The sequence below is a fragment of the Salvia miltiorrhiza genome, chromosome 6 (genome assembly GCF_028751815.1).
Source record: "Salvia miltiorrhiza cultivar Shanhuang (shh) chromosome 6, IMPLAD_Smil_shh, whole genome shotgun sequence".
NCBI lineage: Eukaryota > Viridiplantae > Streptophyta > Magnoliopsida > Lamiales > Lamiaceae > Salvia > Salvia miltiorrhiza.
In genome coordinates this window covers 4,860,123-4,925,835 of record NC_080392.1, presented here as the reverse complement: position 1 = coordinate 4,925,835, position 65,713 = coordinate 4,860,123, and the positions used below count along the sequence as shown (strand labels likewise).

At 34.6% G+C, this 65,713-nt stretch overlaps 6 protein-coding genes across 13 annotated transcripts; 4 read left to right on the top strand and 2 right to left on the bottom strand.

Annotated features, from left to right (window-relative positions):
- Positions 1-17,728: 17,728 nt before the first annotated feature.
- Positions 17,729-22,061, top strand: LOC130988118 (two-component response regulator ARR12-like). Of its 4 annotated transcripts, none has more exons than XM_057911880.1 (6): positions 17,729-18,445; positions 19,163-19,315; positions 19,502-19,879; positions 19,975-20,051; positions 20,153-21,367; positions 21,608-22,061. In XM_057911880.1, the coding sequence occupies exons 1-6, from the start codon at positions 18,310-18,312 to the stop codon at positions 21,674-21,676; spliced, it is 2,028 nt and encodes a 675-aa protein (XP_057767863.1). In that variant the 5' UTR covers positions 17,729-18,309; the 3' UTR covers positions 21,677-22,061. The 4 variants fall into 4 exon arrangements, with proteins under 4 accessions (XP_057767863.1, XP_057767865.1, XP_057767866.1 ...); XM_057911882.1 differs by having other exon boundaries at positions 17,738-18,483; XM_057911883.1 differs by lacking the exon at positions 17,729-18,445 and adding an exon at positions 18,617-18,671.
- Positions 22,062-22,225: 164 nt separating this feature from the next.
- Positions 22,226-25,680, bottom strand: LOC130988121 (uncharacterized). Its single transcript, XM_057911888.1, has 3 exons — positions 25,113-25,680; positions 23,197-23,220; positions 22,226-22,787 (listed from the first exon to the last, which is right to left on the bottom strand). Exons 1-3 carry the CDS (start codon positions 25,303-25,305, stop codon positions 22,486-22,488), a joined length of 519 nt encoding a protein of 172 aa, XP_057767871.1. The 5' UTR covers positions 25,306-25,680; the 3' UTR covers positions 22,226-22,485.
- Positions 25,681-26,114: 434 nt separating this feature from the next.
- On the bottom strand, positions 26,115-28,706 carry LOC130988119 (uncharacterized). Its single transcript, XM_057911885.1, has 10 exons — positions 28,173-28,706; positions 27,907-28,087; positions 27,675-27,808; positions 27,480-27,592; positions 27,245-27,368; positions 27,004-27,159; positions 26,784-26,936; positions 26,611-26,690; positions 26,479-26,528; positions 26,115-26,327 (listed from the first exon to the last, which is right to left on the bottom strand). The coding sequence occupies exons 1-10, from the start codon at positions 28,548-28,550 to the stop codon at positions 26,194-26,196; spliced, it is 1,503 nt and encodes a 500-aa protein (XP_057767868.1). The 5' UTR covers positions 28,551-28,706; the 3' UTR covers positions 26,115-26,193.
- A 630-nt stretch (positions 28,707-29,336) lies between these two features.
- LOC130988120 (VAMP-like protein YKT61) lies at positions 29,337-31,954 on the top strand. 2 transcript variants are annotated; one of them, XM_057911886.1, is made up of 6 exons: positions 29,341-29,702; positions 30,916-31,013; positions 31,082-31,186; positions 31,302-31,367; positions 31,523-31,609; positions 31,713-31,954. In XM_057911886.1, exons 1-6 carry the CDS (start codon positions 29,507-29,509, stop codon positions 31,761-31,763), a joined length of 603 nt encoding a protein of 200 aa, XP_057767869.1. In that variant the 5' UTR covers positions 29,341-29,506; the 3' UTR covers positions 31,764-31,954. The 2 variants fall into 2 exon arrangements, with proteins under 2 accessions (XP_057767870.1, XP_057767869.1); XM_057911887.1 differs by lacking the exon at positions 31,082-31,186 and having other exon boundaries at positions 29,337-29,702.
- Positions 31,955-42,251: 10,297 nt separating this feature from the next.
- Positions 42,252-43,843, top strand: LOC130988117 (UDP-glycosyltransferase 89B2-like). The gene has a single exon (XM_057911879.1). The coding sequence runs from the start codon at positions 42,345-42,347 to the stop codon at positions 43,773-43,775; it is 1,431 nt and encodes a 476-aa protein (XP_057767862.1). The 5' UTR covers positions 42,252-42,344; the 3' UTR covers positions 43,776-43,843.
- A 1,486-nt stretch (positions 43,844-45,329) lies between these two features.
- On the top strand, positions 45,330-49,400 carry LOC130988115 (glycerophosphodiester phosphodiesterase GDPDL6-like). 4 transcript variants are annotated; one of them, XM_057911876.1, is made up of 11 exons: positions 45,330-45,472; positions 45,862-45,977; positions 46,100-46,396; positions 46,522-46,637; positions 46,759-47,257; positions 47,328-47,369; positions 47,453-47,728; positions 47,796-47,929; positions 48,006-48,486; positions 48,566-48,771; positions 49,181-49,400. In XM_057911876.1, exons 2-11 carry the CDS (start codon positions 45,875-45,877, stop codon positions 49,190-49,192), a joined length of 2,166 nt encoding a protein of 721 aa, XP_057767859.1. In that variant the 5' UTR covers positions 45,330-45,472; positions 45,862-45,874; the 3' UTR covers positions 49,193-49,400. The 4 variants fall into 4 exon arrangements, with proteins under 4 accessions (XP_057767859.1, XP_057767858.1, XP_057767861.1 ...); XM_057911878.1 differs by lacking the exon at positions 49,181-49,400 and adding an exon at positions 45,578-45,696 and having other exon boundaries at positions 45,368-45,472; positions 48,566-49,115; XM_057911877.1 differs by lacking the exon at positions 49,181-49,400 and adding an exon at positions 45,606-45,696 and having other exon boundaries at positions 45,409-45,472; positions 48,566-49,115.
- Positions 49,401-65,713: the final 16,313 nt, after the last annotated feature.

Sequence of the window (65,713 nt, the reverse complement as noted above, 5' to 3'; positions counted from 1 at the left end):
AATCTTATAGTGTCCTTTAAAATGTTGTAGCGTCAATTACAATCTTATTGTGTCATTTGCATATCCAAATAATGTCAATTTCAACCTTATAGTGTCAATTATACCAAATATCATTTAAAATGTTATCATGTCAATTTCAATATTATAGTGTCATTTAAATATATATATTAAAAGTGCCATTTAAATATAAATACAGTAGTATTTATTAACGCAAATGATGTCATTTATCGAGAAAAAAATGTTATCTACCAAGAAAGAAAAATGGTGTCATTTAGATATATTAAAAGTGTCTTTTACTAAGCTAAACAGTGTCATTTTTGTTTACTAAGAAGCATTCTTTTCACACTCATCTGAATCTTTGCTTCCATTGACACTCTCTTCTGCACTTGGAGTTCAAGATACGCATGCATGAGCAAAAATAGTAAATGACACTTGAAATATTTGTAAATGACATTATTGAACTTAATAAATAACACTATTTATTCAACTTTTTATTCATTGAGACATTTTAACAAACACCTTGACCACAATCCACAGTGACATGCTTAAGCTATATTTAGAACAGTGGAGCACCCTTAAATTTGAGCTAGTCATTTCAAGAGAAAATATAATAATAGTCACAAATTCTCTATTCACTAAGATCAACCTGCATAAGATAAAGAGAGTACTTTGTACTCCGCCGCCGCCGATTCCATCATCAAGTCGCCCGACACCTCGCTCACGTTATTGTTCCGCTGCAGAATCGAGCGGGAAAGCCACTGATTGTTGGAAGCCGGCGAGGATGAGCCGGAGTTGGTGTGTAGATTCAGGAAATTGGCGTGATTAGGCTGCCGAAGGATTGCGCTGTTGAGCCAGGTCGGCGGCCGCTGGTGGTGGTCGGTCGGCTTCCCGTCGAGGAGGATATTCCGGAGAACTGATGAATTATCCGGCAAGTGATCGTCGCCGAAATGCTGGAGAGCCATTTCTTGCGATAAATGGTTGGGAAACGCCATGGATATAGCTAGCTAGTTGTATTTAGGTTGAAAAGTGTCATTTCCTAAGACAAATAGTATTCATTGAATTTTTGACTGGGAAAGGGATTTGCGCGCATTATGTGAGCGCAACTTTTAGGCGGCGCTCATTTAAGTTTTTGTGAATACTATATAACGGCATATCATATGGAATACAATTTATTTGAAACATAGTTTTAGTAAAGCCCATTAAAACATTGTGTAACAAATTGGCAATGAGAAAAGGTTTGATTCAAACTACGGAGCCCATCAAACTTAAGGCATTTATTTTGATCCAGTTACTCATCGCCTATGACCAAAATAAAAGGGAACTTTTTCCACTAAAGATTGGGAATTTATTTTGTTTTAGAAAAATAATGTACGTGAAATTAACAGCTAGCCTTGTAATAACTGTTGTGGAAAATTATTTTCTTTCAGAAAACTAAATTATAACATTTCACATCAAAATAGGCTTTTTTTTTTTTCTTTCTTTTTTTACAAAAGGTATCCGTTTAATGTACTTAATTTTGAGCTTCTGGCACAAAATGGTGCTGTGAATTATGGATTTGAGTTTTGAAGTTTGTTTTACTTTTCTTGCTTCTAAACCAATCCATATATTGACTTGTTATCTTGTTTAGGTTAATAACAAATTTTAGGGGAACAAAGCCATAGCTTAAGATGAACCTATTTCTTTAGTTCTTTGTTGCTTATGAAATTGCTTCTTGATTTGTAGTGATAATCTCATATATAGTTCCTTGTGATACAGAAGAATATTAATGTTCTTTCTATTTATTTTTTATTTTTTTCTGTTTGATTCCATTATTTGATAATTAGCGAACATGTTCTATTCAATTCTTTTGCTAAAATACAGGTTTCTGATCTGCAAATACAAACAAATCCAAATGAGTTAATTTAGGGTTTACGGCATGATAATTGTATGCTAGCCATCGATTTCACGTTTTTTTATTTATTGATCAAACAAATTATGTAACTTAATTATGTTACAATAGGTTATTGATGCTAAAACATCGACGACAAGTTGAATGTTCTCTCTATCAAGTCATGAATGTATATACATGCTTTAAAATAAAAAAGCATGCGTTGTTTTTTCATCACTATTTTCTCTATGTCATATTATTATCGGGAGACCCAAACCCTTGTTCACGATATATTGTTTTCACTTTATGGACATTATATATATATTTTAGAAAAGTGGTAGATAGTACTTGATAATAATGATATTATTGTGAGTGAAATTTATATCTCACTATTGTGAGTAAAAGTTTATGAATCCTACTACTATAAATAAAAATGAAAACGATATTATAAACGGACCAAAATGATAAAATAGAAACGATATCGTTAACATAAGAAGTATATATATCTAACCTTCGTCTTCAACAAGAACAGACTTAATTGCTCAAGGCTAGACATTATTTTATTTTGCATTCCATCATTTTATAATTGATAATGGAACGCACTATATCAAATAAAGTTGATACATATACACATAATGTTGTTATAGATATATCAAAATTCTTAAAAGTACACACTTTTTTTTTTCTAATCAAGATTTACAACATGAACTCTGAATTGTTTTATTTAGCATGTCATCCTACGTAATACATACTCCCTCCATTTTTTATTTAAGTGTCCTCAATTGTCAAATTAATTATACATACCAATAAAATAAGAAATTTACATTTATAACTTTATTAATTATCATAATAAATGTATATATACAACTAATTCTATATTCTAACAAAGAATGTCATAATTATATTCTCAAATTTTAAAATGTGACACTTATGGAGGAATAAAAAAAAATAGGACATTTGATAACAAAAATGGAGGAGGGAGTATATTTTATACATATTAGGGTAAAGGTCACTTTCTGTCCCATCGTTTGAGCGAATTCTCAAAAATGTCCCACCCTAACGATAATATCAAAACGGTACCCAACCTATCACAAAAATATCGTCTGTGTCCTACAAAAAAAATTCGGTAATCGGAAACTTACGTGGATTGCCGGAGTTACAGCATGGCAAATTCACGTGGACTCATTTAATCTAGGTGGAATTAGTTTTTATCAGCAATTGAAAAAAGACCCAGAACGGCACCGTTTTTCACGTCTTCTATCTCTTCTTAGTAAGAAAAAAAAGATTGAAACTTCAAACTTCTCTCCTGAAAAAACGCAGCTGCCTTCCTTGAAAAAACTTGTTTCCTGCCAAAAATCTTATCAGACTTCATTGAAATCACGGCGGCCTGAAATTGGCTGGGTCACTGGGAATCGCGGTGGCCTGAAATCGGGTTCATCTTCTTCAAATCGCATTGTTCTGCTGAAGAAGCCCTAACATTCGCGGTGTTCTTCAATCTAGGGCTAAAGTCTAGGCGTCTGAAATATCGACATCCCCAATCGCGGTGTTCTTCAATCTAGAGCTAAAGTCTCTCTGCATATTTGTTCCTAAATTCCTTTCAAAAAATTTCAGCATGAATTTGTTCCTAATTTGAATAAGTTTTCGAAAATTCCCAAATTTCTTGTCTCTACTACTATGTCTAATTTGATGGAATAAGTTTTCGAATTAGTTTCTAATGATGAAAATTTCATGGCTGCCTTTAAATTTTGAAGCTAGAGCAGAATATGAAACTAAGAGTTCTCCATTCTTTGATCTAGGTTGAGAGATTTTTATCGAGAAATTGAAGATTGAATTCGCTAAGAGAGAGGAGAAGAAGACTGCCGCGTCTGAAACTAGGGCAAATGCCAAGACAATTGAATAAGATATAAGAGAGAGAAGAAGAAGACGTGAAAAACGGTGCCGTTCTGGGCCTTTTTTCAATTGCTGATAAAAACTAATTCCACCTAGATTAAATGAGTCCACGTGGATTTGCCATGGTGTAACTCCGGCAATCCACGTAAGTTTCTGATTACCGAATTTTTTTTGCAGGACACGGACGATATTTTTGTGATAAGTTGTGTACCGTTTTGATATTATCATTAGGGTGGGACATTTTTGAGAATTCGCTCAAACGATGGGATATATAGTGACCTTTACCCTACATATTATACACCGAGTTCCTTGAATATATATTACGCACAACTAATTTTATCCAATCTCGTGCTCGTGCCAAAACTCAATATCATTCAATAATTTATATAGTGTTTAGTGGTTAGCCTAGCTCAAACTTTTAAGTAATCATTTTCTTAAATTTATTAAAAATTATACGGTATCATCATCATTGCGCTGTCCGAATCAAATATATACTAAAATATTTCTAAACACAATTAATGAAATAAACCTTGGGGGAATGACTCAACCTTCACTCCGGATTGATAGGGATATGTATGCCTCCTTTCACATGGGACTACCATGATCCCCTCTTCTTCAGACATATAACTATATGTTTTTCATATTATAATAACATAAACTCATTAAATTTTTATAAAATTGGGTTAGCGGAAATGCATTATCTAGAGGAATTATATATATACGTACATAACCTCTACGGTTCTACCCATATTTTTCAGACCTTGGAGAGTTGAAAATACACTCTACTTTCGTCCTCTTTAATTATAAAGTATGCTTAGCATACACATGTATAAAAAGCTCATTAATTATTTCTTCCCATTTTAATACCACGTCGACTTGTCGGTCTTCGTTATTTTAAGGGTATGTTTGCTTTGAGATATGAAAAATGAATAAACTCAATTTATCACTTAATATCTCGTTTATTTTGACATAATAAAAAATTCGGACAATACTTTTTTCCTTAGGCAAGATATTATTTTATACTTAAGAGAGTGTTATAATTTTAAGAGTAGTGATATTTGAACACCAGGTGTCCGGTTTTTTACCTGCTTAGAGTGTGGGCCGGTTTTATGGATTTAGTATATTTACTGATTTATCCTTGATTTATTCCATCCATTTTCTTTCTTTTTTTATGCCATTTTATGTACAGTTTTTCGGCCATTTGTTTCCTTTGTTTTCGGTTAATTAGTTTGTTTCCTTTATTTTTTAAGCCTTTGTTTCTTTATTTTTATGTTTTTATTTTGGGAAATTTTATAATTTATATAATTCAATTTTTTTTTTAATTTTTGTTCGGTTTTGTTTTTAATTTATTTGTTTTTAAATTTAATTATTGATTTGTTAATAATTTAGTGTTTCTTGTTATAATAATTCTAGATTTGTTTCTAGCTATTTTTTTTTTCTAAATTAATATTATTATTTTTTTCAAAAATTATTTCTCCTAAATTTTGTGTTTATTTGTTTTTTATTAATTTGTTTCAACTAATTTTGTGTTTCTCCTTAAAATAATACTCCCTCCGTCCCGTTAATCAAGTCCCCTTTCTTTTGGGCACGGGTATTAAGGAGAGTAGTATTAAGAAAAAAGTTGTATGGCCCACATATTTATGGGTTTGTTAATTAAATTTTAAGCATTGTTAACAGTCCTCTTCCATTTGTTGTTGCCGGTGGTGAGCGAGCAGCCGGAATAGTGAATGCCGCCGGTGCGAGTCGCCGGAACAGTGAACAGAGAATAAAGCTTATGAATACCACAACTTCTGAACACCAAAACACCATAATTTCGAAACAGTGAACATAGGAGAGAAATCTTTCAATTATGAACACCAAAACACAAATCAAAAAATGGAAAATTTCTGGAAATCAAAACACCAAAACACCACCATCTCTCGGCCGAAAAATGGAAATTTTCTGGAAATCAAAACACCAAAACACCACCATCAAAAAATGGAAATCAAAAAATGGAAATTTTCAATATGAGACGACAAATCAAAACACCAAAACACCACCATCTCTCGGCCGACGGCGAGAGGTGGTGGGCGAGAGCCGGAGGCGGAGGGCAGCGACAGTTGCGGCGGCGAAAGGGTGGAGGCGAGCCCTAATTTCTGGAAAAAAAAAGAGTAGGAGAGAGGAGGCAGCCGAGGGCGAGAGGTGGTGGGCGAGAGCCGGAGGCGGAGGACAGCGGCTGCTGCGGCGGCGCAAGGGTGGAGGCGAGGCTAATTTCCGACGAGCCCTAATTTCTGGAAAAGAAAAAAAAAGAGTTGGAGAGAGGAGGCGGTGAGGCGAAGTGAGAAGAGGGGTGGTGGGCGCTCTACGCCGCCGCTGCAACGAGCTCGCGAGGGTGGCAGGGGCGGCGCAAGGGTGGAGGCGAGAGGGCGGCAGATGCAGGGGTGGGCGCTCTTCAGATGCAGATGCAGAGGGCGGCGCAAGGGTGGAGGCGAGAGGGCGCAAGGGTGGAAGTGGGAGGGCGGCGAGGTGGCGCGATGGTGGAGGTGGGTGGGCGGTGGAGGTGGGAGGTGGGAGATGACGATTTGAGAGAGAAGAGAGAAGTGAGGAGAGAGAGAGAGAGAGAGGGGGAGGGGGCAGGTGGGTTGGTTTGTGAGATGAGAGAGACATAATTAAATCAACTAATCAACCCCTAATTAATGCCAAAAAAGGAAAGGGGACTTGTTACATGGGACGTCCCAAAAAGGAATACGGGACTTGAATATTGGGACGGAGGGAGTACAAGATTTGTTTTTGGATATTATTTTTTAATTTTTTTGAAAATTAGATTTTTTTATAAGATAAAAATAATATTATTTATTTTATCTAATATAAAATTATGTTATAATTTCGGATATTTATATTGCTAAAATTTTGTTATTTTTATTTATTTCCACTAATTTGTTTCCTATTATTAATTAATTAATTAAATTTTAGGATTTGTTAGGATTTGTTTTCATAACAAACCCTTGATACACATTTTGAAGATTTAAAAAAAAATCAAAATAAGGAAAAAGATGTTTGAGGGATTTGAACTTGAGACCTCTATAAAATGTGAATGATACTTTGTCACCTTGTCTGGTAGTGGCAACAACATAAGTCTTTAGTTAGAATTGATAATAAAATGATTCATGCGATTGGACATCGAGTGAATAATTTAAATAACATATTCATTACATTATTTCAACTCTTATAATAAAGTATTAATTAATTGAAGTAAATTAGTGAATATGAGAAAAAAAATGATTGATACGAATGTATTTCGCTCGCAAGACTATTTAACATAGACTTGAATGAAAAACTGTGTATTATTGTTAATAATACAATGAGGTGAAATGATTCATATGGTTCATATGAATATATTTCGCTCGCAAGACTATGTAACGAAGTCGATTCAATTCAGTTATTCGTTATAAAATAAAAGTTTATTAATTAATTTAAGTTAAATTAGTGAATTTGAGGATAAACGTAATAAAATGAGGTGAAATGGTTCATATGAATATATTTCGCTCCCAAAACTATGTTTAACAAGTCGATTCAATTATTCATTATAAAATAAATATTTATTAATTATTTTAAATTAAATTAGTGATTTTGAGGAAAAATATAATAAAAGGAGGTGAAATGGTTGATATGAATGTATTTCGTTTGCAAGGCTATGTATAACAAGTCGATTCAACTATTCGTCATAAAATAAACATTTATTAATTATTTTAAGTTAAATTAGTGATTTTGAGGACAAATATAATAAAATGAGGTGAAATGGTTGATATGAATGTATTTCACTCGCAAGACTATGTATTACAAGTCGATTCAACTATTCGTTATAAAATAAATATTTATTAATTATTTTAAATTAAATTAGTGATTTTGAGGAAAAATATAATAAAATGAGGTGGAATGGTTGATATGAATGTATTTCACTCGCAAGACTATGTATTACAAGTCGATTCAACTATTCGTTATAAAATAAATATTTATTAATTATTTTAAGTTAAATTAGTGATTTTGAGGAAAAATATAATAAAATGAGGTGAAATGGTTGATATGAATGTATTTCACTCGCAAGACTATGTATTACAAGTCGATTCAACTATTCGTTATAAAATAAATATTTATTAATTATTTAAAATTAAATTAGTGATTTTGAGGAAAAATATAATAAAATGAGGTGGAATGGTTGATATGAATGTATTTCACTTGCAAGACTATGTATAGCAGGTCGATTCAACTATTCGTTATAAAATTATATAACATATACTTGTAGACAATGTATTATAATATAGTATTGAAGTCGATTTGATAATAAAAAAATGAACTACTATAGTGTAAATAATGAAGTCGAAATAATTATACTCAATGAAATGAAGTTGAATTAATTAATTGAATTAAATTAGTGAAGTTTTAACAAAAAATGAATCATATGATGGGGTTTTTCTCGGAAAGCTATATAACATATACTTTATTAAAAGCGATATAATAGTAAGAAAATGAACTACTATAGTGTGAGTAATGGAAAAAAAATTAATTCAAGTGAATCATACAATGGGATTTTGCTCGAAAAACTATATAACATATACTTTATTTGAATATATTATAATGAAGTATTGTAATCGATATGATGATAACAAAATGAACCACTATTGTGTGAGTAATGAAGTCGAAATAGTTATACTCGATGAAATGAAGTTTAATTAATTAGTGAAGTTGTAATAAAAATAAATTTTATAAGATATATATAATGAAGGAAATTTTATTAAAATATAATCAATCCTACATAGAGATTTTGCTCGGAATCTATTTAACATATACTTGAATACAATGAATTATAATATAGTATTAAATGCGATATAATAATAAGAAATAATTATACTCAATGAAATAGAGATGAATTAATTAATTGAAATGAATTAGTGAATTTGAAAAAAAAAAAATGAATCATACGATGGCATTTTGCTCGGAGAACCATATAACATGTTATATAATACAATACTTTATTAACCAGGGGGCTTAGCCCACTGGCCACCGGGTCCTCACTTAAGTGAAGTGACCCGGGTTCAATCCCTCTTGGGAACGAATTGGTGATTGGAGATATAAGGTGGAGTTTGGTGAATGGAGAGATAAGGTGGTTCTTGGAGTAGATGGGGAACTAACTACTAACATCTAACATGACTTTGACCGATCAAAAAAAAATAATAATAATAATAATAATACAATACTTTATTATAATATATTACAATAAAGTATATGTAATATTGTTTTTCGAGCAAAATCTCATCGCGTGATTCAGTTGAAAATTTTCTGTTTCGTTACTCACACTATAGTAGTTCATTTTCTTATTATCATATCGCTTTTAATAAAGTATATGTTATATAGTTTTCCGAGTAAAATCTCTACGTAGGATTGATTATATTGTATTTTTGCTTTCAACTTCACTAATTTATTTCAATTATGTAATTAAACTTGATGAACGTTGAGTTTAATTATTTCGACTTCAATAAAATATTATAATACATTCTCTTAAAGTATATGTTATATAGTTTTCCAACCAAAATTACATTGTATTCACAATTTTTTTTTTGAACTTCACTAATTTATTTTAATTAATTAATTAAAATTTATTTCCTATTGTTATATAGCATTTACTGGATTATTATAATACATTTAATCCAAGTATATGTTATTTATTTTTTCAATCGATGCCCCATCATATGATTAATTTTATTTTTCTTTCTAACGCTTCACTAATGCGGTTGCCACTACCGGACAAGGTGGCAAAGTATAACTCACATATTATTGGTGTCTCAGGTTCAAATCCACCAAACACCTTTTTTCTTGTATTTCGCTTTTTTTTTTAAATCATCTTCGAATTTTTTATTAAATATTTGAAAAAAATATAAAAATGAAAACAAATCTAGGAATACTTTGAAAGGAATCTCTAAATTAATAGAAATAAATAAAATTAACATATAATTCACAAAATAAAAAATAAAAATCGAAACATAAAATAAATGTCGAAATAAATCTAGGATTATTTTATAAGAATATCTAAATTAGTGGAATCAAATCAAAGATTATTTATTGGAGAATAAAAATCTCTAAATTAGTGGAAACAAATCAATGATTATTTTAGGATAATATCTAAATTAGTGGAAACAAATCGAAGATTATTTTAGGAGAATTTCTAAATTTGTGGATGCAAATCTTGGATTATTTTTAGGAGAATATCCAAATTAGTGGAAACAAATAAAAAAATATATGATTTTCGAAAAATACAAAAAATTCAGAAAAAAATATTTTCGAAACAATAAAAAAATAATATGTGGAAACAAAAAAAAAGAATATATAATTTTCGAAAAATACAAAAAATTCAGAAAAAAAATATTTTCGAAACAATAAAAAATAATATGTGGAAACAAAAAAAAAGAATTTTTTTTAAAGAGAATCATAAAATTAGTGGAAACAAAATAAAGCACAATTTTAGAATATAAATAAATAATTTAATCATCAATAAAAATAAATAATATTATTTTTTTTAAAAAAAGTTGGAAAATATAAGGAAACAAAAAACCGAAAAATTAGGAAACAAAAAAACCATAAATTTCAAAAATCATAACACAGAAAAAAAAAATAATAAAACAATATATCTAATAAAGGATAAATTAGTAAATCAATAAATCACTAAAAACCGGCCCATTTGGACTAGTAGAAAAACCGGCGGTTTTTTGGAGGTGTATTGCACACCTAGTGTCCAAACATCATTATTGTAATTTTAAATCCCCTTATAAAAAGTGATACAAAAATATATTACTATTCAAAATAAATAAAATATGAAAAATATAATTTTTACTTTAAACGATGATTGAACAAACACATTGTAAGAGTTAGATTTTTTTCTTTTCTTTTTTTCCTCCTACATTTTAAAATAATGATTGAACACAATGAAAGTTGACATTTCAATAGCTAACAAGTTAATGACGAAATATAAAAATATTGTAAAATTACCTGATTATGCTTTACTCCTTATTTTAGAAATCAGTTTATTAATACTTTTCAAAGGTTATGGCATCTGAACTAATTTTCCGAACTCTTCAGTGCATCAAACATTTCCAAATTAATAAAGTGCATTGAATGCTTATTAATTTAAGGAATAATTCAAGAGTTCAAATTCCTCGTACAAACTAAACACACATATGACATATCATCAAAAATATTAGACAACGAATAATTTGTAATAAAATAGGAAATAGAAAATAACTTTTGTTATGATATACTAGTATTTGTTTAAAAAATATGAGGGAAAGATAAAAAAGAGATAATTATGTGTTAGGTTATTAGGTACAATAACATTTGGTATATATAAATAATGAATTATGCAATGATATTGGTTATGTATTGACTTTTCATTTGACGTGCCTTATTAAAATGAGACGTTCAAATAAAAAAATATGGCTTATTAAATTGAGTTATGTAAGGATATTTGTCATGTATTGAATTGTATTAAACAATAACAATTCTTTTAAACACTACATTAATTTCTTAAATATTCCCAAATAAGTTAATTTTAAAATAATAATAATAATAATTATACAAGTCGAAGTAATTAATTAAATTAAATTATTTTATCTAGCATCCGTTATGACTTAAAAAGGAAACATCTCCTAAAATAACAAAGCAATTAGCAAGTCGGAGTGTGGGGTCTACATGTGCTAACCTGCGATCGACGCGTCTTTATCAAAATCAAAGGCTGCAGAATATTTATATTTTCTATGGGAATCTTAAGTGGACCTACGCTAGGCCCTCACCCTCGAACCAATCATCTTCCGAAACGTGGACGAATCTCCCTTCTTTTTTACACGACTCGGGCATTTCCCACGCATCCCAGCTGTACTTGCCTGTACATTTGCTCCACATACAAATTTAAAGTCAATTTTACCTTCGTTTTGTTAATTCAAACTAATTATAGTGCATCCGCATTGGTGTTACATGATAGCTTACTTTATGAGGGGGGATTACATAGTGTAAAGAGACTGTATTGAGATTACATGATAGCTTACATGATAGTTTTAGTTTTGATTTTTCCATTTTTCCTATAAAAAAAATCAAAATTCAAATATTCAATTTTTTTACACGCGCCTATTTTCAACGGTTGTGACGTGTAGCCCTCGTGTAAGTGTTTGCTGTATCGGTTACACGATAGCAGCCTTACACGTGTAGGCTGTTATCGTGTAACCGTTGCAAATGCTCCCATTTAGGTCATATTCGGTTCATATGATGTAAATAAAATTTAGATTTATAGTAATAAATTATTTGATTGGGTGGATATAATTTGATGCTTAATTTTAGGATATGTCACATAAAATTAATTTGTACTAGTATATATGAGTTTTGATTTTATCTATAATAAAATTAATTTTAAATAATTATAGGCTAACTTAATCTCAAATAATCTTAAATCAATTAAATCTCGAATAATTGAACAACTCAGAATTGGGAAGAAGTGTTGTGACATAATAGGATTAAAAAGCACAATCAAACAGAAAACGTAAAAAGACACAAATTTACGTGTTTCACCAATTTGACTACATCCACGGGCAGAGATGAGAACAATTTTTATTATGCAGCTAGGGTTACAAATTACAGATCTCAAGTATATATAGTACTGAGATAAAACACTCAAATTGAGCCTAAAGCCCAAAAATGCGAAGTGCGAAGCGGGAGATTCAAGACATAGCAACAAGAATAATAATTTCACAATTCGAACAAATTATTAACACTTTCAAATTAATTATAAATATAATTTTTTAAAATTGATTATTTGAAATTGATAAGGATAACTTTTATGATTAGGATTCAAATAGTATGAGAATTCGATAATGTTGACTAGGTTTGCTAAGTAAATATAGCTTTTTCGGATAAATCTTACTACTAGTATTTTAAATTTCAAATTATTCACATTTTTATCAAAAATATCTTAAATTATCAAAAATGTCTATGAAATTAATCATGAATCATCAAATAATCAAAAAATGTAGTCTTGAATTTATTTTTCGACTAAAATGTTGATGTGGCTAGCTTGTTGGGTGTCACAATTAAACTAAATTTATAATTAATAGTGAAAATACTACTCCAAATAAAATGAACTATCACTGAATTATAAGCAAAAATACTCCATTCATTTTTCGACTTCCAAATATTGACACTAACATGTTGAATATTTATAAAAAGTGACACGATCAGAAATAATGGCGTTTTGAGCATTCTTGATTAAAGACAAGAATGTGGCACCACACCCCAAACCTTGTTCTTGTTTCGAGCTTACTACCATTCAAATTTTAGACGATAAATTCTTAGTATACGAGATGCGACAGTCTCTCCTTTCAATTCCACAATAAGTTAAAAATGAAGAAAACACAATATATACTAATTTTAGCTTAATTGATTTGACTTAAGAGCGAATAAGACATCTTTATAGAAGACAACTCCAAAAAGTGATACTAGTATATTTCTAATCAAACACTTAAGAAAATACTTTCGAAATTGCAAATATTTGTAGGTTGTTAATTTTGGAAGAAAAAACTTTATAATTGTATATTAACTCGAATACCTTTAAAAGTTGAATCTTGACACCATTTTTAGAACGTCAAGATCCGGCAACTTTTAGGTATATTTTGTCCCTTAACTTACGACAGGGCGATTATAAAATACTAATATTTGATAAATACCCTTCAATACTTTATAATATCCACATAATTTTGATGTATACATAACATAAAGAATAAATGTGGTACTTACTTAGCATGACAAATTTATAATCTTGAAACTGTCATATGTAGAATAAAGAAGATTGAATTGCGAATAACAGGCCTTTCGCTTCTGTACATTGCCAGCCATATTCTGAGGCATGACATTGATTCCGAGTACTTGTGAATTTTCCATAAGTAGAAAAGGAAACTTTTCTTTTCTTTTTTTTCTTTTTTCTTTTTATTTGTCATTTGGCTATTAAACTGTGTAAAATTGTTGGATGCCCATGTAAGCTTTATTCTTTTTTTTTTGAAGGAAAAATAGACGATATTATTAGAGATACGAATATAGAATATGGAAATGACCCTCCACAGAGGACGGGGGTTCATTCCAAACATATAGTGTAAGAACATCTCTCGCTGCTTTTGCTAGATAATGAGCGATAACATTTGGATTTGTTCGAATATGATTTATCTGAAGACCCGGAAGCTGCATCAATTCTCACTTGCAATGGGAAGCAAGAGCTCCCAATTATGATATATTTCTTTCCCTTGAGTTGATTGCCTCACAAGCTCTTTTGCAGTCAGATTTCACCCATCCAAGAGTAAATCCCAATCCCTTGATCCAAGAAAGCACCTCTTTAATGCTCATCATTTCCGCCTCCTCCACTCTGAACATATCTTGGATTTTGATTGATTTTCCATCCACGAAATCTCCCTTGTGGTTTCGAATGACAATAACAATACCCTTGGAGATTTCATCGTTGAAGAAGGTTGCGTCAACTCCACAGCGAATTCACCCCTCCGGGATCTCGTGCCACCCCACGCAGGTTCCGTTGTTGGGGGTATTATCAGTTGGAAATGAGATCCTCTGCTGCATTGATAACCACTCCTCACAGCTACACTTGGCCATCGCTATGGGGCAATTCAAAATCGGGAAAGAAGCCTTCCAAACGACTGTGTTTCTGTCTCTCCAAATCAGCTACATAATCATGCAAATTTTAGTTGCAAGGTCTTTCTCCTCTCTGCAGACGATCGCGAAAGTGCTTGAGCAAATGAATCACATCGAGCAGTAATATTATCGATGATATTCATCAGACCACCAATTCTCAAACGATCTTTTACGAAAGTGCTTGCAAAAGCCACACTCTCCACCAACCGCGACACCACGAGAAAGAAAGTTCTCCTTAGAAGGGAGGTTATTTTGCACTGCTCTCCAGAGAAAGGCTTTAACCTTCGGCAGAACCTTAAGTTTTCAAATGCTGCTCCACTGTCCTTCCACGTCATATGTGATATCTAGCTAGCGTGAGAAAGCTCACAAGATTGTAAGCTGATTTCACCGTGTATCTACCATTGTTCGAATAGTGCCAAATAAGTTTGTCTGTATTAGGAAGTAAAAAAAGAGGAATATTTATCACCTCTTTGGCCTCCTCAGCGTCAAACAGTTGCTCAATAAAATCAAGATCCCAGCTACAGGTACCCGGAAGCATTAGCTCATGAACTGTCATTCCTTCTAATTCGGGGGGACAAGCAGAAGAAATCCGAAAATCATCTTTACTCATCAACCATGGATCCTCATAGACCTTTACTTTGGTACCATCGCCAATCCTCCATCTGATACCCCTTCTCACCAGGTCTTGTGTGGAGAAAATGCTATGCCAAGTGTAGTTCGGGTGATGCCAAACCTTAGTAGTGAGAAAATTGTCATTTGGGAAATACTTCGCCTTAAGGATTTTACAGACCAAGGCCTCCGGATCATCAATAAGGCGCCACCCCGTCTTCCCAAGCAAAACGACATTGAGAAGTTGCATACTCTGTTAGCCAAGGCCTCCAATTTGCATATTTATACACAATTTGTCTCATTTCATCCAATTAATACCTCTACTAGGCCCATTGTTATTCCCCCCACCAGAAATTGTTCATCATCTGTTCCAGCTCATCCGCCAGGCTGATAGGAAGAGCACAAATAGCCATGCAAAAGGACGGGATAGCTTGAGCAACTCCTTTGATGAGGATTTTCTTCCCTGCCTTTGAGAGTTTTTTTTTGACATTCCAACTTTAGTTATTATTTGAAAATCTCTTTCTTCTTTCGCCCGATGAGTAAAGAAAGTCCCAAGTATCTCCTGGGAGTCACACAACCCTTAAAAATCTCTTTCTTCTTTCGCCTGACATTAGAACTGACTGATCTTGGCCTGAAGCAAGTTCATAGAACCTCAAAACTCTTTTTAAGTTTGCACTTTCTGTCTTCAGAGGCACGATAAAAGAACATGCAATCGTCTGCAAACAAAAGATGGCTAATGGTTGGTCCTCCACTGCCAAACTGAATACCATGCAAATTGCCCCTTGCCGTTTCGTAGTTGATCATCGCAGTGAGCCCCTCGGCGCATAGAACAAAAAGGTACGGGGATAAAGGATCCCCCTGGTGCAGCCCCTTACCCGGATAAATAGGACCCATAGTGGATCCATTGACAAGTACTTCGTATGTAACTGTCCTCACACAAAGCTTCATCCAGCCTCGCCAGTTCTCACAAAACCAAGACGTTCAAGAATGGCATCCAAATAATTCCAGCCAACTCTATCGTAAACTTTGCTAATATCGATCTTGAGTGTCATATTTCCATATTTCCCTTTAGTCTTCAATTCATACTATGAATGGCTTCAAAGGCAATAAGAATGTTATCTTGGATCATTCTTTCCTCGACAAAAGCTGATTGAGCCCTATCAATAAGCTGGGGCAGCAACACCTTTAACCTGTTACACAAATATTAATTGATCAATTAGATGAGTTTTGGAATTGATTTTCATTAATTCCCTTCGCATTCTAAATCAAGCCCCTCAATTAAGGAGGGAAATCAAAAGCCCACAGACTATCTAACTATTACAATCTTTAGCAAAACTTGAGAAGTCATGAATAAAGCTAACTACTAGCGAATTTACATATATAAAAGACGAAACACAGTTCAGATGATAAGATATTTTATTTTCAATCAATAGATGAAATATTTGAGTCACCTAAATGAGTTAATACATAATTGTGTAGTTTTTAAAAATAACCTCTATTAAATCATGATCAAGCATCATGATTTCAGCATTGTACCATAGAAACGTCTTCACTTCTAATACAATAGTTCCCCTCCAGGTAAGCTAGGTATTTGGGGGAAAATAGGCTTGGCCAAAGCAAAAACAACTCTGCCTTTAGTATTTCGCAGCACAGCCTATGCGGCTATGCCAAAAAGCATAAAAGATTCTTATTGGATGGTGGATTAAACTGCCTTTTGAACATTGTGATTTAAATACCTTAAGAAAAAGAACATTATGATTTTAAAAAAATAAAAATTGCAACATCAACATTGTTGAATTTTAAGTAATAATTTCGCTAGTTTATTTGCCGACACGCGATATAAATAATACTATGAACTACAATAATTTTTTTTAAAAAAAGTACAATTACATGTTAGAAAATCCAGACAGAACGTTATGTCTTAGCATATATTTTCCCATAAATTTTGCACCTTTTTAATTTAAATATGGGAACTTTGCATGGTTGGACACTGCAAATGATTTCCGCAAAAGGAAGATGGGAATATTATAGCCCTTAAAGGCCTAAATTATTGCCAAGATTCTTAGTGGATTTTTCTTATTAATTTGTTTTTCAACTTATAAAGAAAGAGTTAAATTACCTTGCAAGTGATTTGGACAGTTTACAATCCTCACCAATAATTAAACAAAAATATATTGCAGTAGATTAAATTAAAATATCAACTTACCCTTAGTTTTCCCCAATCTTAGGGGATGGAAGGAAGTCTAAATTAGACATGTAAACCCTAATGTTCATTTATTTATAAATATTACATTAATATGTGTGAAATCAACCACAATTTTGCAGTTTATATAATACATGAAGGGCCAAATGTATTGTTTGTATATCTATCCATCATTGATGAAGACAACCTTAACATTTCCAAAAGCATCAAAACAGCATCATTGACAAATTTTTGAATGCCAAGTTCATAAAAGTACAGTGTGTGGACTAGGAAAATCCTTGCTTAAAATCTTCTACCTTGATTTCGGAAGTACGACGTCATTAATATGAGATTAATGGCTGAGATTTATCACAAAAAGTGTGGCGCATTGACCTATGGAGGGCGTGACCGCACCTAATCACACCCTAAAGATGTCTTCCACTTCCAAAATTGCATGCTTCTTCTGATTAAGATGGAAGAAAAAGTTGCTGTAAAAGAAAACCTCCATTATTTGTCCCCATAAACCTCCATTATTCAATCCCACCACACACATGCATATACATACACAAAAATGTATGTATACCCATATTTTATTAATATTTTTACCCACCTTTTGTCACCAATCACTAACATAGCAGAGAAAGGGAAAGAGGGCGAGAAGCAAAAGACAAAAAAGATCTACACATATGCAGAGTTCTTTTAGGGAGAGAGAGTGTGAGGAACTGATAAAATTTGGTGTCTTGTTGGGTTGAAACCATAATCATTGTCCATTTCTAAAGCTTTACTTTGCTTCAGCCAAGTCTGCGCTGTCTCTCTCCAGAAACACAGACATGGTTTGGCTGTGTTCTCTTTTGTCTCCATCCAATTGGTGATCTCTCTCTCTCAGTTTGGTTTCAATTATTGATCTCTTTGATGTTGAAAGAAGCTTTTTGCATCCGGGCTTTTGTCAATTGTTCAAGAAAGTGACTCTTTTCGTGAAAAGACTCGATTTTTAGCACCCAATCTCTCTTTTTCGCATCTGGGGCGTTTGGAATTTAGGACTTTTGAAAAAATGACTGTGGAGAAAGTTAGGAGCGACAGCGAAAGCTACGACGATTTTCCGGCTGGCCTGCGTGTCCTCGCCGTTGACGACGACCCAATTTGCTTGAAGTTGCTCGATACTCTGCTTAGGAAATGCCAGTATCATGGTGTGTTCTTCTTCTGCTATTTTCTCTCATGTTCACTGGTATTTGACTATTCTTTCAAATCTTATTAGTCTACACTTTATCATCTTTTCGACTTTCCCTTATTAAATTTGATTCTGGTGAAGATTCTTTGCTGAATTCGTATTTTCTGCCGTGGATCTCAGATTCTCGAAGCTGTTGAATCCGGTTATGCTTCTGAAATTCATAGTGAAATGCCTTGTTTTCTGCAGTTAAGGGTCTGGATTTTTTGGATCCAATTATTCCAGTTTCCATCTTCTTGTTGTTTGGATGTAATAATATTTTATTTTTTTCAATTTTCTGTTGATTAATTGAATGCTTTGGGTTTCGGAGTTTGACCTATCTTAATTAACTTGAGGAAACGTGAACTTTTCCTACTTTTTTTTTTCTTTCAAAAATTGACAGCTTTGGTAATCAAGATCTTGCTCAAGTAGCTCTCTGGTGTAGAAGTTTGAAATATGCTGCAATCACTTAGCATTTCATTTTCATAGATAAATGCTTTTCAGGAGTTACTATGTTCCTCTAAAATTTGTAAAATTTGAATGCTTTAGTATCTTCAAATTTATAATTTTAATTTTGCTTTTCTGTAGGCATGCATCGCAATATGGCATGATCTAAAAGTTTAGATTATTGGATTCGAATCAAGTTTAAGAAGTAAATGTGTTGTACTATTGAACATGAATTTTCTTTTTTCTTTAACAGTGACTACAACGAGTCAGGCAAGGATGGCGCTGAAAATGTTAAGGGACAACAAAGATAGATTTGACTTGGTGATCAGTGATGTCCATATGCCGGACATGGATGGTTTTAAGCTTCTGGAACTTGTTGGTCTTGAAATGGATCTACCTGTTATCAGTACGTTCCTATAATTTCTTTTTTTTCTCGACTTCCTTAGCAAACATCCCAGAGTCGAGCCTCCTTAAACTTTGAGGAACACCAAATGTTCCATGAGAGCATAAGATTGGTTGATAAGTTGCATCCATAGCTAGCTGAATTATGGTTTTTCACCTTAGAGTTTCTTTTAATGTTGTGTTGTTGCAGTGTTATCTGCAAACGGTGATCCCAAACTCGTGATGAAAGGGATTACTCATGGCGCTTGCGATTATTTGGTCAAGCCTGTTCGGATTGAGGAGCTGAGGAACATATGGCAACATGTGATCAGGAAAAAAAAGACTGAGCCAAAGAATCAGAACAGTTCTGCTGATCAAGGCAATGGTAATCAATCGAGTGGAGAAGGTAACGGGTCTCAAGCAGATCGGAATGGTAAATGCAATCGTAAGAGGAAAGATGAGGAAGATTTCAGTGAAGATAATGAGAATGAAAATGAAGACCCTGCAACCTCAAAGAAGCCTCGGGTGGTTTGGTCTATAGAGCTACATAGGAAGTTTGTTGCAGCAGTCAACCAGTTGGGAATTGAAAGTAATTCTTCCATTTCCACCCTGATTTTTAGGTTTTGATTGTTTGCCATATAATTACAACAATTTGGACTCATTTGAACTATCTTAAAATGGCAGAGGCTGTTCCTAAAAGGATTCTTGACCTGATGAACGTCGAAGGACTTACTCGAGAAAATGTGGCAAGCCATCTCCAGGTACTAAATACTCCTTTCTTGTCATTTCGGTGCAGAACTTTTAGTCCTGCTTTCAATGTTGTAACAAAAATATTAATGCTTGAGTTGTTTTGGATTTGCAGAAGTATAGGCTATACCTGAAAAGAATCAGTTCTGTTGCATCCCAGCAAGCAAACATGGTAGCTGCACTCGGGGTTAAGGATTCCCATTTCATGCGTATTGGTCCATTCGAGGGGCTTGGAGATTTTCGAACTTTGTCTGGACAAGGAAGGCTCGGAAGTGCCGCATTATCACATTACACAACTGGAGGCATGCTTGGTCGACTAAATACACCTAACGTAAACCTTCATAATTTATCTCCATCTACACTAATCCAGCCAAATCATGGTCAAAGCATAACCAACTCCATCTCTGGCCTCGGAAAAGTGCACCCAGCTCTTACATCTACAAATCAAAGTCCAAGTTTGTTTCAAGGAATACCATCGTCGTTAGAATTGGATCAGCTGCAACAGAGTAAGTGTGGTACAGGGATGACAAGTTTCAATGCAATAGATAACTCAAGATTGCAGAGTAAGTTCTCAGACCCAGGAGCAGCAATCAATAGCTCGAGCAATATGTTAAACAGCTCCGCAAACATGATGCTACATGGGAGCTACCAGCAAACAATGAGTGGTGGGGGATTCGGGAATCAGTCTTCTCAAAACATGGCTTCTTTGAACTTGGATTCCTTTAATGTTGGTGTCAATAGTTCCTCCAATCTGCTGGATTCTGGTACCATTCAATCGTCTACGACACAGCCGGCTTCTTTGCTTTCTACTGAGCCTTTTCATAGTCTGCCGATGAGGGATAATGGTTTCTCCAATGGTCCTTATTTACAGAAGAACCCAATTGATATTTCTTCTACCGCCATGTCCTTGCCTCTAGAAGATTCTAGAGAAATGCAGTGCCAAGAAGGTTTGGTTGGAGATGTGCAGAACATCAGTCATACCCCAAGCCAAAGGTGGGGAGAGCAAGGGCAGAATTATGGTCACAGTTCGACAGCATCTTTTGGTTCCTTGAACACTCACATTCCTGGCAACGGCGTTGTCTCTCCCTTGAGCCAGAGTCTGGACCAGGATAGTGGAATCATCAACGAGAAGATGGGCGTGTTCATGAATGGCAGATTGGCTGGAGGTGCTTCGACTCTTATGCTGCAAAATGGGAATGAAAAGCTGGCAACGGAATCAAGAGCAATGACTAATGACAACTTCCTCTTGGAGCAACAAAAGATGCAAGGTGCATTTGCTCCTCGTAGTTATGATCCATTGGATGCTATGATGAATGCCATGATCAAACGGGTATGCTAATAATATCGCCTAGTTATATGTTTCATTCAAAATGCTGGAAAATCGTGATCTTGTTGATCTCAAGGAGATAGTTACATGTACTGATATCTGCATTTGTATCATTTATTATCATCTCATTGCATTTGGTATTCTTTTTGTAATATTTATTTCACCCTTAAGAACTGAAGGTATTTGGTTAGCTCTTTCTAGTTCTTGACTTAAGTATTAACGCCATGTTTTCTCGGTCTGTAGGAACAAGATGAAACCATACCAAACTGTGATTTTGGATTCGACGATTATTCTTTTGGATCAGGGATATGAGGCTGCACTTCCCACGACCGGCTGCAAAACATTGGAAATCCTCAACCAAGAATCTGTCTATATGTATTCTGTCTATTTCTTTCAGAATATTCGTAGAATGTTTGAGTTTTTCATGTTCATTTTTTTTATCCGATGCTGCAACTCAGAGTAGAGCACTGTAGTTGCCTTAATGAGAAGTTCTAAACTCTTTGTTAGGGAGACAAATAAGGCATTCAAGAATGACTTATCATCTCAAGTATACACGTTTGTAGGTATTAGGCTCTTAGCCCTATTTCACCTAGATTTCAAGAGAAGTTAGTTGATAATCAAGCAGTAGTCAATAATTTGTTTTCCACTGCTCTTTTACATCAAGTGTTATACACGAATTCATTTGTAGCAGACAAAAGAAGAGTTAGCATTATTGTCTTTGCTGAGCTTGGGGGTTACTTAGGGTCATGAACATGAATTTGGATAGTGAAATATGACATGATAATGTATATATGAATTGAAATTCTTGAAACATAGTCTCGAAATCAATCATTTTTTCACAACTTACATCTTCGTTGATTGGTATTATAGATGATTCAAATCCTTATAACTTACACCATGACAGCAACATGATATTTGTTCAGACATACAATTTGAATTAGCCATGTCTCGACCAAATATGCATGAAAAATTGATACATGTAGTAGAAAGACGATGCGAAACCAAAAACAACATGAGATTCATGTAAAATTTGCTCACTAGAAATCTCTTGAGTTGTTCTCCTTGATCACCACATGCAGAGCATCAAAAATAGGGTAATGTATCCCATTTTATGTATATTACTACTCGCCTTCCCAACCAGCTTGACGAGCTCTTCGCTCCCATAGTGAAGTTAACTTCTTCTCCTTAGAGAGCAGCACCACCGCTCGTTCCCTGGCTCCCTCGCAAGTTTCTGTGGCTGCTATGCATTTATCGGCTTCATGCTGGAATAGAGTAGCCAACCTTTTTGCTTCTCCTAATGTGATGTTCATATGATGGGAGTGTTCTACACCAACAGTTTCTTCCAACTTCAGCTCTTCCGATAGTAAATCTACAAACTGCTTCTCCATCTCTTCCTTGAGGTCAGGGTCATCTTTCCCACAATCTATCCAATAAAGAAAAATATCGTTCTTTCAAAAGAAACTTAAGAGCACTCATTGGCAGAAATAAGTTGCAGCGAGTTTCACTGTGGCCTTATCGTACATCGGGAAAGGCCCAACCAAGTGCTGATAAATCTAAACTTTCGGTTGCACCCATATAGATCACTTTTAGGAAAATTTGATTTTTAGATAAGGGTACAATGATACAGACTTATGATGCCAATGTGAATTTTTAGAACCTTCAAAATAAAGATTATACCAATGCATTCAGTTTCAACTTTTAGAATTTTTCAGCATAAAAATTATAATGACGAAACTATATGTCCTATTGCACATGAAAATCCAGAAATTGTCACATTCAAGGACAAAACGGAAGTAGGGAAGAGGTGGAAATCTCCTAGACACTATTCTTACCAGAAATAGAGAGATTAGCCAGGCCTGCAAGAGATACAAGAATAACATGAAAAATGTTAGTGAAGTGAGTTTTATAATTCTAAACAAGGTTAAATCAAACTACAATTACAGAAAAGCAATGTGAATATTTTATACATAACATGATAAACAACTAACGTCAGCTAGCTGGTAATAAAACCAACTTTTCATCGGATCGAGATTCCGCAGGAGTGAGCCAAGATTTGAAGCACAAAAAGAAAACCTGACCGCAGAATTCATTCCACTGATAACACGCTATTAGTTACGAAGAAGATGGCAGCAAACATGATCATATAGAAAGTTCAATTTACAGTTTGGTTTCAAATATTTCTTAGACGGGTATCTGCATAATAAGAAAACATTGATCGGGATCTTATAACTGGGGATACAATATGTCGTGCAGGATCTTCTAGAACACAAAGGCATAGCTGGTAACCCATAAAGTTCTCGTTGTGTAACCATTTCCCTCTCAGAAATACCGGTATTTCAGATCTGTCAAAGTCATCAATACTAAAAGATAAAGAGACGGAAAGAAAAGACATTCTTCTAGGTAATCCCACTGCATAGTGTTACAGGCTAAGAATAGCTTACTAATCCAACTTCTGTATTTGCATCACCAAGAATCGTTTAAACTTTAAACTCTAGAATTGCCTTCCTTATTGCCTTCTAAAGTAATAATAAGGAGATATAGTGGAATATAGAGTTTGTAGTATAATGATCATCCTAAATGCATAATTACTCTGAGAGAGTTCAATGATGTAGAACAAATCAAAGGATTGTTACTTAATAGTTGAGTTTTAACAGTAGGGAAAAGCTGCTGCATGATAGCCTAGGTGGCTCAATTAATCAATGTAGCACAAGAATCATATTACTCTTCTTGTCACCAAAATACTACTCCCTCCATCCCACTTGACTTGGCTTGCTTTCCTTTTTGGGTTATCACATTCGACTTGGCCTGTTCTCTTTTTGGGTAATCAATTTTCACTACAACAAATATGGACCCACAAACTTTCACATACTTTTACACTATAATCTTACTCTCCTAAATAACTTTGCCCAAAAGAACTAGGCCAAGTGTGGCAAGACGGGGGGTGTACTATATTAATCTCTGAGGTTATAATGAGACAAAAAAAACTTCACATTTTGCAAAATCAATGTTGAGTCCTTTATACATCAATGGATCGTCATCGAATCCAATGCCAGACAATGACAACTATTAGTGCTGATCAGTATATATCGTGCGGAGAGCCAAGATTTAACATGTGCCTTCCATTCAATCAGCATAGTACAAGTATAGTTCACAAGAATTCATAAAAGATGCAATCTTAGGAATTCCATGTATATTTGGATACACTAACAAGATAGATAAATCAAATTCTACCTGACTAGATAAAAATCATCCATTTAGTAACTCAAATCCAAAACAAACATGAACTTTGAGTTATTCATCTACTCGAATTCGAAGAGGGTAAACACCAGTCACCATATATGATTAGGTGATTTCTACAAACCATCCTTCTCTACCAAAGTAGCCTATGGAGATCGAAGATTCGAAATGTGCCTCATATCCAATCAACTTAACGCAAATAAAGCTCACCAAATTTTAAAGAAACTTTAATCTATTATATCTAGGATATTAAGTTCATTGATACCAAAAAAAAAAAAAAGGAAAAAATTTAAACAGAAAATGAAGTAACAAATAATTTCAACATAATTCAGCTAAAACAGAGCAAGTTCTGACAAGATCACAGCAAAGACACCATCCTAACTCAAAATTAATAACTAGATTACCTCAAAAAAAAAAAGACGAAAGAATTACACAAAACACAGAGAAGCCAGAAGCTAAAAAATAGAAATAAGCAGAAAAGGTTAAAACTTGGATGAAGTGGTGGGCATACCAGGAACAATCTGGAAAAGGGACCGAGGAGGAGCACAATTGCAGGTGCACGGTGGGCAAGAATCAGAAAGCCCTTTCAATTTCAACCCTTTCTTAAACTTGAAATACAAAGCCGGCCCAGATACGCAGAGAGCTGAAACCACCGCAAAAATCACCAAGCAACACCTCAACCAAGCCCCCGATCTCCTACTCATCTCTCTCTCTAGTCAGTGCCTCTGTGTGTGAGAGAGAACAGAGATCTAACACTGGTTCATTAAATTGAATGGGCCTAATTTGGGATCTATCTGTTGGAATATAATACCAACGCGGACGCGCTATCTTCCCTTAAATCATGCGTTGGCAAATATTGGGAAGGCGTCGGTCACTATTTTACCCTTTTTCAAATACTATCTTACTTACCACGACGAAACCATTTTTACCTATTTAAGCACATTTACTTATTTTTTTAAATAAATCAGATATCTGAATAGTAAAATTATTTTTATAAGATAGAGCATATTTGATCAGAAGACTTCATCGTAGGTGAATATGATTATGCGGCAAATTTTTATTTCTTTTTTGAGTTTGAATTTGCAGATCTAAGATATGGAAATTACACAATTTAAGACACAGAACAAACCGCATTCAGTGAAGATAAATTACAGTACAAATTTATTTCATTTTTTCAGTGTTTGTACAATAAACAACAGTAGAAAATGCCTGTCATCATTAAAGATGATAAAGAACTCATGCCTTTTCGTGGCTAAAGTATAAAGTTTTGTAGTTCTAAATGGAAAGAAGTTACTTGAAAATAATTTAAATAATTTTCCTTTATGTGCCCTCTAAATTTAAATAATTTTTCTTTAATCAAAGAGAGGGAACATGTCGTCGGGGGCGGCGTGACATGTGCAACCTGGATCTCAATCATTTATAATTATGTAATTATTTATGCAACCGTTGTGAAGAGCCCATTAAATTCTTCTATTCCTAATGGTATACATTTGATATGAGGCATGAGACAGTCTTGCACAAGTTTATATTGATAATAAACAAGGTTGGTTACAATGATATTTTCGTTGATGCATATGAACTATGATATAAAACTAGGTTGAATGCTTCATGTCTAGATAGTATTGAGATATCCAGTTATGCAATATCTCAACTTCTTGCTTTCTCTGTTGGATTAGCCACTCCGGATCTTCTTCCACTGCACCACGCAAATCTGTGTGGTGTGCTCCTGTTTTCACACAACACACCACTTTTTGTTATTACTATTATTATATTATTATTATTATTATTATTATTATTATTATTATTATTATTATTATTATTATTATTATTATTATTATTATTATAACACACTATTATTCACTAATTCCACGACATACCATTATCAGCCACCAGGGCCACGATGCTCGTAGATATGTTTTTCAACACGCTGACATACAAGAAAATTTGAGAATATAATGTTGAAAAACTTAATCATAAATTTGAAAAATGTTTTATAAACATCAACATACCCGCCTCTGCTCCATGGATCCTGTAGTCCGTTGGAGAATATGATATTGCTGCCAAATCTCTTCAAAACTTGCTCGATGTTCTGTTATGACAGTTGAGCTTGACGGTTACACAAACAAATACTACTCCATATGGAATGAATAAGATGAAGCAGCAGCTTTGGATGAATACTCACTGTGCCGCCGAATTGAGTGGTGATCCAGTGCGGCCGAGGCCTTACTCCATAGCTCTTCATGCACTCATCTGCATACTCTTCGTAGCTGAATGAGAATGGAGGAAACATGCTCTCCTTCGTCACCACCATCGGCATCACCATCTCCGTGCATGCCTAAACATCGTTCTTTATAAAGAAACATGATTCAATCAAAATTAATCAAGTTAAATGTGTTTTGCACCTGCCAGTTCCAACCATGAAGGCCATGTTCATCGGCTTGATTTTCTATGGCGAAGCACTTTTCACCACGAGAGTAATTGTAGTATAAGCTCGCAGCTGCAAAAACTCTGCTGAGCTTTGTGGTTCCTGGTGGGGATCCATCGATAATCTTACACATCTTCATATATCCAAAAAGAAGTAATATTAGTATTAGTTTCTGAGTCACTAGAAAATCATCATGTAGAAAAAGATGGAAATTAGACCTCTTTTACAGGGTAGGCAGGCAATGGCTTCATGAAATTAGCTTCTGTAGGATAATTCACCATTGCTACATAAACAAAGGCTTCCCACAGCCAATCTCGTGCAGAGTAAATCGAGTTAACTTTTCTGAAATATCATACGCGCATTTGTTACAATCCTTTCGTTGACATAAAACAGTTCTTAACTGTAAAGACAAGATAAAAAAGCATCAGAAGTATCATGTTTTTTTCATATTACTTGCAAGCTCTGAAACTGCGGCTGAGCTCCACTAGACCTTGTTTGTATGCTGCAATGGCTTCCAACTCTGCCCAACTAGCCTTTATTACTTGATAACAGTTTAAGCTGGCATCCTGTCCAAGAAAAGTTCATTATAAAACGATGGCTAGAGTTTTGTTTCAGACGATTTACAAATGATTAAGTAGTAATTTAGACCTTGAAATCCTGGGAAACTGCATCATAAAAGCTAGACCACGGAGTAATGTCATCGAACTGCAAGATTGGGGCTGAAGATGCCAATGCAGCCATAGCAATATGGGGATATTTCAGTCTAAACCAAGCAGCAAGCACTGAAGCAATGAAAGCACATATTAAGTAATGTTACACACAACAAAACATATAATTAGTTGTAATAAAACAATATCATATCCAACAGAGACACACTTACTTCCTCCATAAGAGCCTCCAACGACCACAACAGGGGATGCATCAGAGGACAAGTTGTGCTTCAAACTCGTTATGAGAAGAGCATAATCAGCGAGTGCCTGCTGTGAATTTAAGTATCCCAATGTCTTTGCCGACTTGTATGAGTGCTTCCCAAATGGCAGCGATTCTCCGTAGAACCTATGCTAGAATCATTCTCCAAAAAGAGGAAGACAATCAAGATATATTCTAACAAAATGAATTCGAGTTTGGTGGAAGAGTTATTGATACCTCAATGAAAACAACAAGAGCGTGAAATTTGGGAGCAATATCAAGCAAGAAGCCAGTGTTGGAAGCAAACCAATCAATATCTCCTTCATTTCCTGTGTACACGAAAATGGGGGCTCCCTTTTGCCAGTGCTTCCTGTTGATGAGATATTTCTGGTTGAAGATTTTGTAGCTTCTAGGCTGGAATGTGAAATGGTCTAAATTCTGAGGGAAATAATGGGTTTCATATGGTATCTTCTTCCCACTTTTCTTCAGGGAGGAGTGGAGAGCAGCTCCACCGGGAAAATAACTCGGAATTGATGCTGTTATACCTATAGCTATATCAAACACAAACACAAACACAACCAGCAGCAGCAAACAAGAAGAAGAAAAGGAAGCCATATATTTTTCTTTTATTTTCTTTAGTGTGCTGTGTGTGTGTGTGTGTGTGTGTAAATAATAAGAGGTTCGGCTATGCTCTAAGCTGTCTCTATGTGATATTGATCTGACAACTCTACTTTTTCGGCCATTTTGTTTGCGAGTGCAGAATCTTGGAGTTTCTCGTGGTGCAGTATGATTTTTTACTGTATATATAATGCTGACAAATTTGTTTTTTTCTTTAGCATGGAGAAAATAATTGACATGTTGAATTTCACGAGTTTGCTTACTGTTTGAGTGCGAGTTCATATTTTGATCGATATGTAATTAGGCCTTGGTTTTCTTAGCTATAATCATGATTAAATTCATCAAGACCTGATGTAAGGATTAGTAAGTGATAAGGTTTAGTTTAGATCTACAGGATGATTATGGCAATATTCACTTTCAAATACTACATGTGTAATTTTCCTCTTATCACAAAGTTATAGTAATGAAGAAAATGACGTCTTTAATTACGAAATTCAAAATTGTACCATTAATTTAATTAGTGGAGTAATTGCGAAATTTAAATTGTAGTACTACTACTCCCTCCGTCCACGAAATGAGTACCCATATTTCCTTTTTCGTCCGTCCACGAAATGAGTACCCATTTCCCTTTTTGGCAAGTGTACCCCACACATCTCTTTAATTAATACACTCAAAAAGTGGGACCCATAAACTATTCACACTACACTCCATACATTTCTTAAAACCCGTGCCGTCCACAAATGGGTACTCATTTCGTGGACGGAGGGAGTATAATTTAATTAGTGGAGCTTCATCTACACCATCAAAATGGAAGATGCATTGTCAAGCTTTAAGTTGGCATTACCATTACCAATTGGAATCACAATCGAACAGCTCATCACTACCAATCCTCTAATGCAAAATCCTCCATAGATTTGTGAGTTTTGCTTCATAAACAGTGTCGAGAATAAAAGATGGTGAAAATCACGGCGTTGATGGTGGTGAAAGACAGCCCGCAGGGCTCCGATCCCGTCATTTTGGCCACCGCAACGGATCTCGGCAATTTCGGGTTTTTTCAGCGCCCCAGCGTTAAGGAATTTATTGTCTTCGTCGGTCGGACCGTTGCTAAACGGACCCCGCCCGGCCAGCGCCAATCCGTCCAGCATGAAGGTCCAATTCATTAACATTGTTTCCCATTTTTCATATCTCTGAGTATGCTGAATTTCACGATTTCGAGGGATTTTTATCGGTTACCGATCATTTCTGCAGATTTTTATCTAGAGATGGTTTAGGTGGGGATTGTGCATATAATTTTTTTTTGATAATTTTATGTTTCTTTGAGCATTTACCCAAGCTTGTGCGTTCATCTTAAATAGATGATTGGTGTTGGATATTTGATACAAATGCTTACATCTACAAGGTGCAGTGTACCCAAAAAAATCATTTTTAAACTGTAAAATTTGCTTGGTTGTTGACACTGGCGGAGCTAGGGGTGGGGCAGGGGGGTCACTGGGCCCCCCTGGGATTTTCAAAAATACTAGGATATTTTCGTAATTTTATATTAAAAATAAAAAATATATAATTTTATCAACATCATTATCTTGTTGAGCTATTTTATAATGTAATTGATATGTAAGCTTTCGAGTTAAGACATTTAGAATAAGTAAACATATAATTAATTTATACATATCATGTTTGGATTGGATTCTAGAGATTTATTTTTTGAATTTTATATTGAAAGTTACTTTGCCTTACAAAGTTTCATGGAATTTTGGAAAACAAAATTACGCACTATTTTGAATTTATAATTTTAATGTCTTTTTAGTTTGGCGAATTAAATCATTATTTTTTCAAGTTTTGCAATTTCGTCCCCCAATTTTTTTCGATCGCTAGAGCGTTGAATTGGAGCTTACATGGATTAGTAAAGACGATGACATTTTTGTGAGGCCTAAATGACATCGTTTCGTATCATTTCAATTAAAAATTTCTCCAAATTAGAAAGAGATTGTATCCTGTATTTGCACTCTATATAATATTCAATATTTAGTAATTTTATTGCAAAATACATCGTAAAATGAATATGAGCTTGAAAATCTGTTAAGATGTGTTTTTTGTAATTTAAATAATATTATAATTGTGTTATTGATTCATTTATTTTTAATTTAATTTAATTTTTATTTTTTAATTTAATTATTAATTTTCTTTTAAAAATTTTTTTGGACCCCCCTGAATCGGAAGTCTGGCTCCGCCCCTGGTTGTTGAGGTTTTTTATTTTATTATATGCAATTTTCAACATCTTAGTTCATTTACATACAATGCAGAATACAAAGTTCATTCAGACAATGGAATTTTGAACATCTTAGTTCATTTACATACAATGCAGAATACAAAGTTCATTCATACAACCGCGACGGATTATGTGCATTGGGATTTATGGATGATCACTACCCTGTTCGGAGCGCCTTTTCATTGCTCAACCAGGTAGGAACTCAACCAGGTGGGGAAGATTTCTTCGACCGAGTATTATGTTTTTGGCATTTCCTGTTCAGGTCTTAGACGAATACCAGAAAAACTTTGGTGATTCATGGAAAACTCAGCAAGCTGATAATGCTCAACAGTGGCCCTACCTGAGTGAGGCACTGACCAAATTTCAGGTATTTTGAGTTGTTAACTCTCTGTAATTAGGTGCTTCTAAGCTCTATATGTGTCATCTTAATTATAGTTTGAATATCCATGTGCTTCTTAACTGTTTGCTTTCTCACTGTTTAGGACCCTGCTGAGGCAGACAAGCTGTTAAAGATTCAGAGAGAGTTGGATGAAACAAAAATTATTCTTGTGAGTATCATGCCCTTTTTATTATATTTTCTCCATGAATAAAAATGTTCCTGTGTTGTTGATTGTCTTGCTTATTATAGCTATATGATGAAGGCATCTCATTGCATCTCTGTCATGTAGTAAGTTATGATATATTGTATTTGGCCTTGTCACAGCACAAGACTATCGAGAGTGTACTAGAACGAGGTGAGAAGCTAGATAGCTTGGTTGATAAGAGTTCAGATCTTAGTGCAGCCTCCCAGGTATCCATTCTTTGTTAAATTTGACCATTTTTTTGAGTTTGCAGATCTTATGTTTTGCTAGATTGTCTGTAATTCTATAAGTTTCTTATATTGTTTGGAACAGATGTTTTACAAGCAGGCGAAGAGATCCAATCAATGTTGTACGGTCTTGTGAGGATCATCTCGCCTCGTCTCATGTATGGCCTTTCTTGCTTCATTGTTAAGTCTTTAGTGTGACACATCTGTTCATACCTTCTATGAAAGCCGGCGAAATTTATTCTTTTTCTTCTTCCGTTTGTATCTTAACATCTTTATTCAAAAATGAGCTATGAATTTCATCACCAATTTGAATGGTGCTTCAGTTCATTGCGATGTTGTGGTTCCAGCTTTGCCTTTTAAAGCTGTGATCAGTTTATAAGCAGTGGATGTTAAATCTAACTAGATTTTTCGTGATCTTCTTGAGTATTAAGGCTCAATATTGAGATTAATCAAATTCGATTAGGTGAGTAATTCAGCTCACTTCCAACACGTCAAAAAAAATACGCAGTACTACTAATTAGGATGAGCTGTTTCACCATACAAGGGAGAATAAGATAAAAGGTTCGAGATTGAATTTATATGAATAATTTCCTCTTGTTTATGTAAATTCGTAATAATGACCTTTTTTTTTTATTGGATTGTCCCAAATATAAAGATCTGTTTTTTTTTTTTTTTAAATAATAATTTTATACTATAAATAATATAGTTTCACACAACTTTATATATTTTTACATTAGAATCTTATTCTCTTATATATTTATGGCCAAAAGAAATAGGCCACGGAAAATGTAAAAGTCAGTCAAAATACTTGAGCCGAAAATTCCACTGAATGTTTGTATGAGTCAACTCGCCAAGAAAAAGAAAAGAAAAAGGAGGCATAAATAATTAATTTTATAAATTTGGCAGCCTCATGCAACAAACCCAAGAATTAGCAAAATTTTGACCGAAGCCGATAAAATAGTACACCCTCCGTCTCAATCCAAATATCCAATAGATCGTATTGTCTTAAATAGAATATCAATTCATAATAATTATCCTTACATAACTCATTATTTACATCAAGTATTATTATCCTCACACATAATTATTTATTCTTTATTTCTCTCTCCTACTTTTTAGACAATTATATTCTCATAAAAAATTATTTTCTCTTTCCTATTTTATTACAAACTATTTATTTCTTAATATTCGTATCCAAACCTTGTGGCATATTAAATTGAAATAGAGAGAGTATAATTTTATCAATAAATTTGAAAATAAATACAAGAAGGATAGAAGAAATAAATATTGTACTCTCTCCGTTCCACTGTAATAGGCTCACTTCTTTCGGACTTATAATTGAGAAATTTATCTTTTAAGAGAAAAGTGATGTGATTCACACTAATTAAGTATATTTTTTATTTAAAATAAAAAATAAGCCTATTTTTATAAAACATCACAAAAAAAGAAAAAAAAATGAGCTTATTAAAATAGGACGGGGATTACTACATTTTTTGGAAGCATATGTAGTCGGTATTGGTGTGAACTGATGAAACTATTTCATTTATTTGCAATTTTGGTTGGTGGTTGATGTTGTCTTTGAGTCTATGTCATTTTCCACCTTCATCGTTTGACCACCCACCATTTATGGTTGAACTGATATCATAGTTATTTTATCTTAATTATTTTGTGGATATATTCTAACCTATTTTATACACTAAACGGATTTTTTATTTACGAAGATAAAAATAAAAATAAAAAAATAACACGATTTTATCGGGTATATTAATAAAAGTATATAACAATATATTTTCTAATATTACACGATACAAGAGTATTTGGACATTATTTTTATAATTTTATCTATATAAATAAAATTTTCTTTTAATAAATGATTTTGGCTAGAATAGGATATTGTTTACCATTTTTCATTTAATTTTATAAATGTTTTAATTTATCTCTTAATATTTTACCGTACGCTCGTCTCTTAATTTAAATTTTAAGTATGATAAGTGTTATTGATTTAATTTAATTTTGTTACGAATTGGGATTCCAATCAAAATTATTACTGACATGTTAACTGAATAATTGCCATGGCATAACCGTCCTCGCCTGGTAGAAATGACATCGTTCTTTATAAAATAATATCAATTATTCGGCTAATCATGTCAGCGGTAATATTGGTCGGTATTCTTATTGATAACAAAATCAAATTAAATTAATAGTGCAGTAATTATCACGTCAAATTTTGAAGTTTTTGTGCTAAATTGAAATTTAATGAAAATTTAGTAATTTATAGACAGTGAACTCAAAAAAAATAAAATAAAAATTGCATTGACTTTTCAATATGGTGTAAAGATTGTGATTTGATATGTAATTATTTCTTTAAAAAAATTGACATTGTCAACAATAAATAAGATATTTAATATATCAACAACGTCTACTTGATATCTTTGTTTTCTATTTTCAAGTGCGGAGAATGGAATCAAGGAGCCTAACCTACTTATCAACTGCATTTGACAATAAATAACAACGCACTACTATTGAGTTGGTGAGTTTATAAGTTGGAGTCTATTTTGCATGTAAACATAAACTTTGAATGTTTTAATTTGGGTTTCTTTATAGACGAATTGATTAATCTTGACCATAACACAATCTTTGTGCCCGAGCCCACAACGCAACTAAATCCGAATAATTTATTAATAAATTTAGGGATAATTGCGCGAAAATACACAAACTTTGTCAAAAATCCATATTTGACGCGAAGTTAGGATTTTACATTTTAATACACCAACTTTTGTTATTGTCCAAATTTGACACGACTTAATTCTTAAAAATTCAAAAAACAACCAATTTTTGTAAATAATTATACAAAGACCCACTTATGTTATTATTTGGGACATTTAAACCAAAACAAGATATTTCCTTATGATGTTTTCTTTTAATCTTTGATCCGCGCCTAAAATGGTTTAAAAGAAAACATCATAAGAAAATATCTTGTTTTGGTTTAAATGTCCCAAATTATAACATAAGTGGGCTTTTGTATAATTATTTATAAAAAGGGGTTGTCTTTTGAATTTTTAAGAATTAAGTCGTGTCAAATTTGGACAACAACGAAAGTTGGTGTATTAAAATGTAAAATCTTAACTTCACGTCAAATATGGATTTTTGGCAAAGTTTGTGTATTTAGGTACAATTTTCCCATAAATTTATGTGTATAAACTTGTACTCGGATACAAGCTGTAACAAGCAGCAATCTAAAAGGTTTGTGGGAGTTAAATGTGATGATGCAATACCAATATATTTTTTCTATTTCTATTTTCTATTTTTTGGTCATTTATATATAACGCTCCACAAATGAAATCAAGTTTCATAAAATGATAAAATCTAATTATACTAAAAACAAAAGGAGTGAAATCTAATTGCATTCGTATTAAAATTTGGATTAATTATAAAATTTGTACAATCTTTATCCATTTTATCAATCATATATCAATGTTTAAAATTTGTATAATATATCTCAACCTTTTACATTCTTTATCAATTTTATCACCGGAGCTCATTTTAGTGAGTGACTCATGACATAGCTTGTTAGAGGGTGATGTGTTATCTTGTTATGTACTCCCACAGTCCCGCTATTCATGTCTCGTATTCTTTTTTGGGTTGTCCCACTGATAATGTCTCGTTTCTATTTTAGGAAATAATAAGGGCATAGTTAAAGTGAATTAAGCCACTAATTGTTCAACTAATAAATCCTTAATTAATTTTCGAATTCAAGGGACCCTAATTCATTTCCCCTCTATTTTCTCTCTCTCTCTCTCTCTGCGCGAGTCTCCACCGCCCGCCGTCTGCTCGTCGCCGGAGGAAGCTTTCTCCTCCACCTTCTCTGCCTTAGTCGTCTTCTGCTCCACTTGCCTTTCCCCTGCTCGTCGTCGGAGGAAGCCTTTTCCTCCCTCTGGCCTTTCCTCGCGTCGCCGCGGCAGCCCTCATTGCCGCCGCTTCTTCCTCTAATTCTCCAGCCAACAACAGTATTAAGTCGCTGCCACCGCTTATTTCCCCCAAACCTCAGGTCCCTAAACCCCTTCAAGGCGAGGATGTTGCAGGTGAGGGCAATTGGGACAGATCTGGTGAGGTGAGGGCGGCCATGTATGTGGGGGACGTCGGCGGCGAGATTCGAGATCAATTCGTCGAACTTGCTCCTCGCCGGCTGCAAATTTCTTTCCTCATTTCTTATTGTTGTTCGTCCAGTTCATGCTTTAATTGCTTGAAAATTTGTTGCTTTTCTGTTGTTGCTCATCGCCCATTTCTTGATTTGGGTGAAACGCTACTGATTTGGGGTAAATTTCTGTTGCAAATTTCCGGCCTACAGAATTGCCCTTGCAAATTTTTGTTGCAGATTTCAGTTTCATTTTTTCAGAATATCAGAATATGTTAGGAATTTCAGTTTCATTTTAGAATTTTAGTTTTTCAGAATTTTAATTTTTCATTTTCAGAATTTCAGTTTTTCATTTTCATTGAAATCATCTAACATTAACAATTCCTTAATTACAAACTTAAATATGTGGACCACACTCTTAATTCTACTTACTTCATTCTCACATTAACAATTCCTTAATTACAAACTTAAATATGTGGACCACACTCTTAATTCTACTTACTTCATTCTCCTTAATCTCCGTGCTGAAAAGAAATGAAACACGAATAGCGGGACGAAGGGAGTATATAACTTTTTTTGAAATGGTGAAATAACACGTCATTCTTCTTCGACACACCACATCACTATTTAAACGTAGGAGATGAGGTCTGATATTAAAATTAATTAAAAAAAAAAAGGTTGAGATAAATTCGATAAGCATCAAAGTTTATAATATGGAGTAATTAATAAACAATAAATTAAGATTGGTTTCATATTTAACCTTTAGTGTGTGTTCTCTTTCGGGTAGATATTATTCGAATGTTGAAACCTATATTTACACTTTTTTTTCTCTAATTTCCCATGTCCCATAGTGTAGATACTATTCCCTGAATAGGATGAAAAAATAATTCGAACAGTTTATTTTCTCCTTCAATTCATTATAATATTTGTTGAAATATAAACTTGATTTGTAAGTAAAGATATTTTGTAAAGAAAAATCTAGATTCAAAAATAAAAATAAAATATAGGAAGAAAGTAGAAAAATCTAGAACCTAAGATATTTAGATTAAAAGGCAACTTGAATTAATTAGCTAACTATCTAGATTATTCTAGCAAATAAGTGTCCTAGAATAGTCTAGCAAATTAAGTCGGTTACTTAACCGACATAGTCATAATATATATATGTGTGTACACTTTGGTATTGAGGTGTAGAGCAAAAAAAAGCAATCAAGTTAAATAGCTTTAAAAAAGTGTTCCCCTTGTTCATTTCTTTGTTTGTCACGTCCACACACCCACATACACATTAATTCTTATATAGCCTCTTCATAAGTTTCATCCTCCAAAATAAATTTCTAAATAAATTTGCTTACATTCTCTCATCCTATATTCCAACAAAGTGGTATCAGAGCCACAAGATTCTACTTGTGGTATGGCGAATTTACAATCGTTTCAAGTCCCCATGCTCAACAAGAGCAACTTCGACAATTGGAGCATCAAGATGAAGGTGCTATTGGGAGCCCACGACGTTTGGGAGATCGTGGAGAATGGCTACGAGGAGCCGCAGGACGAGGCCGCACTATCCCAACAACAAAAGGATAGATTGCGAGACGCGAGAAAGAGAGACAAGAAGGCTCTCTGTCTCATTTATCAGGCGCTAGGGGACGACGATTTCGAGAAAATCTCAAACGCGAGCACCGCCAAAGAAGCATGGGAGAAGCTCCAGAACGCGTGCAAAGGAGCGGAGCAAGTAAAAAAGGTACGACTTCAAACTTTAAGAGGAGAGTTTGAGTCTTTACATATGAAAGAGTCCGAATCGATATCGGATTATTTTTCAAGAGTCTTGGCGGTGTCTAATCAAATGAAAAGAAATGGTGAAAAATTGGAGGATGTAAGAATTATGGAGAAAATATTGCGCTCACTAACCCCAAAGTTTGAGCACATTGTGGTGACGATCGAAGAAACTAAAAATTTGGAGGAGATGACGATCGATCTCTTGTTGGGGTCGCTGCAAGCATATGAGGAGAAGCAAAAGAAGAAGCAAGAAATTTCAGAGCAACTTTTAAAGTTGCAAGTAAGCCCGAAAGAAAAAGAAGAAGGTTCGAGCAATGGCCATGGACAATTCGGGAGAGGACGTGGTCAAGGTCAAGATCGAGGAAGAGGTCGTGGACGTGGACGAGGACGAGGAGGCTTCGTCAACAGTGGTGAAAGAAAGGAGTTTACAAGTGGTCGGGGGAGGAGCAACCCGCAGTCGAGGTACGATAAATCTTCGATAAAGTGTTATAATTGCCATAAATTTGGGCACTATGCTTCCGAGTGCAGAAGTGAAAAAGTAAGGATTGAAGAGAAGGCCAATTACGCCGAAAGTACAAATCAAGATATTGGTAGTGTGCTTCTGGCATATAAAGGAGAAGCTGGAAGACAAGATGACACGTGGTACCTCGACACTGGTGCTAGCAATCACATGTGCGGGAAAAGAAATATGTTTGTGGATCTCGATGAGTCGGTAAGTGGCAACGTCTCCTTTGGTGATGAATCTAAAATTCCAGTTAAAGGAAAAGGAAAAATTTTAATCCGCTTGAAAAATGGAAATCATGAATTTATTTCCAATGTTTATTACGTGCCCAATATGAAAAATAATATCTTGAGTTTGGGACAACTCTTAGAGAAAGGTTATGATATTCACATGAGAGATTATAACCTTTCAATAAGAGATGGCAAAAATAATCTTATTGCCAAGGTGCCAATGTCGAAAAATAGAATGTTTCTATTAAATATTAGAAATGATGTGGCCAAATGCTTGAAAGCTTGCTATAAAGATCCGTCTTGGTTATGGCACCTACGGTTTGGGCACTTAAATTTTGGCGGCTTGGAGTTGCTATCAAAGAAAGAGATGGTGAGAGGCCTACCATCCATCAAGCATCCCGATCAACTCTGCGAAGGTTGTCTACTCGGGAAGCAGTTCAGAAAGCCGTTTCCAAAGGAGTCAAGCTCAAGAGCTCAAAAGCCACTGGAGTTGATTCATGCTGACGTGTGTGGGCCGATAAATCCAAGCTCCCTTGGTAAAAATAATTATTTTATGCTCTTCATTGATGATTTTTCTAGAAAAACGTGGGTATATTTCTTGAAGCAGAAGTCAGAAGTATTTGATGCTTTCAAGAAATTCAAAGCTGCCGTCGAGAAGGAGAGCGGACGACAAATCAAGGCCATGAGGTCCGATCGAGGCGGAGAATTCACGTCAAGGGAGTTTCTAGAATTTTGCGAAGCAAATGGAATTCGGCGGCCTCTGACAGTTCCGAGATCCCCCCAACAAAATGGAGTGGCGGAAAGAAAGAACAGAACAATCATGGAGATGGCGAGGAGCATGCTAAAGACGAAGAATTTGCCTAAGGAGTTCTGGGCAGAAGCAGTGGCGTGCGCGGTGTACCTATCCAACCGATCACCGACAAGGAGCGTGTGGGGAATGACTCCACAAGAAGCCTGGAGCGGGAGAAAGCCAGGAATTTCTCACCTAAAGGTATTTGGGAGCAAAGCCTACGTGCATGTACCAGATGAGAGAAGGAAGAAGCTCGACGATAAAAGCGAAGCATTCATCTTTATCGGGTACGACTCTAACTCTAAAGGCTATAAGTTATATAACCCAGAGACCAAGAAAACAGTGATAAGTCGAGACGTCGAGTTCGACGAAGAAGGAGTATGGGATTTCAGCTCCAACGGTGACTTCACCTACATCCCACAGTTAGAAGAACAAAGAGCAGAAGAGCAAGTTGGAGAAGTCCAACAAGAGCCAGTGACTCCACCAGCTTCACCAGTGCCAGTCACTGAAGACTCGCCACCATCTTTCTTAAATGAAAGAGCCACACCACGAGCAAGGAGTTTGGGCGAGATATATGAGGAAACTGAAAGGTTAGAAGATCTTACCTTATTTTGCCTATTTGCTGATTGTGAGCCTGTTAGCTTTGAAGAAGCAGCAGATAGTGAAAATTGGCGAGTCGCGATGGATGAAGAAATCAAAGCCATAAAGAAGAATGATACATGGGAGCTCGTGACACTACCAAAAGGGCACAAGGCCATTGGAGTCAAGTGGGTGTATAAAGTTAAGAAGAATTCCAAGGGTGAAGTGGAAAGATATAAAGCGAGGCTCGTCGTGAAAGGATATAGTCAAAGAGCTGGAATCGATTATGATGAGGTATTTGCTCCTGTCGCTCGCTTAGAAACTATCAGACTAATACTCTCTCTTGCAGCCCAAAATAGATGGAAGATTTATCAAATGGATGTCAAGTCAGCCTTCTTGAATGGGTATATAGACAAAGAAGTCTATATCAAGCAACCAATGGGCTACGAGGTGAAAGGGCAAGAAGATAAAGTCTTGAAGTTAAAGAAGGCCCTATACGGACTAAAGCAAGCACCAAGGGCATGGAATAGCAGGATCGATAAGTACTTGGAGGAGAATGGTTTCACCAAATGCCCTCACGAGCATGCTCTCTACGTGAAAGCCAACGGAGGAGATGTCTTAATTGTGTGCTTGTATGTAGATGATTTGATTTTCACAGGAAATAATCCAAAGATGATTGAGGAGTTCAAGAAGGCCATGTCAAAGGAGTTTGAGATGACAGACATTGGGCTGATGGCGTACTACCTCGGCGTGGAAGTCAAGCAACTCGAAGATGGGATCTTCATCACACAAGAAGGATATGCCAAGGAAATTCTCAAGAAGTTCAAGATGGAGGACTGCAAAGCAATCAACACGCCAGTGGAATGCGGGATAAAATTATTCAAGAACGATGGAGGAGAAAAGGTGGATCCGACATTATTCAAGAGCTTGGTTGGAAGTTTACGGTACTTAACTTGCACAAGGCCGGACATTCTTTATGCGACAGGACTCGTGAGTCGCTATATGGAGAATCCAACCACTACGCATTTTAAGGCGGCAAAGAGAATTCTTCGATATCTAAAAGGTACGCTCAACTATGGCCTGTTCTATTCAAGTACTGATGATTATAAGCTTGTTGGGTATAGTGATAGCGATTGGGCCGGAGACAATGACGATCGCAAGAGTACAAGCGGTTTCGTATTCTTCATGGGAGACACCGCTTTCACCTGGATGTCCAAGAAGCAACCCATAGTCACGCTATCAACTTGTGAAGCTGAATATGTGGCTGCTACATCCAGTGTTTGCCATGCAGTTTGGCTACGGAGTTTACTGGAAGAGCTTGGATGGCCACAAAAGGAGCCAACAACTATTTGTGTGGATAACAAGTCGGCAATCGCGCTCTCAAAAAATCCGGTGTTTCATAATCGAAGCAAACATATTGACACCCGCTTTCACTACATCAGAGAATGCATTGCAAAGAAGGAGGTTCAAGTGGAGTATGTAAAATCACAAGATCAAGTTGCCGATATTTTTACCAAGCCGCTCAAATTTGAGGATTTCGTCAAGTTCAGAGTTTTGCTCGGAATGACAAATCAAGTTTAAGGGGGAGTGTTGAAATATAAACTTGATTTGTAAGTAAAGATATTTTGTAAAGAAAAATCTAGATTCAAAAATAAAAATAAAATATAGGAAGAAAGTAGAAAAATCTAGAACCTAAGATATTTAGATTAAAAGGCAACTTGAATTAATTAGCTAACTATCTAGATTATTCTAGCAAATAAGTGTCCTAGAATAGTCTAGCAAATTAAGTCGGTTACTTAACCGACATAGTCATAATATATATATGTGTGTACACTTTGGTATTGAGGTGTAGAGCAAAAAAAAGCAATCAAGTTAAATAGCTTTAAAAAAGTGTTCCCCTTGTTCATTTCTTTGTTTGTCACGTCCACACACCCACATACACATTAATTCTTATATAGCCTCTTCATAAGTTTCATCCTCCAAAATAAATTTCTAAATAAATTTGCTTACATTCTCTCATCCTATATTCCAACAATATTATCATTAAGTATTTATGTGATGATATTTTCTATCTTCTAAAATGTGAGAAGAAAAAGATTTTATATTCCACCATAAAAAAGGTGAGATTGAAAAAACTAAAAATTAATAAATTGTGATAAAATTTGGTTCAAGTATTTTTATCTTTCATCTTTTTGATAAAGTAAAATAGAGTTTTTTTTTTCCTCCCTTCCTCTTTCTCTTCTGCCATCAATTTTTTTTTTTTTTTACTATTTTTCTTTATTTTTTATTTATTTTTAAATGTGATCATTTTTTTAGGAAAAATATTATTATTTATAAGTTAGATTAATTGATAACATAAAATTATATTAACTTATATAGGAGTTATGAGCAAAAAATACACGAACTTTAGAAAAAGTTGTAATTTTCACCTTAACTTCAATTAAGCCAAAAAATATACTTTCTCCATCCCAACGAAAGTGGTGCATTTTCTTTTTTAGAAATAATAAGGAATAATTAGAAGAGAAATTAAATTAATATTAAGTAAAAAAATCGTTTAAAAAAAAAAAAACAAAGATCCAATAAAGAGAATGAGAAAAGTAAAATGTTGGTACCCATGTAGTTGTAGTATATTAAACCCCCTTGATAGTTGATACGGCACTCACAATCCTCTCTCATACTCATAGTCATAGACAAACGAGAAGGGAGTTAGCATGGGTGAGCAAACGATGCCCGAATCCGGCGGTCACGTGCTGGTCTTCCCCTATCCGGCGCAGGGTCACATGATCCCTCTCCTAGATCTGACCCACCAGCTGGCCTCCCGCGGCCTCACCATAACCATCCTCGTTACCCCCAAAAACCTCCGCCTCCTCACCCCTCTCCTCTCCGCCCACCCCCACTCCATCACCCCCCTCGTCCTCCCCCTCCCCCCTCACTCCGCCATCCCCTCCGGCGTCGAGAACACCATGGATCTCCCCGCCAGCGGCTTCCTCTCCATGATGTTAGCCCTCGCCGGCCTCCGCGACCCCATCCTCCGCTGGTTCCGCGCCCACCCCTCCCCGCCCTCCGCCCTCATCTCCGACATGTTCCTCGGCTGGACCAACCACCTCGCCTCCGACCTCGGCATCCGCGGCTACGCCTTCTTCCCCTCCGGCGCCTTCGCCATCTCCTTCATCCACTCTCTCTGGCGCCAAATGCCGCAGCGGAAGAATGCCGCCGACGACAGCGAGCTCGTCGGTTTCCCGGAGATTCCGTATTCCCCAATTCACCCATGGTGGCAGCTGTCCCCTGTTTTCCGGAGTTTTGTTGAGGGAGACCCAAATTCGGAATTTATCAGAAAATCTTACTTGGGTAATTTTGAGGGCTGCGGTTTGGTTTTCAATTCCTTTGATGGGCTCGAGAAGGCCCATTTGGATTATTTTGCGAATAAGTTGGGCCACAAACATGTTTGGGCCGTTGGGCCTCTCTTGCCCCCCGACCATGTCACGGAGCGGGGCGGGTCCAGCTCCGTCGTTGCAAGCGAGGTGTGCTCGTGGCTCGACACGTGTCGAGATCACAGCGTAGTGTATGTGTGCTTCGGGAGCCAAGCTGTGTTGACCAACGAGCAGATGAGAGAGTTGACCTTAGGTTTGGAGAAGAGCCGAGTCAAATTTATTCTGTCGGTCAAGGGCGCGACCCTCGGACACCGGGGCGGAGGCTTCGCCTCGATTCCCGTGGGATTCGAGGATCGGGTGGCAGGCAGGGGCCTTGTCATCAAGGGTTGGGCCCCACAAGTGGCAATTCTCGAGCACAAGGCTCTGCGGGCTTTCCTCACGCACTGTGGGTGGAACTCAACTTTAGAGAGCATCGTAGCCGGGGTGCCGATGCTGGCGTGGCCGATGGGCGCGGATCAATATTTAAACGCGACATTGTTGGTGGAGCAGTTGGATGTGGCGATTCGAGTGTGCGAAGGGCCCACGGCCGTGTTAGGGTCGGATGAGTTGGTGCGGTTTTTAGAGCAAGTTGCGAGCGAGAAGTGGTTGGAGAAGCGGGCTCGCGCCGTGGCGTTGAGCAAGGCGGCGGGAGATGCAATGAGGGTTGGTGGGAGCTCATTCAAGAATTTGAATGATTTTGCTAGGCTATTAACTCAAAAATGCCCTATGTAATAGATGTAGGAATCTATTATAACTATGCACAATTGTTCACTCATAATGAAATTGACTTAGATTAATAAGGCCGAAACACTTGGACTCGAGTGATGTGTCCATGTTTTCAGGTAAATATCTAATCATGCATATTAGCAAGTTCAAATTCTTTATTGCTTTCTAGTGTAACGTGTTTAATTGTATTCACAAATGATTGATATGTAATATGGGTGCACTAATATTAAAGATTCAAGATTTTAAATTTAAGATTCACAAATTATATTAACAAATGATTGAAAACGATTTGAAGGACGTGACATAAAATAAGTTTTACTATTAAGATTTATTTGTTTTGTACTCTCTTATGCTTATTTGTTTTATAATTTTAAATGATTGAAAACGTTTTATAAGATTTTTCGTGCATGGCACGGGATGCAAATGCAATATACTCTCGTATAAAACAAATAAATATAAGATTTTAAAAAAGTTTTTTGCGTATAAAATAAATTTGTGTTCGTTTGGATAAAATTTGAAGTTTCATTATTTCTTTTTCTTTGATCTTATTTATAGTATCTGTATATGAAAAATTATGTACCATTTTTATAAAGCAAGAAAAATAGTACTATCTTATGCAAATTATTATACATTATAAACTAGTAAATATTTTGCTTTTGTGGAATAAAATATCAATGAAATTATATATTTTGCTAAAATAGATTAGAAGAAAACTCAACATTTTTTAGTTAATTATTTGTTTCCTGCTAAACTTTTATTTATTTATTTATTTTGAGTTCACTGTGAAATAACTTTAATATATCAACTAATGTTCATTAAATCTAGTTTTTTTTTTTTTTTTTGAGAATTACAAGAGGGTATCTAGTACTATAATCTAATAAGCAACTCACACATAGGCAGAACTACACCACACAATGGTGAGAAAACAACATCTAATAAGCAACCGGCACATAGGCGGGACCTCTACACTACACAAAGGTGGAAAAACAACCGCACCTCTCACAAAATAGAGTCTTTGAATGCCTCAACTTTGTCATTTGAGCTAGGCCTCATCGGCTCATTAAATCTAGTTATTATTAACATTAGTCACAGCGCATTTTATACTATTACAAAGAATTTATCATAAAAAAAATTAATTATTCAATTTATAAGAGAAAACTATAAACTCATTTCATTCTGCTTTTCATTTTATGCACATTGTAGTCATAAAAAATGTCATTCCATTTGTACCTACTTCCATTCTTTTGTATCAATCATCTCCTAAAATCTAGCATCAAGCAAAAAATATTACTCCTACTTCTTTATTATATTTCAGATTCATATGTTATAAGTTTATCTCGTCACACCAATAATTATAGTTAAATTTACACTTGTTTTAAATACATAAGATATATTAAATCAAAACATGAATGCCACAAAAATAAATTAGTCCAAAATTATTCATTAAAAATATCGCGAGGAATATCGTAAACGAGTCTAACATTACTAGAACTAATGCATGGAGGAGCTAATAATCCGAGGAACTTGTGAAAGCTATTAATGCGCATTTCGCATTCTCTTCTCCCATTTTCCCGTTTCCGTTTTCCTTTTCCTTCCCACGCTGCCATAATTCCTCACAGCTTCACTTTTTTTTTTCTTTTTTTTTTCTTTTTTCCCCCAAAAGGGAATACCACTTTTCTCCGTTTAAGACCATCTATAATCCTGTAAGTGTCATGGAAGTTCTTAATTTTTCATAATTATCGATTACTTTTTCTCTCCTCTCCATTTCCTGATTTGGGTTTTGCTCTTGAATGATATATTTCTGGTAGAAGCTTGCTTAATTAGATATGCATGCAGAATGCGGGGCATATGTTGAATTTGTTGTAAACCGGTGATTCAAGCCCTTTTAATGTATGCTGTTTCTATATAGGCAGAGTAAATTGTAGAGGTAAAAGCTTTCTTAGACATTAATCATGTTACATATTTGTAGTTTAATCATCAACTTCCAATGAAACGCCTTAATGATGTTATGCCTGAATCATTTTTACACATTTGCTTTCTCATTTATGCATCTTGTTCAGATATTGATACCAATCTATATGTGGCAATGCAGTTTCTGGGGAGAAATGGTTGGCCATTTGCTTTTGTGTATCTTACTGTTTCTAACCATAGAAGTTAAAGATGGCGCTAAGCTACCACTTGTTGAAAAGAAATTCATGACTCTGAGTGGTAGGATCATATGGTGCAAGCTCACAAAATTCTCACAGTTTCTCTTCTTTTAGTAGTTTTCTGTTTTTTTGGGGGAAAAAAAGCAATGCGTGGTTGAAATGAGCTCGTCTTCCCACGTGCAGGTGGTCAGCCGGAGGTTGTAGCGCTAGGTGGATACTCGGGATTCTTCCCTAGTTCAAGCCTGAATGCTTATGACTTTGCTCTTGAGATTAGCATCCCTGGAACAATCCAGTATTGCAACGTGCATTTTTCAAAGGACAACATTGGCTTCTGCGTTGCACAAATAAATCTTATGAATACTACAAGTATTGAGGAATTTGATCCTAAAGGAATGAAGGAATACAAAATATATGAACAAGAAGTCCATGGATATTTTGGTCTGGACTACCCTGCCAAAGTGCTATTTGATAATGTGACGGGTAAGTCGAGCAGGAAACTTAGTGAAAAGACATTAGTATTGTTATATGTTCTTACCGTAGCTAGCTGTGCTGTTTCAGCTTGTTTGTTGTGCTACTTAGTTGGATGTTGTGTTCTTTTCCCACAGTTCGCCAAAACATTTTCACCAGGTCGGGAGTGTATGACGGTTCTCCATTGGTCGTACCGTCTCAACTGTTTGAAGACAGGAAAAAGATACCAGCAAGAGTTTGGTTGAACTTTGAGGTCCCTCTCTTGGATAAACTACTTGTAGTCCAATAATTTATCAAGTTTCAGCAGAGAAGGAGATATTAAGTATTGATGAGAGTTATAGATTTTTTGTTACTGACTAAAATGTTGTTTGCAGAATGACATGTTCTATAAGGAGCACAAGATCAGTGCTGAAACATTTCTCCTAGATATTTTGAAAACCGTGCCGGAGTTCCTCTCATCACCGGAGATAGGTTTCTTGAAGTCTATGGGATCGAAGTTGGACAAGTCTAAGACGAAGTTCATATTCACATTCCTCGAACCAGATGAAGTCGAGCCAACTACCCAAAAATCATATGGTTCCCTGATTAAAGATCTGGGCGCGATCAAATCATTTGCATCTGGGATTGTTGTACCAAAAGAATATATCTGGCCTGTTGATAAGGCCAAGAGGTTGCAGCCAGCGACAAGCCTCGTGCAAGATGCTCACAAAGCAGGGCTTTCCGTGTATGCTTCTAGCTTCGCGAATGATAGATTATGGAGCTACAATTTTAGCTATGATCCTGTGCTAGAGTACATACAGTTTACTGAGAATCCCGAATTTTCTGTTGATGGGGTCTTGTCTGAGTTTCCTTCAACTGCTTCAGAAGCAATTGGTGAGACTGTTTCTGCATTTGCAGTTGTTGTTTTAGCTGTCTCACATAATCTTCCTTTTTCTCATCACAGCATGCATAAATCTGGACAAGAAGGCTCCCAGGGCTGTACCTAGTAAGATGAAATATAGTTCGGATTCTTTCCTTTGATGAAGAAACATAGTATATTAGTATGATATGTATTCCTCTGTACCACAGATTTGATCATATCCCACAATGGTGCTAGTGGAGATTTCCCCGGCTCGACTGATTTGGCCTATGATAAAGCCATAGCGGATGGCGCTGATCTGATTGATTGCTCAGTTCAAATGTCTAAAGATGGAATTGCCTTCTGCTCCGACAGAGCTGACCTTATGAAAACAACTACTGCAGCAGCTCTTTTCATTGATAGGTCTAAAAACATCAAAGAGATTCAATCAGCTGATGGTGTTTTCTCCTTTGACCTAACGTGGGACGAAATTCAAACTCTTAAGCGTGAGCCTCTCATTCATTCTGCTCTGCTCTCTAGTTACATATTCACATTGAGACTTTCCATTTTCAGCAAAAATCGAGAGTTTCTTCCCGGACCAGCCTAGAAATCCGGCATTCAAGAACAGCGGCAAGCTTCTGACCCTTCCTGCGTTCTTGGAGCTTGCCAAGACAATGGCAGTACACGGCATATTCATATCGATAAGGGTGATTTTTTTAGCCTTAACTAACTTCCCTTGCTTGTGTATCGACGTTTTCTCACACATTTAACTCGTTCCCTCAGAATGCTGCATACCTTGCTGCAAAGAGGGGTCTTGACATAGTAGGTACAGTCTCCACAGAGCTCAGCCATTCCAAGTTTGATAAGCAGACACTCCAGAAGGTTCTAATCGAATCAGATGACACCTCGGTGTTGGATCAGTTCAAAAGCGTCCCAACTTATGAGAGAGTGTTGTACCTCAAGGACGCGATAGGTAGTGTACCGGATCAAGCAGTGAAGGAGGTGAAGAAGCACGCGGCTTCAGTTCACTTGCGCAGAAGTTCCCTCATGGTTGCTGAAAACAGCTTCATCGTCAACTTCACCGAGACCATCCCAGCCTTCCATGCTGCTAACGTCTCAGTATATGTTGGGATTCTGAGGAATGAGTACCAGAACTTGGCCCTCGACTATCTGGCTGATCCATACGTGGAGCTCGCCACCTTGACCGCCCTACAAGTTGATGGCTTCGTAACAGATTATCCCTACACTGGAGCCCTGTTTGTCAGTGAGTAACTTGTTCTTCACCTCCCTTTTTAACTAGTGGAAACAACCAAGAAATGATATTTTTGTGGTGACCATGTCAGGATCATCTTGCTTAAATGAAGAATCTCCTTATGTTACAATGCCGGCACAGCCAGGTATGATGTTCTCGCAAGACGCAGTAGCTGAACCCCCCGAGCTCAGCCCCAAGGACGTGATTGATCCACCACTGCCTCCGGTGGCCAAGCCCTCGCCTCCGGCTGCCACCTCCACCAAACAAACTTATAATTCTTCAACTAATACATTAAGAGTTAGTGCTCAGAGCCTATTTTTTGCTGCAGTGGTGGTGCTTCTTACCATCTATACATAGAATGCCATTTTTACGCTGAGTTATGGGATTTTACAGAAGGGTAACACAACACTGAGAAATATACATACCACAGAATCATATATATACACACACACTACCAGAAATCTGTGGCACAGTGATCACTGGACTAGCCAGATTGTTGTGATGCTTGTTAAGAGAAATATTTATGATGGTCTTCAAACAGAAAAGAAATGTATTATTCACATTCATGGTCTTAAACAAGAGAAAAGTTGTGTATTTTCTTTCAAATATGTGTTAAAATCTGTGAAGGTAACTTGCATTCATTACTATAGCATTGATTATTTGATTAAAATGATTTTTTTATTTTTTTTTATAATTTGTTTTGCAGGTTCTAAACTAATGTGAAGCATATAGTGAAATATGAGATGGAGTCTCATCCCTCACAAATTGTACAACCGAAAAATTATGATCGGCAAAATTTAGGAAGAAAATGTATATGAATAGTAGTATAAATAAGTACAAATTTGATCTTCAATATTGAAGTTATTCTTTGCTTTATATACGTATTATGTTTCGTAATCAAGTTCACACGACTTTTCTGGATTTCATACCTTGCTTAATTTCACATTCCGACTATTACTTGTTTATTTTTTTTAAAAGGAATTGAATTAAATTGAAATCAGAATGAACATTATCCCATGGTCAAACTCCATTTGATTAATGAGGCGAACGAGTGATGCATTGACAATATCTAATCCAAAATTATAAAATTTATTAAGACGAGTATTTGAAATATGTGTTCAGAGATTAATTAATCGATTAATTCGAGTTCGGAATTATTCTCAACTTAATAACTTATACATCGATAAAATGTAAAATAAGGAGTACTAAACTTTTTGACATAATTTTTCTCAATTGTATGCGAGCAAAGATTTACTAATTTGTTTATTTTGAGATAACACTTTTACAGTAAACCAGGCAATAAAGAGGGAAAAATTTTCAGTATAAATAGACGGAGAGAGGGGTACGCTAGAAACCCTAAAATCTCATTAGTTTAAGTCAGAGGCTGTTGATTTCGCGCAGCGAGGTTGGGATTCTTAAGGGTGGTTGCCCCTTTCTGTGCGAATCACCAACCGATGAAGTCGAAACTATGTTTTTAGTTTCAAGATGAACTTGCAAACAACCCTTAGATGATGCTGATGATGATGATGATGATGATGCTGATGCTTGTAATCATAGCTCTGGCTGTGTTGCAACATTCCCTTTTCTCCAGACCCTAAATCCTAAACAGAGGCTGTGATGATTTTTATTCTAAAGATCAGATTTCGAGCGAGCCCGTATCTTGGCGAGGCGGGATCAGTGCATCTGTGAGATGGATTCTCATTAGGCAACTGGTTTTCGCAGCCATGGCGGGTTTTGCCGTTGATTTCTCTCTGATGATAAAAGGCGAATCTGAGCCTCAAGATCTGCAATTTTTTTCTTATTTTCTTCCCTTTTTTTTCTGTGTTTATAAAATTAATGTAAATCTTTTTTTCTTTTCTCTTTTTAAACCGATGAAATGATATCTACACACTAGATCTGTTAAAAAACATGGAAACAGAGCAAGAGAGGGGAAGGATGAATTTGCATCAAGTTTGAGAAAAAGCTTCATTATTTTGTCAATAAAACATAAATTCAAATTGACAAGAAAGGGACAAGAAGGAAAAAAGGAGGCTCAGATGAGTAGAGAGGCAAAAGAGAAGGCGGCGACGCCATGGCTGCAAAGATCACCGTTTGCACGTGGAAAAAAGCGCAGCAGTCGGGATCGCCCCGCCAAGTTGCGGGCCGGGTTTCTCTAAGCCCGATACATCAACCCAGAAAGAATAAAGAGAAGAATTCATTCATCACAGCCTCTGTCCAACAACCACCACCACACACACACACACACACTCAGAGCGCTCGCTTGCAAACAGTGAAAGGGCTGTTTGATTTGGAGAAATCATGGGGTTTGCGGAGGGGCAACCACCCTTTGAGAATTCCGGCAACCTCGCTGTAACCCTCATTCTTCTATTTCTGAGCTCTTCTCCAACTCCAATAGCTCTTGATATTCTTACATATTGTCATAGCCCAAGTCTCGTAAGGGTACAATTGTCATTTCAATACTTCCCCGAGAGTCGAGCCCATGTTTGGTTTCTGTAACTACAATGTAAAATGACGAAACCAACCTCAGCGCCTCCGCCGGTGGGCGTTTGCCGCTTTTCTCAGTAGTAATTAATTGTTAACTATGAGGCTGTGATGATCCACCAATCCTTGTGTGACAAGGAAAAGATCAGATCTTGAGCAAGCTTCTGATGAGCTCGCTCACTGTAATTTTACCTTTTGCCTCATCTAAATCAAGCAACCGATTTCTGCAGCCATCTTCTATCTGGTGATTACTTGTTAAATCTGAGTTTCACTATTTTATTTCTTAACATTTCGATTTATAACAAATACAAACACATTGAGGAATTCACCAAAAAAACGAGAGAGAAAGAGAGAGGCTCAGATCTGTTGAGATGCAAGCGGGCGAAAGTGACAGCGGCGACCGCCATGGCTGCGACCAGCCGGTTGCATCCGGAAAAAACCGCATGCCATCCGGGTCGCCCTGCCAAGATACGGGCCGGGTTTTCTCTAACCCCGTTTCATCAGCTCAGAAGGAATCAAGAAATAAATCATCACAGCCTCGGAAAACAAACACACACACACATACACATAGTGTTTGGGAACGAAGGGAGTATCATTTCCTGTTTCCAGTTAAATTGAAGGGCTGTTTGATTTGGTGAGAGAAATCACGGGGTTTGCAGAGAGGGGTAACCACCCTTTTGGAATTCCAGTATCCTCTCTGTTGTAGCCCTCATTCTTCTTTATCCGAGCGCATCTCATCTGCATTCTCTGTTTCGCATTCTCACAATATAATTTGTTTGCTCAGCCTCCTTATTTGCAAAAGTGAACCCTCATTCAACCGATATTGCGACTTGCCCCCTAGATGTAGGTCTATATATGTATGTCCTCATGTAGTTCCTCCGTCCATGAAATAGAATCCCAAGGTGGACATAAATTTTAATAAAATTGTTAAAATTGTTGTAAATAGAATAAAAGTGTAATTACTGAGGATAATGTTAATACGAAAAAGTAGAATACAAATACATTATTAATTAAAAAAATTGTAATAAAAATACAATTTATAATTAAATATAAAAGAAAATGTATAATATGATGGTTGAAAAAGTAAAATAAATTTTCTTTTTTTGCATAAAAAAATGAATAAGTAAGACTCTTTTTCGTGGACAGAGGGAATATTTTTTTTAGGCAAATGTCATCTTTTATTAATTTCATCTTTATCATGTCCTTAGGCAAACTCTTATACTCCCTCTGTCGTGACTCAAAACTTTTGGATACGGAAATTAAGGAGAATGTGTAAATTGATTGAAAGTAAAGTACCTATACTTTTTTAAGGGTTAAATTTTTTTATTTATGCAAATAGACCACTTATAATGGGATGAAGAGAGTACTTTTCCAGTCCCATTGGGATGGCCTAGTGGTTGGGGTGGTTGCCTGTCCTCTAAGAGGTCACAGGTTCGAGTACTCTTGGCCACAATAACCACTAGGTGGGTGTGTGTGTTGTTTGTATTATTTAATATTTATAATGTAATTTCATCAAAAAAAAAAGAGAGTACTTTTCCTTCTACTAAAAAATGTTCCACTTATTCATTTTTTTCACCAAAAATAATCACATCTTACTTTTTAATCTATCAAATCTAATATTCTCTCCTATATTATTTAATAATATATATTTATTTTATTTTTTAATACTAACATAATTTCTACAAATTATATTTTTATTTTATTTACAACAAATTTATTTAAACTCGTTTCATGTTTAAAGAAAAATAGCCACATTTCACTTTTTAATCTATCAAATCTAATATTCTCTTATATTTATTACTCCCTCAGTCCCATCAAATAATTAATAGACTAATTAACTAATGGCTCCGTCATCTACCATAGATGACCGTCTCTTTATTTCTATTTTTATAAATTTTAATTTATTTCTCTCTCTCCACCAACTCATTTTTATCTATGTTTATTTCTATTTTTACAAATTTTAATTTATTTATCTATTAATTACATTTTTTTAATTTTTGTGCTCATAAGTAATGAGACATTTACAATGAAATAAATAAAATAGACGGAGTAAATTGTACTATTATGTTATTTTTAAATTAATAATACTAGTATATCTTTATTTTTTATATTAACATATTTTCTGTAAATTATATTTTTATTCTATTCCCAACAACTTTATTAAAATTTGTTTTCATCGTGATGTGAGATTTTTTTTCGTAAATAGAGAAAAGATATAAATAGTGTGGAGTGTGGACTTCGAACTCAAGTGTTTCCCCATTTTCAAAAAAAAAACTCATTATATGGTTAATGACTGGTTTAATTTTTGAGAAGAAACCTTCTCAATTTCTAAAGCAAAAAAAAAAAAACCTTAAAATCGATAAAGTGAAACTCCTCACGAGTAAGTTTCAAACTTTTTGTATTTTGTCACTATTAAGGGTTTTTTGAATGAAAAATGTTCTCACTACTGAGGGTAAATCAATACTCCCTCCGTCCCACCGTTTGAGTTCCCTTTCAATTTTCACACATATTAAGAGAACACATTTAATTTTATTTAGATATATTAATTTATGTGTTTTTTGTCTATTATACCCTTATTAATGAAGTTTGATTTTCTATATGACTTACTTAGTGGTCAAAACTTTATCTTGTAATTTAATTTCGTAGTTTTTATTTTATCCTCAACTTTTGTGCATTTTACTAACAAATCATGTTAGAGTATTTATAAAATGAGTCATGCTAAATAGCCACATTGTGGCCACCCACAATTCACTTAAATAGAAAAAAAAAATTAATTAATTTAACTTATTTTTTAAAATAAAAATAAGATTTAATTATTTTATTGTATTCTCTACATTGTAGTAGTTATTTTTTTATAATTTTTTTTGTAACTTTTTATTTTTATTAAAAAATAAATTAAAAATAAAAGTTGCAAAAAAAATTACAAAAAATAACTATGATGTAGAGAATACAATAAAATAATTAAATCCTATTTTTATTTTAAAATATAAATTAAAAAAATTGAAATTTTCTCTATTAAATTAAATTGTGGGTGGCCACAATGTGTCTGCATAGATTTATTGTTATAAAATAGAGTGTTTATGGGTAGAGTGATGAAACATCAATGGTCGATTCTTTTCTTATTCTCTTTGTTCTATTTAATATAGATAACATTAAGGAAGATGCATGTATTTAATCATCTCACTTAATCCTATGTTTGACTACATTAAGTGAAATATTGAATAAGGATAGCTTAGTAAAATAATATTTTTATTTAATTTAAATTTAAGAAGTGGACTATTATTTTGGGACAACCCAAAATAGAATAAGGGATTCAAACGATGAAACGGAGGGAGTACTAAAGTTTTACAATTAATAACTATGCTTCCTGATTACCACTAAACTTTTTCCACACATGGCTTGCTTAACGAGTTCTGCGCCCACAACTCGGCATCAAACAAAGCTAATGCCAGAATTTCAAAATATTGAACCAATATCAAATTTTGGGTAAAACCTCACCAGATAGAAAACAACGAACGAAATCAAACTAGGAGAAAAGACAAAAATAAATCAATACAAAATGATAGTAAAATTTAAGAGAAATCAACTCATCTAATTTGGAGTACCCGGAAAAGGGGGAAGAGAATAAAATTAGCTCATGTAATTTGAGAGCCAAGGCCCAATAATAATAAATTAAGGAAGAAGAAGAAGAAGAAGAAGAAAGAGGCTCAGATCTGGTGTAACAGAGCGGGCAAAGAGAGATCCGGCCACGCCATGGCTGCAAGTCACCGGTTGCATGCAATGAACATGCCATCCGGGTCGCCCCGCCAAGATACGGGCTGGGCTTTCTCTAAGCCCCATAGTCAGCTCAGAAGGAATCGATACATCACAGCCCCATTAATCGCCAATTATATCTGATATAGATAGATGCATAGATTGCAGATCAACTGCTTATATAATATAATACTCCCTCCGTTTCCCGGTTTCAAGACTGCAGTTGTTCTGAAGCAAAGGGCTGTTGAATTTGCGATGAAATCACTGGGCATACAGCGAGGGTCAACAACCCTTCAACAAAACCCAAAACTCACTGTAACCCTCATTCCTCCTTTCTCAGCTGCTATTGCTTCTTACCTTTTCTTATTTCACTTTAAATACAAATCCGTATTTTTTGGTGCGCTTCCTTTTCTACCCCTCCTTTCATCGCCCTTTTACGATCTTGTCCTTGTGTGTTGCCATAAATTTAATTCAATTCTATAATATCGACCTTTTATTTACCCATAAATTTAATTCAATTCTATAATATTTTTCACTGATAGCTTTATATTTACCGTGCTCTTTGTACAATAAAAATGTTACCTTTATTTAATTAATTAATAGAGATACTACTAAATTGCATTCCCTCTGTTCATAAAAAATAGATCTAAAAAAATATATACGAATTTTAATAAAATTGATTAGTGTATTATGAGTAGAACAAGAATACCACATAAAAGATAATATTAATAATACGAATTAATTGTATTGTGAGCGTAGAAGAGGGTTCATCATGTCATATAAAGTTATTAAAAATAAAAGGAGATTAATTTTTATGGATTATATTTTCGTACTTGGACGATTTATTTTAATAAATTATTTTTTAAAATAAAATTCAATACATGGCAAATATCCTACATAATTCACTATTTACAATAATTGTTTAAAAGAAATAACCTCTTTTTATTTTAAAAAATATTTCCACTAAATTGTTTCTATTTTTATAAGTATACATTTTTAAAACAAAGATACTTTCCCTTTTTTATTTTATTATATACTATTACGTTAATATTAGTGCTGAAGACTTAATAGCCTAATGTTTGTGGTATTGTTAAGTGTTTAATCATTTGATTAAAATTTCGACCAAAAAAAAATCATTTGATTAAAATGATACCTAAAATTATGTAGTTGAATACTTAAGACAGCAGTACGCCAGTACAACGCTCTTTTAAGAATTCACTTTATATTTTTGTGAGAATAGAGAGAATATAGAAGTATCTTTTTTATTTTCATTTAAGTTGCGTTTACTTTGATGGATAAATTTATTATGAAAAAAATAAGAGATAATAAAAATTTATATCTTTAAATATATATTTTTTCCTACATCATAAAAGGGAAAATCACTATTTTTCTTTTCTTATTTTTACTTTAAGAATAAATAATATTATTCTTCTATACAAAATGTGGGAAAAAAAATAAATTATTTATCCTTTATTTTCTCATGATAAATTTATTCATCAAAATAAACACATCTTTAGGGCATATTTATTTATATTTATTTTTGAACCAGATGTTTATTTATATAATGAGATTATGGCTAATAAATACATGAATTTTGAAAAAAAATTACAAATTTCACCTGAATTTTCAATAAAGCCAAAAAATACATGAATTTAATTTATTTTTTTGCAATTTTCACCTAAGTTTGACTTAAATGAAATTAGAGCTTAGACAATTAAAATTAAATCAAATATATTAATTTTTGATTTCTTAGACCTCCGAACTTCTAAATACTCCTCATCATAAAAGGTTAGATCAACATCAGATGAATTTTCGATTGTCAATCAAGCTCTAATTTTACCGAAAGTCAAATTCAGATGAAAATTACAACAAAATATAAATTTATATATTTTTAAAATTAATTGAAAGTTCATATGAAAATTGCAATTTTTTTCAAAACTCGTATATTTTTTGGCCATAACACCTTATAAAATTTATTACACGTATGATTAAATATTTTTATTTTTAAGCGTATGAATTCTTTAATTTCAACTTTTTTATGAATTATAGATCAAGTAAAATTAGTCAAAATTAGTGTAAATTATAAAAATAATCACAATATCACAAATCTTTAAATTTTTAAAATACTTGATTTTACTATTTTAATTTATCAAGTCCAATCCTTAATAAAAGGCTTCATTATACAATTGTTTTGCACGGAAATTATTTTTTTTTCCCTTAATGTTCAATAATAATAATAATAATAAATTATCAATGGAAAAGATAAATTTGTTTAGCAATTCTGCAAATCTGAGTTAGTTTCTTCTAAATTAAAGGGGAAAAAGGAATTCAATAATAATAGTAATAATAAGGAATAGAAACGGAATGGAGGCTCAGATCTAGGGCACTGGGTCAAGCAAGGAGATACGAACCCCGCCATGGCTGCGAAGAACACCGGTTGCAGATTATGCCATCCGGGTCGCCCCGCCAAGATACAGGCCGTTATACCTCATTGCTCGAGCCACGAGCTCAGACGAATCAATAACAATCATCACAGCCCCTTCATATATATAGATAGAGAGAGAGAGAGAGATAAAGATCGTATAGTTGTATGTGTGAGTGAAAAGGTAACAACAAGTACTGATCCAAGTTTCTGTTTGTACTAAGAGGGTGTTTGGTTTGAGCAGGATTTGTGGAAGAAATCATAGGGTTAGCCAGAATTCCCACATCTTCATTGCCAACCCTCATTCTTCTGTCTGAGCTCCATTTCAATGCCCAAAGTTACAAAAATGATCCCCACAAAACCAGCTACAAATAGGAATGCTAAAAGGGTATACTGGTCATTTACATAGGCGGAGGTCTCAATGTAATTGGGGCAAAATCTTCTACTGTGTCTGTGTTATTCCTTTATATATACCAGATACATGTCATATCCTAACATAATATAGTATATCATAATAAATTAATTAAATTAATAAAAATTTCATTATAATCAGATTAACAATTAAATTAGAATAATAATTATATGATGTTGGTGAAATTTGAATTAATGAGCTTTTATAAAAGAGAGACGTTGGTCCGGTAACCAACGATGTTCAGCCCCCAATATAATTAGAATCGCAAAGACTTGTGTGCGGGTGCCCGCATGGTATGCGGACCACCCGAACACATGTGTTTATATATTAAGTTATAGTAATGATTTTCAAACTTATGATGTGGTGTAGTGGTAACAGCCACTACTCTTTCTCTCCAAGGTCAAGATTTCGAATTCTGTTGCCACCATTTGTGTTTTTTGTTTGTTTTTTTTTCTAGTTTTATTTCTTTCTTTTTTTTCCTTTTTCTGTTTTCTTTATTTTTTTATCTTTATATATATAATCTTTTACTTTACAATATTTTTTTTTCTTTGCATTATTTTTAAATTTTACTATTTTTCTTTTGCATTTTTAATATATTTTGGTTTTTTTATTCTTTCGGTATTTTCTTTATGTTTCGTTTGTTTTTCTTTTGTATTTTTTTTATATATTTTTGTGAAAAATGTAATATTTTAAAATATTACATTTCTTCAAAAACGTTACATTTCTTCATGTCAATAATTATTGTTTATTATAATAATAATTATTTGATAAAATAACTAAATGTAATGTTTCTAAATAATTACATTTGTTCACGATAATTGTTACTTTTATTTATGAGAATTTGTACTTTAGTTATTTGATCAAATAATTATTTGTGTAAGCAAAAGTAATAACACTTTTAGGGTTTAGTATTCCCTATTTAGGGTGTAGTATTCAGTGTTTAGAGTTTACAAAATATTGAATGATGGTTAATACTTATATTCACAAAAGTATACATTTAAGCATGGAAATGTATATCTTAGATAAAATTAAAGTAAATATTGCCATTTGAATTTATTATTGAATGGCTAGGGTTTATTATTGAATATGACTAGGGTTTAGTATTCAAGGTTTGGGGTTTAGTATTCCGTGTTTAGGTTTAAAAAATACTGAATGATGGTTAATACTAATATTCACATAAGTATACATTTATGCATTAAAATGTATATCTTAGCAAAAATAAAAGTAAATATTGCCATTTGGGTTTATTATTGAATGATTAGTGTTTAGTATTCAGTGTTTAGTGTTTAGGGTTTAGTATTCCCTATTTAGGGTTTAGTATTCAGTGTTTACAAAATATTGAATGATGATTAATACTTATATTCACATAAGTATACATTTAAGCATGGAAATGTATATCTTAGATAAAATTAAAGTAAATATTGTCATTTGGATTTATTATTGAATGACTAGGGTTTATTATTGAATATGACTAAGGTTTAGTATTCAAGGTTTAGGGTTTAGTATTCAGTGTTTAGGTTTAAAAAATATTGAATGATGGTTAATACTTATGTTCACATAAGTATACATTTAAGCATGTAAATGTGTATCTTAGATAAAATAAAAGTATGCATTCCATGTTTAAGTTTGAAACATTACATTTCTTCACAACAATGTTTATTTTTATTCATACGAATGTTTACTTTTAGTTAGTTACTTAAGTAATAATCTTTGTAAATAAAAGTAATTATTGATGTGAAGAAAAGTAAGCTTTATAACAATAATTACTTTTTAGACAACAATGATTACAATAAATATATTATTTTTGAAACATTACATTTTTCCATATCAATTATTACTTTTTATTATATATATCAATGATTACTTTTAATAAACATAAATAATAATATTATTATTTGATCAAATAATTATTATCGTAAGAAAAAATAATTATTGATATGTATAATGTTTTATATTGAATGAAGGTAAATATTTATATTACCATAAGTATACATTTGTGTAACAAAATGTATATCTTATGCTTATTAAAAGTAAATACTCATATTAGGGTTTAGTGTTTAGGTTTTAAGGTTTAGTTTACAGGGTTTAGGGTTTAATTTATAGGATTTAGGGTGTAAAAATATAATACTTTATATTAAATGAAGATAAATACTTATATTTACAAAAGTATATATTTGTGCGAATAAATGTATATGTTATGCTTATTAAAAGTAGCATTTACTATAAGCAAATGTAATAATTTGGGGTGACGGATCAAATGGGCGCGGGTCAGGGGCGCTGATCCGGGTCAGGATTGGGGCGCAGGTCGACCCGGCCGCATCCCATGCGGGTGCCCTCACCCAAGTCCAACTCAATTAGAATATGCAATTACTACACACTATGTGATAAAAACGAACAAAGCACATTTTATATTTTTTCGGGAAAAGCATTTTATACACGCTTCTATAAAATACATTATTTATTTATTTTGAAGTAACCCATAAAGTACTATTGTTAAAGTTTACTAAATCTAATTAAAGTGTGGATGCAAATCTAGCAAAAGCAGGAATAATCAGAGCCACACGATGCAAATCAACGGCTGCGACATGTTCCAGCAATTAAAGATTTAGTTTGCAACTAAATCCCTCCGTGTCAACATATTTGCAAGAGAAGTCCTTCCTTCTCAAACAAACTTTGAAACTGAAGTTTGCTGAAATATTTCCAAGGCACTAAAACTAACACAAATAGTTTTCGCTAGTTCCTAGATATTTTAATTGATAATCGATGATAGGCTAAGACGTCGTTTGTTAATTTAATTTGTAGTTTATAAATGAAGTCGTTGAGTAATTATTGGTGCCCTTTGATCATAGTTTCCCAGAGAAATTTATGTGTTAAAATTGCATTTCATTTTTACTTTAATTAATTGATTTATTTTATTTAGTTAAAAAACTGATTTCATATATATTCTTGGTAGATTTAATGATGAGTAGTTAGGTTATCTTTTCTTATAGGCGAATAAATTACATATATAGCACCTTTAGGAAGGAAAGATTTGTTCCATAATTTTTAAGGATATGTTAAATTTGAAGGAAAGAAAAAAATTGGCATGGTATCGTACTAAAATTTGAAATGGCAAATTTCTCGAAAATAAAAGAGAATATTACATCATATGAATCTAAGGGCTAATTACTTTTTATTTTCCATATTTATAGTGATTTTCTTTTTGAAAATTGGAATTTATTAAAGCTTGTTGACCAAAAATAAATATATAACCCGCGGCCCCCAAACTTGAGAGCATAGATATGGAGTCTGGGTGGGACGAGGCAGCAAGAAAAAAATTTATTAGAAGAAGTAAAAAAATTTGTAGAAACAAAAGACACAGTATTTGGAATTCATTAAGTAAGCAGATTCGTAAAAAGATGAGTGTGTCGGAATGGACGTTGAGGGATTTGAATTGTATCGCAAAAGCTTGGCTCTTCAGCGCACACAGTGTGGAATGCTTTTGCAAGAATTGACGCGTAACTCTTCATCTCTTCTTTATTTTTATTTTATTTCTTCTCTATATATCTCTTTGCTTTCAGATTTTATTTTCTCATATATGCCTGACAGCCTCACATATTGCTGTTAATTCTTAGCATTTGGCTTTTGGGTTTACAACTGCTTAATATTAAACACAAATTTGTTTACACGCATTATTAATATTATTGCATGTATGTATATGCGCATAGGGCTGGGAATCGGGTCGGGTTCGGGTACCCGATGTTGAAAATACTCAATAATCAAAGTCAAGAAAAACAACATCTAGAAGTAGAAATATTTAGCAAAGTCAAAAGAAATATTTTGTATGACTTTAGTGAGATTATGCATGACTTTACTACATTTCTGAACCTATAAATAAGTATCATTGTAATACGGAAGAATATCAAGAAATACAATAACAATCATTTGCTTCTCTTTATCTTTCTCTATGCATTATGATAATTCCATGTTTTAACATGGTATCAGAGCAGGTTCAACCATAGGAACTCAGAAACGAATCATCATCGTTCATAATCCAAAAACCAAAAACATTCCTAGCCAATTCTTCATAATGAACCAATTCAACAAATCCACAGAATGGATCGAAGAAACCATAAACCACACAGATTCAAATGAATCAATTCAACAAATCCACAGAATGGATCGAACTTACCCAAATCCCTCAGCTGAGTCGGCATTCTCAAGAGTGAGATGGGAGGCCGCCCGACTACAAATCTTGCAGCCGGCAACCAACCGCGCCGACATCGACGCCTCATCATCGGGAGGGGTCGGAGCCGGACTCGCCGCCACCCACCGCCCTACTCAGCGGCCTGAGGTCCGACCGCCACACACCGCCGCCGGCAGAGGCAACCCACCAGAGTGGTGGGAAAACAATTCCAAGGTTGCGAAAGGGAAAATGGCGGACGGAAGTGGAGGAAATTCGGAACAGATCGGAGCAACACCGACTGGATCGGCAGTGGCCGAGAACCGACCGGCGTGGGCCGCAAGAGCGGCGGCCATGGCTGTCGACCTACTGGCAGCCTCTGGACCGTGGGGCGCGAGGGAGATATCGGCGGCTGGAAATCAGTCGCCGCTGACCGTGGGGGCGGCGGCACCAGCCGTGGACCGAGCAGCTGTAGATCTTCCGGCAGAGGCTGCAGGACCAAAGAATGGTGGAGGCCGATTTGAGGGGGAGGCGACTGGAGAGGATGGGGGAGGCTTGGTGAGGCAAAATTCAGGTATACACCAAACCCTCCCACTTCTCCTTATTTCTATAAAAGACCCCATGTCTTGCCCTCTAAGTCCCCGAATTCTGGAGTATTACAAATACCACCCCTGGGTTATCCTGAATTGCAAAAAGAGCCCCACTTTATGCAAACTACCCCACTTGATTTCCAAAAAATTACATAAGTGTCCTAGTTTTCTACATAATACTAAAAACACCTCTCAGTTATGTAGAAAGTCACTAAATACTTCCGCTGCATATCAAATCTCTAGTGATAAACAAGATAGAGATAAAAGATGGATTTTTGATTGTGGGGTCACAGATACAACATAGCCCAATTTGAAAATTAAAAAAAAAAAATCAAATTCAAATCGAAGAACTCCTAAACACGAGTATAAACTATTTAAAATTTCAAAATCAAATGAAGAACTCCTAAATACGAGTATAAACTATTTAAAATTTCAAAATCAAATGAAGAACTCCTAAATACGAGTATAAACTATTTAAAATTTCAAAATCAAATGAATCTTTTGATTTTCATGCATTTATCGACCGGATATTGCATATGCTGTTGGGGTTGTGAGTCAATTCTTGCACCAACCACAAGCCGACCACATGGAAGCTGCGCTCAGAATTGTGAGATACTTGAAAGGAACCTTTGACTATGGAGTACTGTTCAGGAAAACTGGACATCTCGAGATACAAGCCTACACTGATGCTGACAAGGCTGTAAACTCCAAAAGTTTTTTCAGATGTTCTTTCCAAGTTGAGTATCGGAAATTCCCGTCACTCAACTTGAGGGGGAGTGTTGAAAATACTCAATAATCAAAGTCAAGAAAAACAACATCTAGAAGTAGAAATATTTAGCAAAGTCAAAAGAAATATTTTGTATGACTTTAGTGAGATTATGCATGACTTTACTACATTTCTGAACCTATAAATAAGTATCATTGTAATACGGAAGAATATCAAGAAATACAATAACAATCATTTGCTTCTCTTTATCTTTCTCTATGCATTATGATAATTCCATGTTTTAACACCCGAACCCGAGAAAACCCTAAACCCACTACCCGAACCCGACCCCGAATTTGAAATCGGGTACCCTAATACCCGACTCGGGTATTCGGGTACCCGAAATTACCCGGTGTGAAGGACACAGAGGGAGAGAGAGAGAGTTGAGGGTACCGGTGATGGTGTCGGTGGTTTCAGAGAGTTGAGAGACACGGAAGGACGAAGGAGTCGGTGGTTTCAGGGACCCAACCGAAATCACGAACAACATGCCTAAGTAAATCTCTCCGAATGAGCCATTCCCAATTTTTCGACCCAACCGAAACCTATTCCCCACACGCGGCTCCATTTAAATTCCCCCAATCATATCAAAAATTTTCACAAAATTAAACCAAATAAAGCTGAAAATTGCAGGACCCTGGAGAGAGAAAACGACGTAGAGAGGGAAGAAGAACCAAGAATCGGCATTTCGGGTATAGGGTACCCGATACCCGATTTTTTCACACCCTAAATACCCGACCCCGACCCCGATCCCGAATTTTTCGGGTATAGGGTACCCGATACCCGATTTTTTCGGGTCGGGTATCGGGTACCCGATTACCCGATCCCGAAATTCCCACCCCTATATGCGCATGTAATGTAATTTTCAAACTCTGCAAAAATGCATTTGTACTACGGAACTAAGATAATTAAGTACTCTAATTAATGGTGCAAATTGTGAAAGTGAAAAGCATTAAATTTGATGACAAAACTGATATTTGTATTTTGGATTAATTATGCAGTTTGATACTAATAGTTGTTAAATTGATAATACATTCTTAATTAATAGTATTAGACAAAATCTCGATATATGGTTGAATGTAATGTCCATTACAGCATTTTGTTTGCTAGTACATGAAAGTTTCCGAATAATAGAGAGATTCATTCCTCTTTTGGTTTTGTATTAATTTTTTATGGCTAATTGTACCACAATTGACTGCTGTAATTTTGTATGTATTTGATGTTTATTTATAATGTAATAATGGCAGAGAAGAAGCAAAGTGAGGAAAAGGACATGCCCCAATCACTCACTCATTCGGACAATGATGCTGATTTGTTTAAGGATACTACTGAAGAAGATCCTGACTGTAAACAACGGTAATCATTCTACTACACAACTTAAACTTACCTTGGCATTTTTATTTTTATTTTTACAAATTAAAGCAAGAAAGTAATTAACATTGTTTTCTTCAAGTGTAGAGTGAAACAATTTTAATTATTAATATTGTGTACGTATTAGCAGTTGTGTTTAGTAGAAATTACACATGCGTGAATGTGCAGTTAGTAATTGTTGTGTTAATTAGATGTGATGAGACAGTAAGAAAGGTGTTGAGAAATGTAGTGGTCCAACAGCTAATCACTTGAATCATGGTAAAGAAATATTGGAGGCTGTGCAAGAAATGAAAGTGGAGTTTAAGAAACAAATGGAAGATATGAATGCAAAGATGTTAGAACTCCATCATCATGTGATGAAGAAAGATATTCATGGTTCAAATCAAGATGATATTATGGAAGAAGTCGTTGATGAAAAGGTCTTATCGGCTCTCAAGCTTCGCAAAAATATTATGGTACGTACATGTTATTAATTAATTCGATCATAGTATATAGTTTTAGATTATTCAAAAACCATTTAATTTTTTCAGGCAAAAACACATCGAGTCAACTCGAAGATAACAGAATTGCCTAGTTTATTGAAATTGTTTTACACGAGCACTAGACACGAACTCAAAGATGGACTCGGTATTAAAATACCATTACATGGTGATGTCTTTGGTGATGAGGAAACCAAATTCGAATACATTTTCATTAACCAAATCAACGAACTATGTGAATTGGAACCTATCGGGGCATCTTGCATATGTGCCTACATATTGTGAGTACTTTTTCATAAAACCTTCTTCTACTTATCATCTTATTGGATTATTGATTCATATTAATTTTTATACTTTTGTTGTGAGAATTTGTAGGCGCTTATATAAGGAATGTAAGAAGGCAAACCTTCTTGATAGTATTAATTTATTTTTAAGGTTGTATATATACAAATTTATCAAGAAGGTTTGCCTTCTTACATTCCTTATATAAGCGCCTACAAATTCTCACAACAAAAGTATAAAAATTAATATGAATCAATAATCCAATAAGATGATAAGTAGAAGAAGGTTTTATGAAAAAGTACTCACAATATGTAGGCACATATGCAAGATGCCCCGATAGGTTCCAATTCACATAGTTCTTTGATTTGGTTAATGAAAATGTATTCGAATTGGGTTTCCTCATCACCAAAGACATCACCATGTAATGGTATTTTAATACCGAGTCCATCTTTGAGTTCGTGTCTAGTGCTCGTGTAAAACAATTTCAATAAACTAGGCAATTCTGTTATCTTCGAGTTGACTCG

Bases quoted from the DNA above. Each gene is read 5' to 3' on its own strand.
- LOC130988118 (XM_057911880.1), top strand. From the start codon at position 18,310: ATGACTGTGGAGAAAGTTAGGAGCGACAGCGAAAGCTACGACGATTTT. The intron at 18,446-19,162 runs GTGTGTTCTTCT...TTTCTTTAACAG, and splicing joins TAGGAAATGCCAGTATCATG to TGACTACAACGAGTCAGGCA. The intron at 20,052-20,152 runs GTACTAAATACT...TTGGATTTGCAG, and splicing joins ATGTGGCAAGCCATCTCCAG to AAGTATAGGCTATACCTGAA.
- LOC130988121 (XM_057911888.1), bottom strand. From the start codon at position 25,305: ATGAGTAGGAGATCGGGGGCTTGGTTGAGGTGTTGCTTGGTGATTTTT. The intron at 23,221-25,112 runs GTATGCCCACCA...TATCTCTTGCAG, and splicing joins CCTTTTCCAGATTGTTCCTG to GCCTGGCTAATCTCTCTATT. The intron at 22,788-23,196 runs GTAAGAATAGTG...TTTATTGGATAG, and splicing joins GGCTAATCTCTCTATTTCTG to ATTGTGGGAAAGATGACCCT.
- LOC130988119 (XM_057911885.1), bottom strand. From the start codon at position 28,550: ATGGCTTCCTTTTCTTCTTCTTGTTTGCTGCTGCTGGTTGTGTTTGTG. The intron at 27,160-27,244 runs GTCTAATTTCCA...GGATATATGAAG, and splicing joins CTGCCTACCCTGTAAAAGAG to ATGTGTAAGATTATCGATGG. The intron at 26,691-26,783 runs GTGAGTATTCAT...CTGTCATAACAG, and splicing joins CCACTCAATTCGGCGGCACA to AACATCGAGCAAGTTTTGAA.
- LOC130988120 (XM_057911886.1), top strand. From the start codon at position 29,507: ATGGTGAAAATCACGGCGTTGATGGTGGTGAAAGACAGCCCGCAGGGC. The intron at 31,368-31,522 runs GTGAGTATCATG...GCCTTGTCACAG, and splicing joins ATGAAACAAAAATTATTCTT to CACAAGACTATCGAGAGTGT. The intron at 31,610-31,712 runs GTATCCATTCTT...TGTTTGGAACAG, and splicing joins ATCTTAGTGCAGCCTCCCAG to ATGTTTTACAAGCAGGCGAA.
- LOC130988117 (XM_057911879.1), top strand. From the start codon at position 42,345: ATGGGTGAGCAAACGATGCCCGAATCCGGCGGTCACGTGCTGGTCTTC.
- LOC130988115 (XM_057911875.1), top strand. From the start codon at position 45,875: ATGGTTGGCCATTTGCTTTTGTGTATCTTACTGTTTCTAACCATAGAA. The intron at 46,638-46,758 runs GTCCCTCTCTTG...TGTTGTTTGCAG, and splicing joins GAGTTTGGTTGAACTTTGAG to AATGACATGTTCTATAAGGA. The intron at 47,729-47,795 runs GTGAGCCTCTCA...TTCCATTTTCAG, and splicing joins CGAAATTCAAACTCTTAAGC to CAAAAATCGAGAGTTTCTTC.